Source organism: Homalodisca vitripennis, unplaced genomic scaffold (genome assembly GCF_021130785.1).
Source record: "Homalodisca vitripennis isolate AUS2020 unplaced genomic scaffold, UT_GWSS_2.1 ScUCBcl_3623;HRSCAF=9268, whole genome shotgun sequence".
Taxonomy (NCBI): Eukaryota; Metazoa; Arthropoda; class Insecta; order Hemiptera; family Cicadellidae; genus Homalodisca; species Homalodisca vitripennis.
In genome coordinates, this window is record NW_025779730.1 from 1 (window position 1) to 55,597 (window position 55,597).

The window sequence follows — 55,597 nt, forward strand, 5'->3', positions numbered from 1 at the left end:
CTAAAAACTTCTACGAAGACATGAAACATATAATTGGATTATTTGATACAAGTGACTACCCCCAACCCCAACCAATATGGGCTTCCCCACGTAAACAAAAAAGTTCTGGGTAAAATGAAAGATGAAACTTAATGGTCGAATCATGCGAGAGTTTGTAGGACTACGATCCAAGATGTATGCGAGCAATATAGAAGACAACCATTTCATAAAGAGGTCTAAGGGCGTGAAGAAAGCTGTAGTTGAAAATGAAATTACCTTTAGCAACTATAAAGACTGTTTGTTTAGTAACATCGAGCACTACAAAACGATGAATACAATTTCGGAGTCAAGCACACAATCTCTACAGCGTAGAACACCACCCATAAAGTGGTACTTTCATCAAAGGACGACAAGCGTTTCGTACTCGAAAGACAATATCCGAACCCTAGCATGGGGGTCATTATAGAATAATGCGAAAACTGTTAAAATTGTAAATGTATGTAAGGAGAACATACTATGGAAATTCAAGTGTATTGCAAAGATAAATTCCGAAGACCAATTTTTACCTAGACCGTTACGGTGTCTTATTGTAGGACCGTCTGGGAGTGGTTAAAACGAACTTGTTATTGAATTTCATTTACAACAAAGATGGAGTTTCCGTTCAAGAATCTATACGTGTTCAGTCGTTCAATAGAACAACCTGCATATGTAGATCTGCGTGAACAATACAGTAGATTAGAAAAAAACCTTAGAAAGACAAATAGCGTTTTTCTATTCGTCCTGTCAAGATCTCATTTCTATCGATGACTGCAAACCAAACTCACTTGTGGTATTTGATGACTGCCTCCTAGAAGAGCAAACTAAAATCAAAGACTATTTCATTAGAGGAACGTCATAAAGGGATTTCTTGTGTCTACCTGAGTCAGAGCTATGGTCGAGTTGATATGCAGGTCATACGAAACAATGTTAATCTGTTGTGTCTGTTTACAATGAACAAGTACTATACAAAGAGAGTGTTCCAGGACTTTTGTAGGTTCTTGTCTGACATGACTTTCAACCAACCAATTTGAGGCTCTCTGTTTTGAGTGCTGGAAAACACCTCATGGGTTCATATCTATTAATACAACAGCTAAACCACAAAAAAGGAAATACATATGCAATTTAAAAAGGAAACTAAGTGTTTGAATAATACTTCGTCTGTAAAACGTACCAGTTATAAACGTAATTTGACGTTCATATAAACGTAATTTGACGTTTCATAAACGTAATTTAACGTTCATAAACGTAATTTGACGTTTAAGTATAAACGTTATTTAACGTTCATAAACGTAATTTTGACGTTTAAGTATAAACGTTATTTAACGTTTCATAAACGTAATTTGACGTTTAAGTATAAACGTTATTTAACGTTCATTGACGTTCATAAACGTAATATTAAACGTTCATTAAACGTAATTTGGCGTTTAAGTATAAACGTAATTTAACGTTCATAAACGTAATTTTACGTTTAAGTATAAAACGTAATTTGACGTTCATAAACGTAATTTGACGTTCCAGTGTAAACGTGACTTGAAAGATTTGAAGAATAACGCTGTATCTATTACTATAAGTATACAACATGGCGAATAAACTAGATGCAAAAGAAGCAAGGCGACTTGAAAAAAATTCAGACTGTCTTGGCTGCAAAGTTTCAAAACGTGCTGAACAGGATGAATTAAAAAACTTCTCAAACAAAAAATACTATATCATCAAATGCTAATGAGACGTCTGCCAATCGTAACATATCAATAACACATGATCGACCGCTCACTGTTTCTAAAGCTAGAAAGTTGGATGAGTTAAACCGGAAATTACAAAGTGAGTTTGCTCAGACCCCATTTTAAAGAGTTAGAAGATGTTTCGTGAAAATGAGAAAAAGTACGAACCAATCACCAGAGCCATTAGGGAACAACAATATAGAGAATTGGAAACACAAAAGATACGTAGTCAAAACCGTATGAAACAGTTGGTAAGATTTCAACCTCAAGCATCAGATCGTCGAACGTTTGAGGATGTAGATTAAGATGATGAGCCAGAAGTACAACCTCAAGAGCAATCGATTGAAACAGTTGATGGATTCTAAAGTAGTAACACTTGGTTCTCTAGGAGCCCGATACCTTCCAAAATCCAACGACAAACAGTTTGGTATTTGGTACGATGAAAATCTAGAGCAGCCGATGATCGGTTCCGAACCGATTACATTTGATTATGATGACATTATATTAGTCAGCTCTCAAAAGAAATTACAAAGGGACTGAGGGTCTTTGGAGATTGTTGACGAAAAACAATATAGTAGAGAAGGATCTGTACACCGATGAAGACTGGAACTCTTACAAGGACATGTTGGTGAGGACAAACACTCGCTTTTCCAAAAGAAACAATCCCAAAAGTAATCGTCCCAAATCAAGTCAAGGACTAAAATGGAAACATATGATAAAACCTATTTGGGATGAGTTGGTGAATGGAAAAGTGGCATCAATTGGTTCAGGGTTAAAGGTTTACAATGAAAGTCCGGTCGAATATAAGTACATAAAGGAACTTCAAAGACCTCATTGACAGGTTACACTACATTCAAGCCCAGGAAGAAGCTGGGAACAACAACTTTCATAATGAAAAACTGTCTGTGGTTGATTTCCTTCACGATGAAATGGAAGACCTAATTTGCTACACCTAAAGGGTTGAAGTACCTAGTCAGATTGTTTGTCTGTTTTGCCTGAACATGTTATAGAAGGTAAAGGGCTTTTGAACGACATCATTAACAAGTTACCATTCGAGTTACATGCGCCCAAGAACTGGAATCTTGATACGTACAACTACTGTGGGCCCGGCACCCAGCTTGACAAGAGACTTGCTAGGGGAGATAAGGGAATTAATCCCCTCGATGAAGCTTGAAAGAAGCATGATATATGGTATAGGGATCATAAAAAACACAGAAGACAGGTGGAGGCGGACAAAATATTACAAAAGAAAGCTTGGGAGAGGGTTACCTCAGATGATGCTGACTTGAATGAGCGTATGGTCGGCCTAGCAACAACAGGAGGAATGTGGTTGAAACGTAAACTCGGTATGGGGTTAGGAACTTCAGGATGTATCTACCCATCAGATATATAAAGCAATGAAAGCAAATATTTTTTACCCTATATATAAGAGAGGATATAATAGAACAGTGATCAAGTGGTAAAACCAGTGATGGAGAAACTGTAATATTGAATTTTCGAGCGGTATAGCAAGAAGTGAGTATAGAACTGCAATGCCAGTTTCAGAGCTCAACTTCAATGCACCCAACAACAATACAACATTCAAACTGGATCATGGAGACGCATTTTATGATTCACGCATAATGTACCACATTCAAGGAAAGTATGTGCAAAAATCTGATGGATCTGATTATCAAACTAACTCTACTGTCAAACTGGTAGACAACTTCGCGGCCTTCTTGTTTTCAAGAATAGAGCTGAGGAAACACAATACATTGATCGACACAGTAAGAACTCCCCGGCATCACCAGCACTATAAAGGGGGTTGTTAGTTACAGTAACACTGAAAAACAAACACTCTCAAGTAGTGGTTTCTCATCATCGTTTACAGGAGGTGGGGAAGTTTGAAGCACTCGGCACACTTGGGCATTTAGGATTAGGGTTCTTTGACCACCTACGTTACCCGATGTACAAGGGAGGTTTTGAAATCACATTTACTAGGAATGAAGATAATGATGCGTTGTTTTCACTGGAAAGGGGCAGGGTCCACAGCAACGGATCCTGGTAATGGAAAAATTGTGATAGAGTCGTTTGTGTTACGAGTCCCCATAGTCGATTATACCAGCACTTCCAAAATCCAGTTAATTGATGGTTTGAAACATCTGAGTGACAAGGATGCTTTTAGTCTACAACTTCTTTCAATGGCAATGCATCGACAAAAGAGGGGTGTTCGGTTCATCGTTCAGCTTCGATATTACAAGTGTTTACAGAAATGTGTACAATCCTACGATTTGTTTATAATCGCACTTCAGACAAACAGAACAAACACACCCAGGCAAAAGATCCTAGTAGATTTGACAGCTGCAACATCAAAAATGTGTCTGTGAAAATTAATGGAGAAAGGTACCCTCAGGAATTGCAGAATTTTGATATTACTAATGGTATATACAGGATCATGTACGATCAGTACCTATGGGTTCCGAAAAATAAACTTCGGAGACAATAACGTGTTAGTAAACCTGAAAGAATTTATTGATAACTCACCTTTGGTTGTAATTGACACACATCTACATCAACCAACAACAGACAGATCTCGAAGTGACATTCAGATTGAATTAGATTTTGTAAAAGCTATTGCATCTCCACAGGGGAGCAGCGGCACCACAGCATAATGTTGTCGTTGTATCTGAGGCACATTTCTCATATGACATTACTCGAAACATAATCAAATTCCTGTAAAAACAAATAAAAAAAAAAACAACAAAAAACAAAAAAAAGTAAAAGTAACGTTTTTTTTTTCATTAGTAGGCGGCAATTATTGTTTTCATGTCAGTGTTTTTGTATATAAGAAAGCGTATAGAATGGAAAGTCAGCATAATTATACAGTTCGGCTATCCGAAGCTCAAAAACGTAAGCTTCCGTACAGCGTACAAAAGACGGAAACCTACAGTAATTCAGATTATTATCTAATGAAACAGCTGTCCTCACGGAAGTGATCGTATACTTCTTTCTGGGAGAGCAACACAAAGCCGTTTCTAGAGCTGTTAAGAACAAAAAAGGTTTACAATTGCTTCTAAGTTACAACCAACTCGTATCTAATAAACAAGGAGGGTTTTTTGAAAGGAAATTATGGAAATGGTGGATTCGTCAGTTCCTGGAGGTAAACGCTTTCATCTCTCCATTAATAAGAAGAAAGTTGGCTCCTTTACTGAGAGAAAAAATTTATAACCTTTGGTGTCTCACACAAAGAGTTTAGTCGATGAGGAGTTGGACACCATTATTGAAAAAGACCCTACGGGTAGAGGGGTTGAAAACTCGTATTGGTCGGAAGCTTGATGCATTGTTGTCTGTGAATAAAAAAAAAGAGATCTTCCCGCTGTCTCTTGGTGAAATAGAAAAATTAGCAGGTATATTAAACATTAATGAGTTTAGAGGTGTTTTCATGCGACAGTTACTTCCAGACAAACCTACAAATATTGAACGTGGTATTGTAAATCTTGGTGACCTTTCATCTGGTGGTACTCACTGGACGTGTTATGTGAAACGTGGTGAACAAAATAAATTGTATTTTGATTCATATGGCGATGTCAATCCTCCAATAGAAGTAGTCAGGTATTTGGGGTCAAAAGGGTTGGTTTATAACTAAGAGCGTATTCAGGGGTTTGACGATCCTCCTATCTGTGGACATCTGTGCCTGGAGGTTCTACGACGAGATTCAGCTGGTGAGGACTGGGAACATATTCTTCGTAGTATAAGAAACAATAAAAATGCATGGAAACCGTGGTTTTATTTTCAACAGATTTGGAGAAGAAATTGAAATTGGATCAGTACCTACTCAAACCCAATTCAGACCCTTCTCCTGACGAGATAATTGAGCTTGCAAGTGATGTATCAAAAGTCTCACAAGATTTATTCGAAGTCAAGAAATTATTGGAATCGCATTTGGTAAAATCGGAAAAAAAAATAATAAATGCGATCGAGATTGTCCCCACTAGTACCGTAAATGGTGAAAAGATATGGGGCAGCTTCCTACTGAAAAACCACCAGAGAAATTGGTCAAGTGAGCAAAGCAGTGGAGCCATATGATGTGGTTGTCAAAGTTCAATTGAGTGAATTAGAAGGCAAGATTATACATCATGCAGAAAAAATTCAATAACGAAATAAAAAAATATATGGAAAGAGGTTTTGAAGACTTCCATGATGGTAGTAACTTCATCTAAAACTTGTATAGAATTATAAGTTGATATAAAAAACTGCAAACCATGCCATTACTCAAACTAACTGGAACTGAGTCTGTACTGACTCTCCATCTAGAACACCCCATCCACTTGGATCCAAACGCGGAGTATTATATGGCTCTTGTTGGATTTTACTCTGAGAACAACATATACAACTTGTTGCAACATGCAAAAGTCTATTTTTGGGACTTGGAAATACATTTCATTCCGAAACCACTGATACTTCAATGTGGTTACTGGACCATTGAAAAAACTTGAAAAGGGTTTTCAGAGATTACATACAGTCGTTGAATCTTAGTATAAATTCTGACGATTTCAAGATCTTCAAAGATGGTGACAAAATATCAATTAATTCTCCAATTAAATTCTACTTGGATAAAACCGTTAGTAATCTCTTAGGTTTTGAAAAATCTGATGCAACAAACTTACAAAAAGAATCGTCTTACTTCAACTCAAATGAAAATGTAATTGCATCGAATCCACCGAATCTCAGAGCCGTTGATGTCATCGAGATACACTGCAATATTGTCAACAACAGTCTTGTCAATCATGATGTTCACTCTCACAAACATTTGGAGACAGCAATCCTCTACTCCTTTTCCCCTAATGTACCACACGGCTACAAAATATCTCAATCACCTCAAGAAAAACACTACATACCTCTTCGGAGCGGTTTACGAAAGATTCAACAGATCACAATCACACTTGTAGACCAAAACAACCAACTGCTCCAGAACAACCATGTAAACAACGTCGTCGTCTATTTAGATCTGATCAGTAAATCACAAACACATACATACTCACAATTGTGGTAAATAAACACACGCGTGTGTGTCGGTGGCGGGACAGCGATGACATGCGTGGTGATTCGCGCGCGGCGCGGTTCTGAACTACCCGTACTCACACTCTTAGTCGCTCTCTAAAAAATTCTGTCCCAGATTCGGTCTCACACGGTTTGTCCCAGATCCGGTCTCGGGCGTTTGTCCCAGGAACGGCCAAAGTATACTACTCACCTTCTTTGTAAATATAGCAGAAAACACGCTAAAGCAACACCAAATATCGAATGACAACTTACTGTATAGTCCATGCTACAATATAGATACCACAATGACAGAAATGACCCCAACCACAGCCAAAGAAAATTAAACAAACAATCCGTTCATTGAAAAGTAAAACCTCCTCGGGTTTGGACGAGATTTCATCAAAAATCATTAAAATTTTGCGAAGCTGAACTTCTGAAACCAATCCTTCACATCACTAACATATCCTTTATACAGAGCATATTTCCAAAAAACTTAAAACAGGCCAAAGTATACCCTAAATATAAACAAAGGAAACAAAGATGAAGCAACAAACTACCGTCCCATTTCACTACTACCAACTGTATCAAAAATAATAGAGAAGATCACTCTTTCTAGACTACTCAACTCACCTACAAGACAATAACCTCCTATCCAATAATCAACATGGCTTCAGAAAAGAAAGATCTACATCAACTGCAATAATAGACCTTGTTGAATATATTACAGACAACCTGGAAGAGGGCAACACCATCACTAGTATCTTTTTTAGACTTGAGCAAAGCTTTCGACTGTCTTGGCCATAAGCTCATCCTAGCCAAACTACAAACTCTTGGCGTCCAACAGTCAGCCTTAAAATGGTTTTTGAGAGTTATTTGAACGAAAGATACCAAGTTGTAGAGGTTAAACAGAGAAGAATGGGAGAGACCTGTACTGTTAAATCTGAAAAAACTACCTATGACTCGAGGGGTTCCCCAAGGCTCCGTCTTAGGACCAGTGTTATATATTTTATTCACCAATGACCTGCCAATATTCTTGGAAAACTACACAAATTCCATCATGTACGCAGACGATACCGTACTACTCTCAGCCCAGAAGGATGTTGAACAGCTAGAAATAAACTCCTACATCTCATTCAATATGGCCCAACAATATTGCAAATACAATGATCTGGTCTTAAACAGCTTGAAAACTAAACAACTCACTCTAGGAACTAATAAAAACTATGTGTCCGAAATCCCTGGTATTCAAGAAACAGAGGACATGAATTATTTAGGAATAACACTAAATAATACATTGACATGGACAAATCACATTGACAACTTATGCCTGAAGCTAAATTCATCACTCTATGCTTTGCGAAGGACCCATGCAACAAGCACTCTTGAATCTACCAAAATAGCGTACTATGCCCTATTTGAAAGTCATCTCAGGTATGGGATAGCAGCATGGGGGGCACAACTCAATTTAACCTACTAAAAGTCCTCAAAATTCAGAAGAAAGCAATCCGGTTTAATGGGGAAGCTAGGACCTAGAGAAAGCTGCAGAGCTACTTTTAAAGAATTGAATATACTGACAGTGACTTCTCTATATATTCTGGAAACGATATTGTACTGCTTATTAAAAGACTTTCCTCGAAATAGTAATCTTCATGAACATAACACAAGACATGGTCAAGACTTTCCACTACCTCTTCACAGAACAGCTGTATTTGAGAAAAAAACCAACCTATGCTGGGAAAAAACTTTTTTAATGCTCTGCCAGAAGAAATTAAGAAAATAGGAAACAATCACATTAACATGAAGACTGCAATAAAGAACTGGCTCTTGCAAAGAACCATCTACACAGTGGAGGAATTTTACTTATGGAGACTGACAACTTGACAGAGACAAACATGAACTTTTATATTTTATAACTATGTAAACTTTTTGTTAATTGACGCTACTTGTAATCTTAAAGATTATCAATAAAGAATTTCTGATTTCTGATTTCTGCTACTGCCGCTATTAAAATTTTAGAGACGATTTTGAAGGTTCTGTCTAAGGAGGGCTTTGAACACGTCTTCTACGAGTGGCAGAGGCGGTGGAACAAGTGTGTGGCTTTAAATGGTGAGTACTTAGAAGGAGATACAAGTGTTAAAGTCTAAACTTTTAAATTAAAGGTATTGAAAGAGTACTGTCTGTCTTTATTAAACACCCCTCGTATATAGTGGTTCAAAATCCAACTTTAAATTGTGGAGGCAAACCCTCAACAACCTTACAATTCCATACCTTTAATTTGTAATGCCTCAAATAATATTTTAAATAGGCTACTATTTGAGCAGCTAGAGTCACCTCACGCTATTCAAAATTTAACAAACAATTAAACTTTCTGTTCTTGATGATAATGGACCTGTCTGGTAGCTCTTAATTATAATTATTTTGATTGGTATTTGGCACTCAACTAGCGTAAATAAACATAAAAACATGTAAACTTTGGTTATATTGAGTTTGCCTTTAAACACTCTTATTCTTCAAAACTTATTATTTTAATCTTATAACCTTATCTTATAACCTTATATCTTATCTTAACTTATAATCTTTAAATGATACGGTATTTTTCAGTGGGAACGAATTTTCAATGCTTTTCTTTTTTTATTTGGGTAGATTGATTGTTCAACAATAAGAATAATTACTATCCAAATGCGGAAAGAAAGGAGTTTTCAATTTTTATGCTTGATGCATTAAAATTTTCAAGGCATTAAACCATCCTTCATCTTTGACTTTACCCCGGTATTTATTTTAAGAAATATAATTTCAAGCATGGGCCTGAATTTTCACCCAAGTAAGGAAAGAATCACTTAATGTAGAAAAAGCTAACCAATGTCTAGGGTATTGATAATGTGTTGAGAATCGTAATTTTAAAAGCCAATAAACAACATTGAATGATCCATAGTTTCTTGACAGTTATTTATTTCACATTTCGACGGTCTTTCTTCACCGAATCCGATTTTAATAAATAGCCTTCAAAAAAGATTTTTTGAAATATGGGTATAAGCAAGGTCAGAGTGTTTTACTCGCCAGATACCAAACACTGTGAAGTCATACGACCCCCGTCCGAATGCTCCGCTTCATACAATAGGAATAAAACGTGCGCTCGGATTCATAATTGTTCGTATTATATAGTTATTCTTTTTTAATTTACTAGAATATCTAGGGACACAAAGTCATAATCAGGAATAATTTAAACATTTCAATTCGATTCTATTTTAATCTTTTATTATCATACACAATAAACATTATATGGTAAATGTCAGATATTAACAGTATTATACGTACAACAAAAGTTTGTAGCAGACAACTAACAGATTATTCGCGGCCTTATTTGTTTATTATTTCCAACGGCATACACCATTTTTATAAACAAAATACTGCAAAAATACAATAAACAGTAGAGTTGCTACAATAATAGGCTAAGGAGAAAAATAACTATAGAAATTTCAAAAATGACAAACAATGATAACAAGATAAATAAATGATAGTAAATATGTAGCAGACAAAACATAAAAAAGTACCTTAACCACAGGAAGGAAATCAGAATTAACCAAGAAGCCAGACCAAGAATAGACCTCACTTTTATTCCACTGGATCACTTTTAGCAGCTCACTTTTAAAGGAATTCGCCCTCGTTGAAAAGAAATTCACAGTAGGGGAGTGTCACATCCAGATCTCAGAAGTCGTTGAACGCAAGAGTTGTAAGCATACCTGGTTGGTTGGAAGGTGTCGTCTTCTTAAAATTGATCTGGGCCGATCCAGATTACCGATCCATATTCCAATATGGGTAGCACAAGAGACACAGGAGAGTTAAAGTCACCTGTAGGCCCCGAAGATAAATCCAGGCAGTGAGTTGGCTCGGGAACAAAATATAAGGGAGATGTGGACGTGCGAGCTAAACGTAGAGTTCAAATTCACTCCAAGGTCCTTGACAGAGTTAACTCTTTTTAAAGGCTACCCATCGATTGAGTAGTCTGTTAGTATGACGTTAGAATGACATGGTAACACATTTAGACACATTCAATTCCATGGCGTTAGACTTGACAGCACCAGGCGCTGATGTTATTTAGAGAGGTTTGAAGATTTGCACGGGATAGGCAGAGTCAAGTTTCATAAAGATCTTTATGTCATCTACAAACAAAATATGTTCAACTGCAATGACTTGTCTAATGTCATTCATTAAGAGGTTAAATAAAGAGGGCCCAAGGTTCGAACCCTGAGGTACTCCATAAGGAACAGGAAAAGGCGTTGAGGCAGTACCGACGAACTTAACCATGAGTTGTTTGTCTGTAAGATAGCCTTCCAGAAGTTCCAGTAAAGAGCCATAACCGCTGATCTTAGCTGTTAAAAGAGTCTGGTTCATCTTGTCAAAGACTTTATAGAAGTCCAAGTAATTGCAAACAACTCGGCGTGAATCGTTTAAATGAATACATAACACAGTTCTGGAAGACTAAAAGGTTAGACACAATTCAGCGACCCCGCATAAACCCATGTTGATCCACCGAAATATGTTTCTTGAGGTTGAAGTATAGGTGATCCAATACGACACTCTCGAATACTTTAACAACGGCAGGAAATTATAGTGATTTGTTGGTCTGTAGTTCTTTGCATCGCTTCTATCTCCAGGCTTGTAATCAATTAATTGTGATAAATAGGTGAGGAGCACACGGCCGGCCGGACGGATAGCGTGACGTAGAGATGTTGGCATAAAATGCAAAATCTGTTGCCACATGAAATGTTGTGGTTTTGCGCGCTATAATGCGACATACAAAGAAACAGATATTATACATATACTATCAAAAATGTAAAACATGCGATATACTCCAGACAATAATGTAAAACCCCCCCTAGGATACCTATTAAATTGTATTCATATAAATTAGGTAAATACTAGGTGATCCAAATACACTATGATTCTTAACATAAGCTTTAGTATTTGCATAACGCTTAACTACGCGTCACCGAACAGAGCTTTACCGACTTTCATTTCTAAAACAAAATCTCCAGTCGCCAAATTTATTCGCTTTAATGGTAATAGTATTTTTCTGTTGTGGTGGTTGCATCTATATATGTAATAAAAATTACTAATTTTGTTATAAAATATTAAATGAAATCGTCGGATACTCCATGTTGTGTCCAAGCTTTTTTGTTGGAATGATTCTGTGGTCAGTGCTTCATTTTTATGTGGGATGAGTTGTGATTGGATGAAAAAGTACAATGCTTTTTTCCACCAGAAAGCTCCAGCTGTCTTCGTTGAAATGTTAACAGCATAATACAGTTGTTCTGCTTTTAGGTTGATTAGTGATCAGTCTTGTTTTTAACTAGGTGAAAATAATTGTATTTGTTAATAACTAATTTATTTTAAAAAAGTGTTAATTAGTAATATAAAATTTGTATTCTATGTTGGGTATTATAGATTGAAAAAGAAATATGGAAGAGGTTCTAGACGAAGTTGTTTCAAAGTGAAGATCTAAAGGTATGTTGTTACTATGTCAAATTACAGATCAGTAGTTTGTCTTTTGAACATTAATATAACGCAGCAAATCGTTTATGGCTATTATAAACTATTTAATGGCTTATCAATCTTTTTCCTCAGTTTAATAATTTTAGGCTAACTGTTGTAGGCATATTTTAAATCTATTTTATTGGTAGTCTTAACTCATAATACGTGTCCATACATGAATATTTGTTTTATTTGTCTAAATGATTTATAGTTCACAATTCTAAGATTTGATTAACTAACACAAATAAGCAATATTCATTCAAGATTTATGTTTGGCCAAATCTTGCTCTTGAACTGATTGTACCATTTTAGTCAAATGGTGCAATAGTGATAATGGTTACAAATTGCTTTCAAACCATGAGTCATCTTCATAGCATCATGGTTATTTTTCATGACAGAATGATTTTATGTAGGCCTTGATAAGAATAGAATAAACAAACTACTGAACTCTTGTAACCTAGGTATTTCCAAATGTTGATTCTGATTAGCAACTATTTTGTTTTTCATTTAGCATTCCCATTACTGTAGTAGGCCTAAATGGAATTTACCCTATTTGACAAAACCTTGTAGCCTATTTAGTGTGGATATTAAATCCTAGAACTGACAAGCAAGGTGTTTTTGATGTCTCTGCCAGCTATAATTAAGAAAAATACAGTTCTTATGCTTAATCATTTTTCATCCTATTTTATTCAGAAAAAATTGCCCTTTCATATTATTTCCTAATTATATTTTTTGTTATCGTTCTAGACACACTTCTTATGTGTAGAATGAAAAAGAGTTTGTTGTTTGAACTAAAATTCCAAGTTTACCCCGTTGGAAAAAAATTTTGTATTAAAAAGTTATTAACTTACATACAAAAGGTATCAAAAACTTAAGCTATATTTATAAGAATGATAAACAATATTTATGTAATTTAATAATAATAGGTAAACTAAATATTAGTAACATTTCACCAAAAAGTGTCAATTTTCTTGTAAAATTTCAACAGGCCATCTATTATCATCATAATTATTTATACATTTTAAATTGAACATTTAAATCAGTTGGTTGACAGAAATTAAGATGGTTTTAGTGAATAAATTCATAATTTATTTTTACTGCTGAATCAGAGGTTAAATTTCTTACAATAAAAACAATATCGCTTAATTTCTAAAATGTTCCAAATTTAACCTATTGAACGCAGTAAAAAGTTAGGCTGCAGTATAGTAAGTGGCCACCACCACAATCGAATCAGGGAGTCTAATTATAAATTAGGAATAAGTAAAACTATTGAGTAAAAAACCATACTATAATTATAGTTATTTAAAATTAATTATTGTCAGCTCTTTTAATGTATTAAATAACAATATTGTCCAAAATTAATTTAAACAAAGTAAAATCATTTGTATGTTATTTGAGTAGTGGCCACAACTAAAATGTCAATGGACATGCATTAATTTTGTGTTGTTACTACAAGCTACAAGCTGTCAGAACTTTTATACTTCAAAATAATAAAAAGTAACTTAAATGTTAGACTGCTTTGTTTTTTAACATTTAATAAATACACATAGCCTAGATAGATTTTTATTTTTCATTAAATTATTTCCTTTTTAGATATAAAATGACAACTAAGTTATACCTTAATTTTAAATGCTTATAATGTAATTCAGTTTTAACATTTTGGTTTTGGTAGTTTACATAGTAATAAATATCAATTATTTGATTGTGGTAAAGGCTGCTCATTATACTGCAACCAAAAGTCAATTGCATTTTATATATAATTTCAATAAACTTCAATATAATTATTTTGTATTTGGCCGTATCTGTCACATATGCGTTTAAATAAGCAAACTAACATATAATCGGCAGACCAAATACCGTTCAAACGACTTTTATTTACATTAAACTGTATAAATAGCAATAGCCTTATTTAATTTCAATAAACATTGAATCGCAAAAAGTACTTGCTCCGCCGGGAGTCGGACCCGGATCACTCACTTGCCGGGTGAATGTGCTACCATTACACCACAGCTAGAGCGCTTACTTTTCCCGATTCAATTATTTTGTATTTGGCCATATCTGTCACATATGCGTTTAAATAAGCAAACTAACATATGATCGGCAGACCCAAATACCTGTCAAACGACTTTTATTTACATTAAACTGTATAAATGGCAATAGCCTTTATTTAATTTCAATAAACATTGAATCGCAAAAAGTACTTGCTCCGCCGGGAGTCGAACCCGGATCTCTCACTTGCCGGGTGAATGTGCTACCATTACACCACAGAGCGCTTACTTTTGCCGATTCAATTATTTTGTATTTGGCCGTATCTGTCACATATGCGTTTAAATAAGCAAACTAACATATGATCGGCAGACCAAATACCTGTCAAACGACTTTTATTTACATTAAACTGTATAAATGGCAATAGCCTTATTTAATTTCAATAAACATTGAATCGCAAAAAGTACTTGCTCCGCCGGGAGTCGGACCCGGATCACTCACTTGCCGGGTGAATGTGCTACCATTACACCACAGCTAGAGCGCTTACTTTTTCCGATTCAATTATTTTGTATTTGGCCATATCTGTCACATATGCGTTTTAAATAAGCAAACTAACATATGATCGGCAGACCAAATACCTGTCAAACGACTTTTATTTACATTAAACTGTATAAATGGCAATAGCCTTTTATATACAAGGTCCAATCAAAAAGTATCCTACCTTTTGGTGCAATGTAAAACTGAAGTTACCTGAAAAAAAGCTGGCGTTAATTTTCTTCAAAATAAGCACCCTGAGAAGCAACACAACGATTCCAGCGACGTTTCCACTTCTGGAAGCAGTCTTGAAAATCACATTTTCGGCATCGCCATGAGAATCAGCCGTCGTTTTTTTTCATAATTGCTTCTCGACTTTCAAATCTGGTGCCTTTCAAATGGTTTTTTGAGGTGGGGGAAGAGCCAAAAATCGCATGGAGCCATATCTGGAGAGTACGGAGGCTGAGGAACTTGCGGAGTGCCGTGTTTCGCCAAAAAAGTTTGAATGAGCTGGCGCATTGTCGTGGTGTAGCCGCTAATTTTGAGACGCCCACAAGTCAGGTCTTTTGCGGCGAATCGCATCTCGGAGACGACGTTGGACACTTGAATAGTACTGTGCATTCACAGTTTGACCCTCAGGGGCATATTCATGGTGCACAACTCCACGGTGGTCGAAAAAAACAGTAAGCATCACTTTGACATTGCTTCGAACTTGCCTTGCTTTTTTTGGCCGAGGATCCTGGGGAGACTGCCATTGTGATGACTGAAATTTGGTCTCAGGGTCATATCCATAGACCCAACTGTCGTCTCCAGTTATTATCGATGTCAAAAAAGTCCGCATCATCCTCAAAACATTGCAGCATGTCCTCGGCAAACATCCAATCGCCGTTGCTTCTGCTCGTCTGTCAGCAATTTTGGCACAAATTTTGAGGCTACCCGGCGCAATCCCAAGTCATCCGTTAAAATTGCTTCAGCTGATCCGAAACTGACATCTAACTCAGTACTTACTTCCTCCACAGTCATTCGACGATTTTCACAGATCAAAACTTTTGCTCTCTCTCGATGATTTCCGGAGTTCGACTTGTTTTTGGTCGGCCCCAAACACGCGTCACTTTCTGCCGAGGTTCGACCACTTTTGAAACGGTTTATACCACTCTTTAATCTGCGTAACACTCATTGCCTCATTTTCGAATGCTAGCTGAATTTTCCGAATGGTCTCACTTTGTTTTTCTCTGAAGTTTCACGCAAAATATAATGCAATAACGTTATTCCACTTTTTCCGTCTTCTTCACAGTTAGAGAAAACCGATACGCGCACTTGACTAATCAGTACATACTGACCCGTCTCTGGCGAACCAGTCGGGGGATCAAGATAAGACTTTGTACCTTTCCTTATCATAGTAGGAACTATTGTCGCAACAAATCTTATTTCATTATTGGCAGCAGAAGCCGCAATACACGACGAGGTCGGATACTTTTTGATTGGACCTCGTGTATATATATATATATATATATATATATATATATATATATATATATATATTAGACATAGTTTGGCTTTAATATTTGCTCTCAACTTTATTTTTGGTACTTAAGTATTATTTGGAGGCCACTATTTTTGAAAAATATTTCCTTATTGGGGCCAAAATAAACTTCATACTATATATATATATATATATATATATATATATATATATATAGACATAGTTTGGCTTTAATATTTGCTCTCAACTTTATTTTTTGGTACTTTAGTATTATTTGGAGGCCACTATTTTTGAAAAATATTTCCTTATTGGGGCCAAAATAAACTTCATTATGTGTTATTAGTAGCCTACTTTCCTTGTTTCATAATGATTCAAAAAAATACTTGATAAATCATACTTCCTGTCGCCAAATTGTCTCCAAATACGCTAGACGAGCAGGCCTGGGCTTATGAATCATCTTTCATTACTTCATCTTTTTTTAGTGTTTGTTTTCATTGATTGTTTTTCGCTGGATTAATTTATAAATTTATCATGATCTTCGTTTCTGGGAGTTGATTACCTCGAACTGAAGAGTAACATTTTTTTATCGATAGAAAACATGTGGTGATGCAGTCAACTCAATTCTTGCCGACTACTTCCTGATGGGAAGCAGAATACGATAGTTGTTAGTCGTAATGACTTGTAAATTTCAAAATAGGTTAAATAAAGCCTGTTCAGAAATCAGAGATTCTTTATTGGTAATCTTTAAGATTACAAGTAGCATCAATGAAAATAAGATGTACATAGTTGTTAAGTCTTATTATAGAGTATTAGTGGTCTTGATTGAGTTGCCTCCAAGAGTAGAATTCCTCTATTGTATAGACAGTTCTCTACAGCAGCCAGTTCTTCATTGCTGTCTTCATTTTCTTGAGATTATCTAGATTATTCTTGATTTCTTCTGGCAGAGCATTAAAGATTTTCTTCCCAGCGTAGGTAGGTTTTTTTTTCTCAAATAAGGTTGTTCTGTGAAGAGGTAGTGGGAAGTTTTGACCATGTCTTGTATTATGCTCATGGAGATCACCATTTCAAGGAAGGTCTCTTGTTTGGCAATACAATATTGTTTCTATTATGTAAAGGGATGTTACTGTAAGTATTTTCAATTCTTTAAATGTAGTCCTACAAACTTTCTCTAGGTCCTAGGTTGCCCATTGATTTCTTTTGGATTTTGAGGACTTTTGAAAGGTTGAATTTTGTTGTGCTTCCCCATGCTGCTATTCCATACCTAAGATGACTTTCAAATAGCGCATAGTACACTATTTTAGTGGATTCAAGGTTGCTAGTTGCATGGGTTCGTCGTAAGGCATATAGAGATGAATTTAGCTTTAGGCATAAATTGTCAATGTGATTTGTCCAAGTTAACTTATTATTTATTGTATTGTTATTCCTAAATAATTCATGTCTTCTGCTTCTTGGAGGTCAGGGAGTTCGGACACCTAGTTTTTATTAGTTCCTATAGTGATTTGCTTAGTCTTGGAGCTGTTTAATACTAGATCATTGTATCTGCAATATTGTTGGGCCATATTAAATGAGATGTAGGAGTTTATTTCCAGCTGTTCAACATCCTTTTGGGCAGATAGCAGAACAGTATCGTCTGCATACATAATAGAATTTGTGTAGTTTTCCAAGAAAGTTGGCAAATCATTTGTGAATAAAAATATATAGGATTGGCCCTAGGACGGAGGCCTTGGGGAACACCTCGAGTCACTGGTAGCCCTCCAGACCTGACAGTGCAGGTGTCTCCATTTCTTCTCTGTTTGACCTCCACAACTTGTTATCTTTCACTCAAGTAACTCTCAAACCATATTAGAGCTGACTGTTGAATGCCAAGAGATTGTAGTTTGGCTAGGATTAGGTTATGGCCAAGACAGTCAAAAACTTTACTCAGGTCTAGAAAGATACTGGTGATGGTGTTGCCTTCTTCTAGGTTGTCTATAATAAATTCAACAAGGTCCATTGCAGTTAATGTAGATCTTCCTTTTCTGAAACCATGCTGTTTATTTGACAGGAGATTATTGGCTTGCAGGTGAGTGAGGAGTCTAGATAGTTATTTTTTCTATTAGTTTAGATACAGTCGGTAGTAGTGAGATGGGACGGTAGATTGTGGCTTCATCTTTATTTCCTTGTTTATATTTAGGATATATTTTGGCCAGTTTTAGGTTTTTCGGGAATCTGCCTTGCATAAAGGATAGGTTAGTGATGTGGTGTATTGGTCTTAAGAGTTCAGCCTCGCAAAATTTTATGATTTTTGAAGACATTTTGTCCAACCCAGAGGAGGTTTTACTTGCTAGTGAGTGGATTGTTTGTTTAATCTCCATAACTGTGGTGGGGGTCATCTCTGTCATTATGGTTTCTATGTTGTACAGTGGATTATATACTATGTTGTCATTTTGATATTTGTTGTTGTTTTATGGTGTTGTCAGCAATATTAACAAAGAAGGTGTTAAGGTGGTTAGCGATTTTATTTGGGTCTGTTTCTTCTACTTTATCAATTTTTGAATGAGTCAGGCCTGGTGTTGTTTGGTTTTTAGCAGCTCTTTCTCTATTTATAATTTCCCAGATTGCTTTGGTTTTATTGTTAGCTTGATTTATATAGTCTGCATTGGCCTCCTTTTTAAGCTCTCTGAGTTTTAGATCATAAGCTTTTTTCTTCCGGTTTGCTTCAGCCTTATCTTCTATTCTTCCTGTGAGATTGAACTTGTCCTGCGCTTTAATAAATTCTTTCCGTAAGCTCAAGGCTTCTTCGTTGTGGTATGTATTCCTTTTAGAGTGATGTTGTTTCTTGGTTTTGAATGGGACAGGCAACATCTAAGGCCCTAGTAAAGATGATAAGGAAATTGTCATAAGCGTCACCAGTGTAGTTTGATTGTGTCACATTTTCCCAAGTTTCTGTGGCTAAGAGGTGTTTTAGGTTGTTTAAGATTCCTTGGGCTTGTATCCCTATACGTTGAAGATGTTGAGTAGTCAAGTATTTTAGGAAGACTAGCTGTGCAGTATTGACCGGTATGATCTGAGAGACCAGTGTTACAGACTTCTACATTTAGTTTACCTGGAGGGTGGTTAGTGCAGATGTCAATAGAGGAGTTAGAGGTAGGTGTAACTCTCATTGGTGGCAGGGCAAGTCTCCTAAGATTATGTAAGGCCAACAGTTCATTTAGTGAAGCTCGTTCTCTGTTATTGGTAAGGTTATCAATGTTGATATCTCCTGTGACAATGATGTAGGAGTTGTTTGTATGTACTTCTGTTATAGTGTCATCTAAAACTTGGAGTGTTGTCTCAATATTGGCATTTGGTGGTCTAATAATAGCCCAGTATATGTAAGTCTATTTTATTGCTTATTTTTATTGTTATTCGAGTTACCTCACATACCATTTCTACACTGTATTTTTCCAGGTGAAGAGAGGTAGGTTATTTGATAAGTTGTGTTCCAGAAAGTCCCTTGTTTTTGAATTTCTTTTCTTTTCTGTGTCGCAGGTCAAAAAAATTACTTTTGTTGGTGTTAGCTGTTGTTTCTGTGACAGATGTGCTCTCTTCTCCTTGTCTGTGGCATGTGCTATGTTGGCATTAAGTGTCATATCATCCGAAGCATTTGCAGATTTGATGTTTGAGTTTCCTGGTTGTTGCTCAGAGTGTAGTGTTTTGAAATATACAAAATCGAATATGAGTTGCCTCTTTGAATTAGTTGTCCCTCATAGTAATTTTTTGTTTATTATTTTGTAGTGTTTGTTGAAAAACTCTTCTATGCATTCACTGGGCTCTCAAAATTTTGCAGAGATTGGCGGAGATGTGGCAACTGCCGTTGTAGATGAAATTCCAGTAGTGATTTTGATTTTGTGGACCCTCCCTGTGGAGTGATTTGTATGACCCTTTAGTTTCTTTCTTGTCATTATGATGTGTGATTGCTTGAGCTTTTGCCACTTGCAGAGATACACTGAAATGATTTTTTCCTCGGCTTGCATTCTTTTTTGTGACTTTGGGGGAATTGCAGTAACTATAACTCAGCCTTTTTGTAGTAGCGGGGGTCACTGTCGCTGGGTTACTTTTTATATCATGCAGTTGTTCTTGAAAAGAGTTGAGAAGGTGTTCTATGTGGTCTTAGCGGACCTTCATTTTTGTCAGCTCAAGGAGGAGGGGTGTAGTCATGGGTGATAGGGTGCTGGACTCTGAGGTATCGGTTTGTGTTCCTGAGTGTTTTTACAGTTGTTAAGGCTTGTTTTGGATAAACTTGATCAATATAATTAGTTTTCTGTTTTTTTAAGTTCATCTTGAAGTTTTTTTAATTTCTTTTTCATAATTTAAAATAATTTTTTCCTTCTCCCGGTCCTGCTCCTCAAAAGTTTTGACTAATTCTATTTGAAATTGTTTCTCTTTGGTGAGCTGATGTTCAATTTGATTTAGAGTTTCAGTTAAGGCCAAATTTCTATTGATTGGTGCGTCTTTTTCATTTTTCCAAATCTTTAATTTTCATTTCATATTCAATTTCACTGTATTTTTTAGGTCTGTGATCTGTTGTCATAGTTGGACATTTTTGAATTTTAAATTATTTAGGTCTTGTTTTAGTTTTCCATTTTCGGCCAGCAAGGCATTTCCTACCTCAGCAGCTAAGGTAAGTGAAGTTTCAAGGACATCATCTTCCAAGTTTTTAATTTTTCCTTGAACTTCATCAATTGTTACTTGTGTCAAGGAAGTGAATTCATTATTAATGACTGGTTTGTTTGAGGGTTGTGGTCAGTTTTATGGTCAAGGATGTGGGAAGTGCTTGGTAGTTGCTTATCTGCGAGGAAGTAAGATTGATGAGTGCCTGCTTCATTGGCCGTAGTGTCAAAATTTGAGGTGTCTTGATCTAATGTTTTACAGTTACTGCATTTCCACACATTAATTTCTGTATTAGTCCGTTTTTTTTTTTGAGGGTTTTTTCAAGTATATTCTGACATCCAGCGTGATACCACATATTGCAGGGTCCAGAACATTTTTATTCCTGAGAATTTAACTCCTACAGTACAAGAGCCACAAGAATACTTTGTTGGCATTTCAAATCTCAGTCAAGTTAAGACTGGGTTAATAAAGTGATAAATAATAATAATAATAAAAAATAATAAACAATTTGGAAAAGTAGTGTTTTTATTAATATTTAATAATATTTAAAGTGATAAATATTTATTCAGGTTGGTGTAATGTAAAACAGTTTGTGAGAGGCAAATAATTTAACAGTGAGTCAGTCTCTTATTTAATATAACAGAGTCAGTTCTTCAAAGTAGAAGTGTGTCAGAAGGAATGTATAATTTTATTTGATTGTCAGGTTTAATCAAGTACCGTGTCAAGTAGAATAATCTAGACAAGCATTGAGAGTGAGATGGTAGTATACAGCAGTGTTGACTAGTGTGTGAGGTCAGTTGTGGGACTGCAGACTCAGCAGCAGCGGGTTACTGCTCCCAGTCCGAGTTGACACACTAGCAACTGTCACAGGTGGTGATGAGTTGGAGACTCAGCACTTGTGAATTGGCCAACTCTTGTCACGTCACTTGTTGGTCATTTAGGTTAGTTTGAATTATAAATTAGACTTGTCAGTTTTTATTAACAACTCAGACTACTAAGAACTTTTTGATTGAGTTAATATTTCACTTAGTAAATTCTTGAGAAGTTCTTTATAAAAATGATAAAAAGTTATTAATATGCTGCCATTGTGAAGTAGGTAGATTTTACTTTTCTTAAGTTTTTGTTGTAAATTTAAGTTCCATGGTGGAGTTTAATTGGTGAGTAGACTTACGGTTTGTTCCAGTTTTGTGCACAAGTTTAGTGATGTTTGTTGAATAATTACCACTTATAACATTACTTTCACTGGAATTCACTATACTAAGACTGTAGTCAGTCTGCCATGTTTGTTTGTTTGTTCTTATTATTACTGCAGATATTTTGGTCCCCCGATAAGGAAAATCTGTCCAAAAATAGCGGCCTCCAGATGGGTAGGGTATGATAAGCGGACCCAGTTTTTTTATATCAAAATTGGCAAATGATATTACTTAATTATAACCATCGATATAATCAATCGATACTGATTAATTATTTTGACAATAATTAACTTAAATAACCTATATCAAGAACTGTAAACACTTTCAAACAATACACACGTAAGGTAGTATATCAATTATACATAAGTAAAATTTGTTTATTAAAAATTGCAGTCAATTTTAGAAAACTACTCGAAATTGCTTTGAAAGATGATGAGACATGTTTTTTTCGTGGCTTCAACATGGACTCATACCGAAAAACCCATTGTGTGAAATTTGTGGGAAAGAAACAACTGTAACTGTGAGAGGAGCAAATATGGTCGTCTTCAGTTTTCCTAATTGTGGTTATAATAATTTGTTTGATCACTGTAAATATTACATTCACATATTAATTTAAAACATATGATTGTTATTTAGGAATATATACACTTTTATATCGATTGATAGTCTAGAGTTAGAGATTTGAATATTAGGTATCGATGATTACATGCTTCGATATAAAAAAACCGGGTCCGCTTATCCAGATAATACCAAAGTACTATATTTTTATGTATGATTATACAAGGTGGACCAGACCTGTACCACTGATTTGTGGTATAACATGTGTAGATAGATATTCCCTTTCAACTGAACCCCCTTTTTTGTGACCAAAGAATTTGATATTACCTTGTACATGGCAACTTGCAAACTATACAACTTATATAAACAAACACTAAAATATCAGATTAGTCTAATATAGATTGTTGTAGTTTGTTGTAGTTTAAAATAAAACAATAACTTCAATATAAAATGATATAAGTATCCTTAGAACAATAAAAAAACTAAAGATTCTATACAAGCCTTTCGTCAAAATAGAAACTCGCTTAAGAATAAAACCTGTATTTCGAAGGACAAAGCTGCAGCAAAGAACAGATTAATACATTGTATTCAAAGAGATATAGAACACATTGGTACTAACATGAAACTTTATAAATTATCAACTTCAATAATTAAACTTCAAATATGAAGTTTCATCATTGTTGTGGCCACAATGATTGATTGTGATTGTTTACTAAAGTTGATAAAGTTTAAAATTTCTTGAAGTTGTTTGTTTATGTAAGCCTCAAACATCTTATACTAATATATTTAGTATATCTTTTTGAGTGCACCGTAGATTACATCATAAGCTGTATGTAAGTTCCGAAAAAATTCAATATTTTTTAAACGATTTTCAAAATACATGCAGTCTTTTGCCAATGAGGGAACACATATAAAGGACTCGCCATGAGTCTTTAGCCAGTTCTACAACTAACCCTCTCTCGGGTACATTACAAGAAGGCCTACAGTAAATAGTCTTGAAATTCCAGAATGTAATTGTATTAACTAAATTAGAAATGATATTCTGGAAATTTAACTTTTATTTGTGCAAAACAAATTTTTATAACTCTTTAAGTACTAGTCTATTAGTGTCAGATTTTTCATAATAATTTATTATTCCTACCAGATAAAAGCTAGAATAAAGTACAACATGGATACAAAATGTCATTGGCATAGCAATTGTCCTGCCAGCACTAAGTTATTGTACTTTTTGCTTGGAGACAGTAGCCAGCTGTTCCTAATGTACAATAAAATTGTGCATAGTTTCTTGCATACACTGTTAGCTTATTCTAACCCTCAAAATATATCTTTCTCACATTTAACCACTTCAATTTCACAATTAAATGTAATTAAATACTTTCCACAGTCGCACTTTAAAATGTCATGCATTTTCTGTGACGTTTAAATTGATTTTGTGTGAGTTTCATATTAAAAACTTACTAATACTTCATAGTACTAACCTACTATTGAACGTCACTTACTTTAACATCTATATGTATATAATAATTAACAATACATATATCAAAATATGTGTGTGTGTGTGTGTTTGTTTTTTTGTTCCTAATCAAATACCTACCTCAAGTTTCTTAATTATAATTGGCTCTTGGATTTCAGAAAATTCGAACGTGAATATCATGAACAACTTTATAAAAGCCAAGTAACTACATCAGCTCAGTTCAATTATGCTTGGTGTCTGGTGCGTAGTAAATATCCTGCAGACATTAGAAAAGGAATCTTACTTTTGGAAGACCTTTACCAGGACAACCAAGGAGATGAAAGACGTGACTATTTGTATTATTTGGCAATTGGGAATGCTAGAATAAAGGTAAGTTATGTCATTCAATCTAAAATGTGTACTTGGTAACAAATATTGCAATACTATAATATTATAACCACTTAAATTTCAGTTGTGGGACTGATAATGTTTTCTTTGAAAACGAAAGGCCTCACAAAAATATTATTGGAGTGATTGTTTTTTAATTAATTAAAGAACTCCAATAAGTAATAAGCTTCAGCAATGTATATCTTGCTATGTTAAACTAAACAATTCATGAAGGAAGCATGGAATTTTTTCAAATCAGAGAACAATGATTACTATCAAAGTTAGTTTAATTTATAATTATGAATTGCATGTGGTACAGTAATTAACTGTGAGTTTTGAATCTACAGTGTTATAGTTTAATTATGAACATTGCATACACTGTAGTAAAACTTATGAGTGTGAATACATATTATAGAGCATTAAATAAAATAGTATTTAATTATTAACCCAACAGCTGACAATCAGCGGGGTTTCTGTGGCTTATTTCTTGTCTTTACTGGCAATCAACGGAACACCCGTTGTTTTACTTCGTTTCGTTCTCTCTCGTCACCTGTGGTACATTTACCAGGTGAATGTCGATATGATTTATATACTGGTGGGGCAGGGAAATAAATGCTGAACACTGTAATGCTTTATTTCTCTATGTCAATTGCATCATCACAAATATACAATTCAAAATGTATTTGAAATGTAGTCATGTCCGTAACAGTTTAGCTCGAACAAGCCTGGTTCTTGCTGTGGTTATTGTTCAGTTTTGAAAATAAAGTATAAGTATGCTTAAATAGTGTTTATTATGTGTTGAACTGACTGCAGTGACTACTACTAGTAAATTTATTAGGTTTTTACTATTTATAGTTATATTTTATAGCTATAAATATATATAGTATTTCACTTATTTAAATAAAAAACAAAGATATAACGCTTCTGTATTTCATGGAATTTTATACCCACATCTTGAGAAAGCAAAATAAAAATATAAAAAGAATAAGAAAAAACAAGAAGAAAATAACCAAAAATATAAATAAGTAACTAAAACATTCAAAGACCCTGCTGTTATATCATTAATAGCACAGAAGGAAATTTGGAAAAGTTAATTTCATCTTAAATTTAAACCATTTGGGTATTTAGATTTTAGAAGTAACTGATGGGCTTGTTCAAGAATTTTTAATTTTAACCTATATAAATTTTCTTCAGGACAAGGGAAGACATTGTTAATTCCTTTAAGATCATAACAATCTTCAATTTTGTCTTTTTTTGTGCTCAGCAGCATGTTTGGCCAATGGCTTCTTGTATTTTATGAAAAATATCAAATCTGTGCCCTGTTTATTCTGACTCTTAAGGTGGTTAGATGTTTGTCCAATGTACTGATTGTTACAAAATGTACAATGAATTTGATAAATTACATTCATAGAGTCACAGTTTACTTTACGAATGATGGTACATGTGTTATACCAGTTACGCTACTTTTGAATTCCCTAGAGTTTTTCATAATTATGCATGAACCGCAACATGGTTTGTTGCATGGTTCACATCCATTAGTAACGGGTTGGTGTAGTTTAGGTTGGACAAGATTGTTTTTCAAATTTGGAGGTTTTTTAAATATTACTCCTAGGAGCTTTAGCCATAAAATTTTGGATATCTGAAGATGATAGTAAAACATTATGGGCAATGTTCATAAAACCGTTAATTTTGTGTAGTCCAGGAAAAAATTGTGTATTAAACTTTGTTTGTGTTTTATAATTGAAGCTACTTTGTGGATGTTTTGGTTTGTTTATTTGATTCTTTTAAATTTTGTCTGGGTAATATAAATGTTTTAAGAAGTGTTGCTTAATGTTTGTATGTAATTTAAGAAGTCTATACATTGCTTCTTGGCTCGTATAGGTAAATTTTTTGGAATAGACTTTTTTTTATATACATTAAATGGCAACTTGAAAAATGTAGATAGTTCATTGTTTTTTGTTTTAACATGCAGTTGTGTTTACGTCACACACCTTTTGCAGTTTTTACAAAAATATCTTGTTTTTTCCACCTTGGGCTGTAGTCTACAACACACACACCCAAACACCAGTTACAATTTCAAACATCTTTAGCAAAAGAGACAAACAATAACGGGTAACACAGTTGCATAGAAACCACAAAAAGAAACAGCTGTGTCAAGGTCCATTAGTACTTACCGAACGTTTATATTGATTACAGATTTCAAAAATAGTCTAAAACAGGTTGAAAAAACTTTTTCAAGTTCATAAATAACTTTTAACAGATTATTTTCTCCGAACGGCTGATAAATAAGCCATTAGTCAAATTCGCCCAGGCCTTGACAATCTGGTTGATCGGTTGTTGGTGTTTTCTTCTCGGCTAAACTTTGACGTCCGTTCAGTCGGACATTAGCGTCCAAAAGGTTAATAAAAATTAATTCTGTGTACTATTTCTAGTTTATACACCAAGACTAAGTATGAGTTGTTTTTGCCATCATAGAATTTTAAATTTGTTCACGCAACTACCTTTTCTAGGTACATCCCCCCTTTTTTTTTTATAAGAATTTCCATTTTAACTTACCATAAGTGTTATATATCAAAGTGATCTACAGTTCATTGTGAACAAAATTATACTGCATATACATAGATTAACATTTAAAAAAGATTTTTTATGGATTTTATACAAATACCATGCAAATCACCTGAAAACAGCCTGTTGGTTGTAGGGTTAATAGCAACATAATCTCACATGGAGTTTTATTGTAGGTAGTTCCAATAATGGTAGAGTGATTTTTTTTTAATGGGATATCGGATGAGATCTATTTCAATTCATTTTTATTATTTTTTCTAAAAAATCCCAGTGGGAACATATATTCGCATGTTGACTATGGATACTAGACATCCAAAAGTCATATGAGAAATTTGCTTTTATTCAACTAAAGAATAATTGAAATAATGACTAATCATTTTTAACACTTTCACTGCCAACATCGTGTTTTCATTTACTTTTGTGAAGTATTGAAGTGTGACAAATAACCAAGTGTGTTTAGTGTGCGTGTTAAGTGTGGTTTTTTGATTTGTGAGCCTTACTATCAAAAGGCCTCACAAAATAAAAAGTTTTTAATGTTGATTACAGTTTTTAAACCAATAAGTTTATAACCTCCATCTTCAACATTACATAACCAGGTGTTTTAATTTAAACACTAAAATACTCTCGTATGATTCATTGTAATTTTAGAAACCCATGGGAGAGAGCCCTGTAGTCGATGAAACCCAAATCCACAAAAAAGGCGCATTTACAGAATAAGATCCTTTATTTAATAGCAAATATGTACAAAAAATATAGTTCAAGAAATTCTTTTGATAATGAGATAACAGACTTGAAACAGTATATACTCAATACTGTACTTCAAGTATGTCACAAAAAAGGCCAAAAAGAAATGCCCGAGAACTATAGACCTATTACTAATGTACCAACCTTTAGCAAAATTATAGAAACCCGTATGTTTAAGCAATTATATAAGTATTTTATGGAAAACAATTTACTGTAAAAGAACCAATTTGGATTTAGGCCAAATCACTTTACTGCTAAGGCTATAGAATGTCTAGTAAATTCAATTCTATGGGGTCCAGAAGACAAACAGGTAATTGGTTCTACCATTATAGACATGGCAAAGGCTTATGATGTTGTTACTCACTCTATTATGTTTGAAAAACTTAATTTCTATGGTGTAAGGAACAAAGCATTAAAGTTGATTCAAAGTTACCTAATAAATAGAATGCAAATGGTTACTGTAAACAATGTTTTGTCACAGTATCAGAAGATGGTAGCAAGTGTTTCCCCAAGGTTCTGTACTTGGTCCTTTTTTGTTTTTAGTCTTTATTAATGATTTTCATATTAATTTTTCATCCATGTCTGTTGTACTTTATGCAGATGATATAACTCTTCTTTGTTCTAATTTTAATGTGTAGCAACTTAATGTACAATTAATGAATGCTCTTCAACAAGCTAAAGATTGGTATTAAGCCAACAATCTTATTATAAATGAAAATAAGATTCAAAACATAATTTTTACATGCAATAATAATTTAGATTTAGACGATAACTACATTAAACCTGTTAAGCTCTTGGGGATTGTACTCGAAAGTAAACTTAGCTGGAGGCCACATGTGGGAGTGTGTCTGTAAAAAACGTTTCTAGAGTAATCTTTCTCCTATGTAAACTTAAGTATTGTGTTAATTTTGAAGTATTGTTAATGACTTACTGTGGACTGTTCCATATACACCTTTGTTATGGTACCCGTCTATGAGGCAACTCTAGTGCCTACAAAAAGTTTTTTTTGTGTGGCAAAAAAGGCAATCAGGTTAATGGCAGATCCTTCTAATCAAGAGTCCTGCATTATAATTCCAAAATAATGACTTGCTTGTATTTACATATATCAGAATTTAATGTATGTTAGAGAAAATATCAACACCTTTATCCAGGGCCGCATTTACAAATTCGACGCCCCTAGGCCTACAGACCAAAGAGCGCCCCCCCCCAGAGGACTCTGATTACACTGACGTAGAAATCCAGTAAATTTCTTAATTACGTAATTTTGATGAAATATAATTACAATAGTATATATATATATATATATATATATATATATATAGGAGTGTTTTGAATAAATAAAAGCAATGAACCAATGAATGAGTCAACGTCGCACCCCGGACCTAGTTGACCTTGGCCACCCGCTCCGCCGAGCGCCAACACCACCCGCCACCGCAACTTTTTTCTTTTGTGTGCTTTAAAATTTATGCGCCCCCTAAAATTTTGCGCCCTAGGCCTGGGCCTAGTGGGCCTATAGGGAAATGCGGGAACTGCCTTTATCTCTCAAGAGTTAGTACATGATTACAACACTAGATTTTATTATAATCTTGTAGCACCTCAAGTAAGACTAACTCAGACCTATAATAGTTAAATTTCCCAACAGACTAGATTATTCAACAAACTACCATTAATTATATAGAGAACTACCAATTCATAAGTTTAAACTAAGGATTTCAACTTGGCTTAAGACAAAAGCTTTGTACTCTGTTGACGAGTACATGAAGTGCAACACGTTTGATCTGTTTACGAAATACAGCTGGTTAATGTAACCAAATTAGGCATTTAAATTATATCAAATGTTTTTCATGACAAAGTCTATTGTAACTGAAAATGTTATTTAATGGCCAATAAAGATCTTGAATCTTATAATACACAGTAAAAAATAATTTAATTTTCCAAAAACAATTAGGTTTAATAAGTAGTTTGTATATTGGGGGGGATTTACATGATAAATAACTTTTAATTTTTAACTCAAAATAACAAAAAGTTTAGAAATGACTAAAAGTAGATACATTTTGCATTTAGTAAAAACATTCGCACAATAGAAATTTTTATTAGAAAGAAGATATATTAGATTAAAACTGTATATATTTTCGATAGTCGTAAAATTTGTTTTCTTTTGTGAACTTTATTCAGTATTTAATTTCTTTTACCCATAGTACTTTGTTTATTTACTTATTATTATTATATAATGCAGTTATAAAACTACAAAATATATTATTATATTTGGATTTTGCCAATATTTTATTATATTTACATTTTCTGAAAACATCTATTTATTATAAAGTCATGTATTGGTTTATTGGCAGAGGTAATATAAGTTTTATATAAAATGCTTTAAAATTCCAGATAATTATTAAGTACAGGAGTGAACACAACCATATTGAGTGTTAAATATGTATTATTTTTTTTTTATTATTGCAGGAATATTCCAAAGCTTTAAACTATGTTCGATCATTTCTGAATTTGGAGCCAGCAAATGCACAAGTCCAGGCGTTGGAAGCTACCATTAAAAAGAGAATGGAAAAAGGTAATTTTGTACACATCAAATGTAGACTTAAGCATCAGTGTGGTTTTGTGTTTTAACTTTAACATGCATATTCGTACAGTATGGGTTGTTGCCCATCTATAAAAAACACTAGTGAGAAACCTTTTGAACATTAGCTTGCTACTGTCCATCACAATGAGGGGAACATATGAACGCCATCTTATCTATAATGACCCAAAAACAGATATTATTGTTGAGTAGCTTAAACCATGTTCAAAGGCCATTCATATCTTAAAAGTCAACTGTAAGGTTTATTTGTGGTGTAGGCGATAGAGGTCACTCAAAACTATTTCTCCCTCTCTTTTTAAAAAATTCTTACATTTCCTTTTATGTTTTTATTTATTAAAAAATTAAGCTGGTTTAAATTTTGATACATTTTACAATGTAGGTAAGTGGTGTAATATTCTTGTCTTGGCTCAAGTTGTGAAAGTTAAACTTAGTAAATGAATACTGGACTTAAGAAATAGTTTTCAAGGTAATTATTGACTCTTCACATCCAATGGAGGATGGTCTACAAGGAGTTAGGCCAAAAAATTAAACGTGAGTATAACTCTAAATGTACATTATTTTAAACTAACAATATTTGATGTGGAGAGTCAATAACTATCTTAAGTACATTAATTATTTTACTAAGTTTAACTTTCACAACGTGAGACGAGACTAGAATATTAAACCACCTAGAAACAGGACTTACATTGTAAATATTTCAAAAACAAAAATGCTTAAAACTTTCATGTTTTCAAAACATATTCATCTAAAAAGTGAAAGTTTTTTTTGTTTATATTTATTGGTATCACAGTGTGTGTGATCACAGTTTTAGACAAATGCCAACAAATTCTGACTAATAAAAAAAGGGTAAATCTTAAGATCAGCGACTACCGCTCCGATCGCCGTAATTTTTTGCATACAAACACAGGTTAACGTAATTTCACCCAAAAAAATAGTCCCGATTATCGCCGTAGCCGTTACCGTTACCCCCCCCCCCAAAAAAAATTTGAAAAAAATAAAATTAAAAAAAAAACCTGACTGACAGTGCATTTTATTTGTTTTTGTGGTGTTATTAGTTCGTAGGGCAGTAGTCCAGGTATTACTTCTAGTATAAAGTCGTCTTATCTTATCAGTGATAAATGTGTGCCGCTTATCTTTTGCCTGTAATGAAAACCTGCGTTAGTTCTGTCTGAGTTTTGTGTGTGTAAGCAGCCATGGCGTGATCTGGGCTTGGACTTTGCAAGCTCGAGTTAATTTTTTTTCTAAAAGAGCAAGCAGCGCAAAGCGCTGCACAGCGGGCAAGCATCGCGTGATCTGAGTTTTGAATAGGGAAGCTAGGGTCTTTTTAGCGTGTGACCAGAACCATCGCACGCCATTGTCAATAACTTCACTAATTATTCCTTGTCCATATGGGTTTGTTTGTTTACGTCTGGCGGTCAATCGAAGTCGTCCTATAGGTCACGTGATTCTCCCGGCCAATCGGAAACTTTCCTGTTTGTCACGTGACTACTGTTTCAACTCATCAAAACAACCATGGTCGGCCATTGTTTTTAGTTTGATAGTCGAAAATCTTGTTATTTATGTGTTTTTGTATTGCCAACATTGTACTGCCGAAAAACTGGTTTTTATATGTTAGTGATAATCGGGACTATTTTTTTCGGTGAAATTAACGTTAACCTGTGTTAGTATGCAAAAATTACGGCGATTGGAGCGGTAGTCGCTGATCTTAATATTTACCATAAAAAATATTTTACACTATTTTCAGTTGGCTACTTCTGGTTTTCAATTCTTACGCATAATTTAACAGTTTAGAAGAATAAATAGTATTCTGATATAAGATGACACCCTTGTCACTCAGTGGGTTAAGGGACTTGCCTGTGGTATAAGATCTTATAAAATGGGAAGATTATAGAGGGTTTGTCCGATCACCAACAACATTCTGAGGCAGGATTGGTGATTGGGGTCAGGGATCAGTAGCAACTGAGTTCTGACGTAGTGAACATCGCTTGTGTTACAAAAGCTGGGTAGCACAAAACATCAGAAATAAATTTGTTGTAGTAGCAGTGTTATACAATTAAATCTTACTATTACCTCATCTAAAATACATTTAAGCTGCTTGACTTGGTTAACAAGGCTTACAAAAGACACCTTGTAAGAGCAATGGTTTTCTTGTTGTTTGCTGAATTGAAGAATGCGCAGGAAACCATTGAAGACATAGAGCAATTGCAATGCACTTCAACACGAGTGATGAACAAAATTAACAATGAGTATTCACTGAAATTCTGGAGCAGTTATAAATTGAACTTTAGAAGACTTAACAACAGGTAGGAAACATGGGTGTTCCAGTAACCCTTTTACTAAGGGTCAGAGGGGCATCTCAAACTCCCCATATTCCAAGAAAGATGATGACAGCTTTCCAAGGAGCCTTTGCAGTTTAAGAATCACATTGGCTAAGATGTATAGTTTTAGTGAGGCTATTTTTAGGATATCTGAAACGATCATACATTTTTTTTAACAGATCTGATCTCATTACATATCAGTAAATGCACATTTTAGGAAGTCTATATTAGCTGAAGGTATCAGATATATTCCTTATAACCAATGAACATAGAGTTTTCTTAAATGAAAAGAGTTTATTGAAAAGGGAGCATTGAATTAAAGACAACAGGTACTTTTGTATTTTCAGGATGTCTCTATTTTTGAAAGTGTTTTTTTTAACGGGACTCTAAAAAATTACATTATTAAGAATAGATGTTGTTAGACTTACTGTGAAAATTGCATGTTATTATGAAGATCGGTTCTTGTTTTTTGCCTCCCAAAAGGCAGCAATGTTAGTTAGAATGAGGTCACTCTGTTCCTATCTACAATTTGTTTATCGGGCTATATAAGTAAGTAAATACATACATATGCATTATAAATAACAAAATTTAACAAGCGGTTATGTGACCAGAGCTTGAATTTAGATATTATTTCATGGGATGTTTCTCTTTTTTGCTTTACTGATAATAGTGGACTCCACAGATAATACCAAAATTCCAACAATTAATGCAGCCTTGTGGAATAGTTTTGTGCTTATTCCCAAATTGTTTCTATTGCATTTTTACAAAAATAAATCAATGTTATTTTTTTTTAATTTTACTTCTTGGATCATGCTTATACCAAATAATACAGACTATTAATGTGTGCAATACAATTTATATTACATTTGTTTAGTTCTATATTACAGTTCTGCATAGTAATACAATGAGTTATGTCTTATTGAATTGTTACAGAAGGACTGATGGGCATGGCACTGGCAGGTACAGCTGTTCTCGCCATGGGAGGCCTTGTTGCACTAGGAGTAGCACTCGCCAAGGGGAAATCCTAATCTGGAATCTCAAAAATACCAAATCCACTGTTTTTATCCATAATTATTTGTAATAATTAGGTTGCATTTGTATTTTTCAGAATAAAGTGACAGTGGCAAATCCTAAACTGTTTTATCTTTATTATATGATTCTGGGATACAGCAGGATTATTTTTATACAGTAAGAACATAGTTTCACTTTTTATTTATTGTGCTTGCTAAGAAAATGTTTTTAAAGTTGAGTGTTTTAATAAATTATTATATAGAAGAGGTACACAGAGTCAATGATGTCAGTTAGGTTCAGTTATCTTGTTTTTATTTTATCAATATCAATACAAAAGTAGTTTTTTTTTTACCATTTATGTTCCTTTTCAGTTTCGTGTTTCACACATGTGCGATATCTGTATGCTAACAGTGTTACCAAGTGAGTTTTTGTAGTTTGCCATTGTAAAATTCCTTGATAATGTGATATTGTGTATTATTTGAAGTATTTATGAATTAGATTTATTTATAGTCACTGAGTTGTTTTGATGTTATTCTAACTTACTGCATGTTAGTGTGATGTATAAACATTGTACATTAATTAACAGATAAATAATAGTATATTTTGAAGCACAGCAATTTTATTTTCTTCTACAAAAGTACCCTTTTCCTTTTGAATTGAACCCAAAATCAAAATAAAAAACAAACATTTTTTAATTATCATTTTTACATGAAAGTAGTGTTTAATCTTAATTAACACCTTTACTGCTGGTCTATACTGAGTGATTATAAAGGAATCTCAAAATACACCATGCTATAAGGCTTTTGCTGCAGTCAACTTGTTAAACTGTTTTTCAACATAGTACCATCAGGCATTTGTGTCTGAGCAGGTGACCAGCTTATTTAAACCTCCACAAAGAAATATCCCCCCAGTGAAGACAGCCGTATCATTTATATGTCACTTTGTGTGTTTGATATACATTTGAAGCTTACCACCAAGTCCGTGTGTCATTTGTCGGAACAAGTAGTAGCCGCAGTATACCAAGTATGTGTTTTATAGTAGATGAGTGAATTGCTTCCATTTTAACTGTTCAATAAACCTGTGAAATGTTACCAGCATTAATGAGACTGAGCATTTTCATGCTGCAAAACAATTCCTGTACTAGTCACCCATCGATATATTCTTTCTTTTATTGCACATCAAAGTTTCCTCAAAATCTCACATTAACTTCCCACATACAAAATTAAATGAATAAACCCCCTTTTCTATCCAAGAATATAATACACTAATATTTTTTTGTGCAGACATTGTTGTTTAGAATTTTTTTATTGTTGAAGGACTCTGTTTGTTTCCATTCCATAGATTGTTGGTTAGATCTTAGTATCGTAATTAATCCTAAGTTTATAATTTAGGTTTATAAAACTCTTCTCTCCTTCTCAATACTAAGTAAGAAATGTCAGGTAAATAAAATAGGTACAGAAACCTTTATGGTTGGGCCTGAGCCAGGCTGTGAAAGATTGGAAAAAGAGGATTAGATCCTTAAAATGGAGTAGGACCTCTGAAACTAAGACAATCTAAAAAGTTCATCTCTCATATTAAAGGGTGGTCAGCTCTCCTAGAACAAATGTAAGGTGGATATAAGATTGATATTAGGGATGTTGACAGGTCATGGCCTCCTTTAGGAAACATCTAAGAAGGTTTGCATACATGGTGTCCAGAAATTACTCTATCAAACTTCACCATTTGATTTGTCCAGGTCAAAATAAGCCAAGAAACGTTATCTGGCTGTGTGAATCTGTTTTGTGATTTTTATGAAAAGAATTATAATCTATAATCTGAATAAATGTATAAAGTTCAAATTTTACAATATGTTTAGGTCTAACCTGCTGAAAAAATGTTTTCAGAGAAATACTGTATATAATAGCCTATTAAGTTACAAAAATGGTGGTCCATATAGAATTTTCAAACTGTAATAACTGATGAACGCAAGAATTCATAAAAATTGAACAAGAATAGTGAAATATTCAATTTTATATATTACGGACATTTTTATACTTTCATATGAGCATTTCGATGCTAATTTTATTTCCGGGGTGTACTAGACAATTTTAGGTCTGAGGGGCAACCGAGAGTAGTCGGGGGAAGGAATTTTAAAATAATAATGAGGAAGTTCACGATATACCAGGGAAAATTTCCGCTTATTCCTTGGAAAGGGTGTCATCAACCATGAAAATTACGGGAATGTAACGGGGTACGCACAAAAAATCACGGATAATGACTTTGTCACCAAAGTTTTCCTTTAAAAAAATATCAGTCCTTATATTTTCAAGAAAGATTCAGAATCTGAATCCAGATTCAGATCAGATCAGATGTTTGTATTTTGTGTTTTTAAATGTCGTACGTAAATAGATTTTGCTTGCAGTTAGTATTATATTTATGTTCGTATATCGCCTCGAGTCTAACTGCGTACCTTCTAGATGACAGCTGAATCGGCATTTAATAAATTAATTACCGATCGCAAAAACGTCATTTTTGTTGTTACTTTGTGTATGAATACCGTAACCCTAATCGTATGCAAGAATATTATGCTTGTAGACGTGTGCTTATTCTACATATCGTCGCCACAAGTCCTGCAATATATATATTCGCGGACGACAGAGCTGATCAGCAGTACGCGAGTTACCTTACCGCTATTTGACTGCTGATTAATGATCAGCTGATTGTTGTAGCTAACAGCTGAAATTATTTGCTGAAACATAATTATCAAGTAAAATGTTTCATTAAATTAATTGTCATGTTACATTCCAAAATAACCCTGAGTTTTATTGTGGTGAATGTAAATATAAATATAGTTATATATACATAGTTTCTATTTATTGAGAATTGAACCTCGGACCTAGTTTTGCCACAACACCTGCACTTAAAATGTATAAAAATATTTGTAAACAGTTGTCTAGGAATTATTTTCGTAGGAACCGTTTAAGTTCGATATTCTGCGATAATCCGCTCTCTAACGATCAATTTGAGACACCTTATGTGAAACACTTTGTATATACCGTATAAATAATCGGGTATATGGACCATCTTCTAATACCTAGATGGGCCATATGTTGTTTCAACTTGTTTAAAGGTTTAAAACCTGTGTAACCAGTTTCAAAATAACATGACACAGAACTTTCTCCCTGCATACATTGTATTTTGGCATTTCATCACCACCAGACAGTAGCACAAGAGAATGTAAGCTGGTTCTATTATCTTTCACTCCCATGACTTTAATTACATTTTTCATAAAAATGTAAAAATTTTAGTTCTAATGTTTAAAAGAAGATTTTTGTTATTTTGTAAAACATATTATTTTTATTTTAAAAAACTTGGCAAGTAAACATTCTCAGTAGATATTGTATAGATGTAAATCCATTCAGAATACGTAATGGAAGTATTTTTTTTCGATCGTAGACAATTAATTTTTAATGTGACAGTGCCTTGTCTCTTGCAAAATGAATTTTCTATTTTCATACAAAGAATTATTATGTAGGCAAAACCCACTTCTTAATGTAGTAAATTCTCAGTAAATTCCCTTAAATACCGGTATTTCTCAGTAAACTAACCCGGTATTATTGTGTGAATCTGATATGAAATTCAATTAATGTATAAATGCAGGTGATATATAAATGAGGTCAAGGCACAGTTAATGAGCACGCAACAATAATTATGATTTACACAATTACATTAAGATTGTAGATTGTATTGTTAATAGCTACTCGTCAGTTAAGGCTTATCGTTTAAATTAGACTGTAAAATAGTTTTCACATATAATAGTTCAGCATGCAATCCCAACTCTTCCTTGTAAGTTCATCCAAAAATGTATAATATATTATTTAAACTTTAATAAGTATATGTAAACAAACCCTCTAAAAGTTAAACTTTTATAGTTTCATTCTAAAAAATTTAGAAGTTTGGATTTTGTAGTCATACTCAGAAAAAGTAATTAATGTTTTTCGAGATTTTAAAACCACTATTTAAGAATGTGTGGAAAGTAGTCACACTAAGTCGTGTTTTTATGTTTTTACATGTTTTAAACAGAGAGATGTTGTTATTATTTTGCAAAAAATCGTTACAAACAAGAATGAATTAAAACTATATTACAATAAATCTCTGTGACGTATGTATAACTAACTTCAGTGATAGATAATCTTTTTACTGATATTTCAAGAACAAATTGTGACAGATTTTTAGTTGTTTTCAATACACAAGCAACGACATGAATTATTTAACAATTTTGAACTTTTTATTGGTAGATGATTTTAAAACTGTAGCCTATCATTAGGCTATTCATCACATTATTATATACAGTCGATATATTTGTGTGAAAATGCCGTGTTTAAATCGGGATTTTAACTGAGGTCTATGGAATGATAAGTTAAAATACTTCCCACTCAGCTGTCAGGGGATGGCAAATTTGAAAAAGCATTTACCTATTTAGTATTTAATACCGTACTCATATTCTATCATTTTATTAAAAAATACTACATTTATAAGAAGTCACCAGTACCACTAATATCTAAACTTATTTTTTGCTGCATCATGTACTTTGAAGTTATCCAATTATGTTTAATAGTCCCAGTTAATACCGTGATTTAGATATTCTTTTTGTATTAGAACATAATCTAGTCATATTTAATACCAATATTAATTAAATTGTTCTTAATAAATTTATAACTTATTTAGTGTAAAATAAGTTTATTAATCTCAAGAGTCCTGTATTTTTTACGTTTATCAAGCTAGGAGCTGATATTCACAAGTTCATTATGCATTGTAACAGTTTATCACCCTTTAGCCACTGATTCTTTAAGCCAAATCTTATGGAATCAGAGTGTCAATCATGAACGGTATCACCAAATCTCGTGCTGTAGTATGTTGGCATATTTCCTTCTTAGAATAACGAGTACTTAAGTGTGGAAGCCCAAGTCTCAATAGCAGTTTAAGCCATAATTCTAGAATTGAGAAGTCAGTCCTCCACATATCTCGAATTACATCCTTCACAGCATCTAACTTTTCTCTGTATCTTGTATCGTTTGGAGACAGAGAAACTCATAAGAGTTAATGTTTTTACAAATTATTCAGGCGAATCTTTCACTGGCTGCACGGTCTATCTTTGGGATCACAGTTGAGTCAATAAACTAAATTATGTTCCTGCCTGGAACAGTTTAAATCTCCTCTAAGACCCATGTACTGCTTGTTTAAAAGAACTGCAAAAGCTCTGGTCTCAAGCACATGCAAACCCAAGAGACAGTCAGCATCCCTACCATTGTTAAGACTACCTTGAATAAACCAAAAGCTGGCAAGACCTAACCCTCCTCTTTGTTATCGACTAGATGTTGCAGAAAGAACGGCTTATTCCAGATCCTGAAATGTCTGTGTTGTGTGATGGAAACCCTATCATCTCTCTTGCTATAAATAGCATTCTTCGTATGTGACAGTTCAGTAACTGGATTTCAAACCTTGACACGCCACACTTTAGTCAGCACCACTTCTATCAGGGCCTTTGCATTCAGTCCAGACATGTTTAAATCCCCAAGCAACTGAAACATCGGGTAACCATAGTTTGCCAACTTGTAAGCTGAAGTTGATACACCCCACGGAAGTTTTGTCCATGATCTTGTCCCTAAGCCAAAACTTGCAATCCTACATTGTAATGTTTATATGAGAAAGAGTTCCCAAGGCCCAATGGTATGAGAACTCTAAACACTCCTGATCGCTTGATCAATGGTTTAACGATTTTATTCCCACTTGAAAAGGAGAGAGAACAGCTGGCTGTGTCCGATGATACAAGCTCTTGCGATGAAGCCCCTCCCGATAACCCCTGAACGTTTATACCATGGATCTGGTTCAGATCACCACAGCTAGCTGTTTCATCATGGACCTCAATTAATGTCCATATAATCGTAATAATGGCAATCAATGGTAATGACTCTCTTAACAACCAATGCACTTAGAGGGCTCCAAAAGTACTGTGTTATCCAAATTTGTGGAATTTTTCTGACACGCATTCATCCTAGACTTCTCGGCTCATGACCTTGCGGATGCCCTTAATGACCTCCATCCATTTTTACTTGCCCTTTACTTGGATTGATAGTAAAACATTCTCCTTAGATGTTGCTTCTCCCTTTTCCTCTTTGTTTTCAGAGCAGTGTTCGTACCTCCATCTTTCTTGGGGATTTTAGGATAAGCTTGCTTTGAGAGGATACCAGCAGGTACGCCAGGTTTACCTTTTATTCTTCTTGGGCTGAATAATGAAGGCCCCCCCCCCCGTTTGCTTCTTCGTCCCTGCTGACTGTCAACTAGGTATTGTAAATGTACACAAGTTTGAGACAGGAGGATGTAAGCCGTCACACATTTTCGTCTCCTTTCAAAAAAGGGAATTAATTCTTTACAGTTTAGTTTTTTTATTCTTATCTCAAATAGTTATTTTAAAACGTGGACCTATTACTTTCAATAGTGATTCTTGCAAGAAAATTCAATTAGTATGACCCCAAAATAAATTGTAGGCAGCAATTTATAAGTTTAAATGCTTGGTATTCAACTTAATTATAATATATAGGCATTAATTACACTAATGTACTTATGTAGATTAATTAACAATTTTTACAAGATGTTTACAAAAACCTAACTAAAATGAATAAATTCATGGTAGCCAAAGACAAGAATAGATGTTGTAAATGGGATTTGCAAACTAGTTGTACAATTAAATGTATTTGCATTTGACATTAATATGCAAACGTGCTTAAAACTTAGGCTAATTACGGCTTTAACTGAATAGTACTAAGATTTAATTCTTCATGAAACTTACTATGGGAATAGGGAAAAAGTAACATTAATGTCTAAAGTGTAATTGCGTTAAGTTTTATAGAGTTAAACAATACGAGTATATACACATTGCTATAGACGGTATTCCACATATTCGAACACCATTTAGTTTAAGTCATTCTTCCAATACAGATATATCACATAAAACTTCCTCTTTGATAATCACATATAATTGATTTTGATTAGGAATATGTTTTCATATTTTCGCAGATAGCCGTAGCTTGTGTGATAGTCACTCTTTTAGCACAAGTTGAGCAGTTTCATAGTTGCAAGCAAACATAGTGTTAGGGAGTACAGCCCATGTATAGGCACACAATTGATGTCAATGGGTAAAAAGAGCAAATCGACTAAAGCTAGCAGCTAAGCTCAAGCAACAAAAAATCCAATGGTGGTGGGTAAACAGTCTAAAAAGTCAGGAAGGGTCAACTAAGAAAAATATTTTTTACAGAATAAACTTTTCTACAAAATATTGCCTAATATTACTCTAATTTCCTTCATACTCATATTAATTATGTCTAATTAAAATTTCCCTTTTTTAAATAAAGGTGAAAGCTTTTTAAAACATAAATGTTAAATATTTACCTATTCAATGTTTCTATTCAATCTCATGATTCAAAAACGTTGTTAATATCATCTGTGTCTTGTTACTTAATACTAATATGTGTATTCTACTGTATTTTTGACTTAATAGTATATTAAGTCAAAACTGTAATTTGCTTGCTTGCATGTCAAACTTGAAACAGACAATTCATTATTTACCAAGGTGAAACTTAACTTTGTACTAAAACGACAAAGAGATCATTATATTGATCACAGATAAACTAATCAAAAATTACTGAATTAATCATTTTTTTCTCTTATTATTATTTACAAATCGCGTGAAAGAATATGATTTTTATTCGATAAAAATTAATCAAAAATCAGTTTGTTACTTTAAAATATATAACAATCAATAGAAATATCTTTCCGCAAGTCTATTCGACTGTAGCGGAGAGCGAGTCTGTGCGTGCATGCCTCTTAAAGAACAAAACATTTTTATGTATTAATCTGTATGTTCTAGTGTAATAGTATAAAATATATAAATTATGGGAAAATACTAAGAAAATATATACTTCTTAAACCGGCAACAAAAACAAAACTAGAAAAGACTAGACTAAGTAGCATTACATTGGGACCTTTAAATGTTATTCAAAGAAGATCCGGAAGATCCGGAGCTACAAACGTTTGAGTTATAACCAGGCTATGTTCATACGTGAATATCCACTGAAAAACTTTTTGGGAAAGCAAAATTAAAAAACAGGGGGTGCTTTGACTTGGAACTTGTAAAGTAAAGTTTCTTGAGGTATGTGTGTCTTTAATAGTAAGAAAATTAAAATAAAACCACTTGGATTTTTTTACTATTAAATGTAGATGGAGGGAGTGAAATCCCGTCCGTCTAGAGATATAATTGTGGTAATGTGATACTTATATTATGCGTACAGAAACAAAATTAAAACATCGACCAACCCGCCCAACTCAGACAGATCCACTCGTCCATCAATCGCTTAAATATGATGAGACTGCTATCTTTCCAACACCACCTCACGTGGATCTGATCTTGTAGTATTAATGGTGCGCTAATCTCAAAGGAGTTTTATTAATTCTAAGTTACAAAGCAGCATTGGATTTCGTCATGTACAAACCTCCTCATATTTCTTGTTTAAATTACATTTAACATCTTTCTTGAAATAATAGGTTTTTTATTTTTGTGTATATATATATAAATACTAAATATATATATATATATATATATAATATATATATATCCATATAAAATCTTATCTTATAAAATGTGTTTTATAGTAATATAAAACAGGGAAATATAACAATATATATATAAGTCTTTAGTTATTTGTACAATTAATTTCATGATGGCTCTTTGGTGACTACCACAAAGAAACAACCTCACGCCCGAATCACATGCAATAACACCGACTGCATGTAACGCGAAGTAAACATCCCTACAACGATCCACGGGAAAAACCCTCAGCAAGCTCTTTGGTCAAGGTTTAGATCGTAGTATTCAAACTTTTTTAGTGTGTTGAACATGTGAAACTCAGCTCATTTTTCTATCTATTATTACGCCAAGGTACTTTATACTGTCACACACGTTCAAACTATGCAGCAGCCACAGGCAGTTGGCCTGTGATCGTCACAGATATGCAACCTTAGAAGTATTCGACCTGGATCATTTTCATCTTTTATATAAAAAGGGAGATGTATTCGTGTTGTGATATTTTTCAGTTAGAGAATTGTGGTCATTCTTTACTTCTTACAAGATCAAAATTTACCCGACTGTATGTCCCCTCCCACCTGAAGAAGCACCATAAACCAGGGCAATGTTACTATCTAAAAGGGCATTATCGCCACTTTAGCTGAATCTTTCGGTACCTAATTTCTATAAGTAAAAAAAGAATGTGATCAAGAGTGCTTACCTTGGTTAAAGTCATATTCACTTTCGATGTGACTTTCAATCCCAATTTATAATTATTATTTTCTGCGTAAATTTTTTCAAAAATAACTAGTAAGCCATTTCAAAACATTATTTTGAACACAGATTTACTTCATTGTTATGTAGTAACCCTTTACGATCTACAGTATCAAAAGCTTTTCCAAGATCTAAAAAGTCAGAAGTATTGTAATTTTTAGTCGTTAACGGTGATTTTCATGATTTATAAAGGTGCATCAGAAACCAGGTCATAAACAAAAGCCCAATTGTTTTTAAAGCGAGCCAAAACTCTATTTTTTAACAAGTTTATTTAATATTTACCAATAGTTGACAAAATGGACATGGTCTGAAATTGTCCTTGGATGTTTTGGAGCCTGATTTATAGATAAGGAAGATTATTGAATATTTTTAAGAGCTGAAGCTTTAGCATTCATGTGTCTAATGTGTAAGAGAGGAGCGCCAAAAGTTTGGAAACAATCCAAACAAATTAAGCCCGGTATTCCAACCCAAACCAGGGGCAGAACCGTGCTTTATCGGCTGCCAATGAAATAAAAACGCTTCAAGTACCAGACTACAAACTCATACACGGCATGGTGTCGACATTCTCAATCTCCGCAAACCCGCCGATGCATAATGCAAAATACAATAATAAGAAATTAAAATAACTGCTGCTAATATGGCGGCTCCCAAGTTCAAAGAAATGGAGTTTAGTGTCGCTTAAACCGCAGATTTTGCAATAATATACATCTATGGTGCGAAGAGTTGAGTCAATAGAATGTGGGAAGTTAAGCTCAATTTCGCCTTCCGCTTTAATGCAGCGTCTGAGATCTGAAACTGCCACACTCCTAGGTATCTAAAGTTCACGTCCATCTGAAATGGATGCACCAAGACCAAAATTAGTAGAATACTTTGATAATACTACTTAGTAACTTGTCATCGTATTCCAAACGTAGAATCGGCAACATGACGAGTTCTTTGAAGAAAATGGTGTTTGCAATAGGAACTTTTCTTTTTCAATTAAATGAATTTAATATTAGCTTATTTTTTTTCTGTCAACAAAATATTTTATGACAAATTTTGTCAACTGAATTGGTTATTTTTCAAATCTCTTTTTGTGAGTACCTGATAGGAAAATCTGCTAACATAATATACTAATTATAATTTACTTACAAACGCTTGTTCCGTTCGAAATCCAAACAAATCATATATTCTGTTAAAATAATGAATGGGATATAACGCCAATCAAGATATAGGGAGGTTGTTTCAAATAACTTTTGCTGAAGTATAATTTAATTAAAGTAATATTTATTATACCAAAGACTAAAAATAAATCTCGTCTCAATAATGAAATATAGTACAGGGTTATCATAAAATAATGGTGCAGTGTCTGTAATTCGTAAGGGAGAGGATAGTAAGAGAATAATGGTCTAGCATGTTATATTGGGTATTTCTGTAAGCCCCCAACCCAAAAGTGTGTGTTATAATCTGTTCTAAACTCAAAATCAGTTTCTGAGTATTTATTTATTTATTAATACATACCGCAATCGCCATTGTTGTACAAAAATGTTTACAACATAGTGTTCGAAATATTGATAATACACTTTTTCATGCTTAGCCACTTACATGGCGATAATATTAGTACTACTGGGACTAGCCATGGTTACAGAACAATTGAATATGGTATAACATTTAAAAGTAATAAAATAGAACATCAAAGACAAGATACAAAAAGAGAGATAACAATGGTCAACAGATGATTACATAATAATGTTACATGCTAAGTATATGCAACTTGTGCAATCAAAGACCAATTGAAAAACATCGGGTAACAAGGATAATAACTACATGCGTCACTCTAAGCGTGTGCTAACTCTAGTGCATGGGTCAATATGACAACAAGAAAACAAAAATCAACAAAACAACCACATGCTAATGCAATATTACAATGTGCTATAAGTGGGTATACTGTTGTTACGGTAAGTTTTAGGATGAAGTTACTTAATTATGTTGTTTGGATTAAAGATAAAGCAAAGCGTGTGTTGTTTATTGTGTTGGCATAAAAGAATAATCCGTAATTTTACGGTTCAAGTCCAATGCACGGCCCATGTGTTTGCCAGACGTGCATTTGGAAAATTATCCCACCACACAAAAATAGTCATTGAACACGGAGTGCGTACATGATTACGAAATGCAAACTGGATCAAGTTAGGAAACCAGAATATCAACTGGCATATATCAAGTTTGGTGTCAAAACGGATGATGGTTTTGAACCTCTAAATTTTTCCTTGAAGTTCACTTGTTATTGCCAAACGAAATTGCACGAAAACAGTTCAGCGTATATCGGGCCCAAAAGATTCATAAACAAAAAGCAATATCACACATAGGGAACTGATCTCGATTTTTTAAAACCCAAACCAAAAAATTAAACATGAAAGTCAAAGGGGTATGGTTGTAAAACAGCCGAAGATAATTATAGTTTTTATTGAAAGGTCCTTATTTATTTTATATATTATAAATTAATTTATATTGTTGTATGTTTATTGTTAGTATATTTCACGTATTTATTCATATAGTTGTTTGTTATTTTTGTTATCTTTTTTTTTATATTTTTAAATTTTTATAATTTGTTTGAGTTTGTTACATTTTTTAACATTTGTTAATATTTTACTTAGCTTATGGCCCCCACTATTATATGCATGAGCGTGTTAATATTTGTTATTGCTTTCTCTGCTATTTGAGCATTACTATACTTATATCTCTTTATTTTCGAGTGTGTTTTGGGTGAAAATGGACATTTGGCAATAATCTCTTAATTTACTTGTATCATCAAAATAACAATTTGAAAAACTCATACTGGTGGATGAATCTTGGCTAGAAAAGAAAAAGAGACTGGATAATATATTACCAACTTTAATAATGGTTATAAATGTCGGAGTATGGCAATTTCAATATTAACACTACTACATATTAAGTCAAACATGCTCTCACTGCTGAAGCACCTGACAGTTGTGGACACGGTTTTTGAAAATGTTTATTGAAATTAAAGTCATTTAGGTAAACTTGTGTAAACTCTACTGAAACATTTGGAAATTACCAATCCTAGTTAGTAAGTTCTCATCCCTCGTCAAAGTGTGCTGATTAGGTTATTCCAAAAAACAACCAGTCCCAAAAAATTGTATATAAGAAACTCCCAAAATTAAAACGCTTATAAAAACCCAGATTACGGCAAAGGATAGATTAAAACCCAATGATTGTGTGTAAACCCGTTACAAATTTTTTGCTGTATGAAAATGTTTGCAACAGAATAAGTGTAAACACAAACTATATATTAAATTGGCGTATAATATTTCTTACAAATGAAGCTATGTCTTTCCATTTGAACTGGAATGTGTTTTAACAGAGACAGCAATTTCACGAATAATTGGCATGGGGGGGCTCTTGAAACCCACACGTAATTGTTTGGGAAAACGAACGTGATTTCGCACTACAGTTAATGTTTGGTGCGGTGTCCCCCCCCCATGAAAAGTCGCGTGGTAAAAAAGGGCCTTTCCCTTCTTTGACTGAAAAAAAACAATCAATGGAGCCTTGTTATCATGGACATGTCTAACCAGTTATTTGCTTTCCTCCTCAGCTATATGAATCTACGAAAACATCCATCAACGTTTGCATTGTCTAACAACGATGTTTTTTTACATCACACTTCAAGTGCCATTTGATTACGGGGCGCAATTGAACGAAATGATTTGGAGATCGAATGGAAGCATACAGGTTTCGGTTAAGGACCTGTGCTGCGGGTTCCTTCAAGGAGTTGCATGACCCTGACACCTTGATGATTTTTTTTTCTATGTGGCGGGGTAAATCAAAAGTGTTGTTTATTTTCGCCAAATAAGCTCCGACCTGAAACCACATTTAAAACACAGAATTAATGAAGCAAATTTTTTAACAATCCATAACCGAACGAAAATGTTTATCTAACGATATGTTTGTTAGAGAAAGTTGAGTATGTGAATGGTGGACCATTTGCGACAGGCCGAGCGTCGACTAAGCCTGGCGCACATATTGAAATGTATTTCTTAATCATAAAAATCGTGTTGAGACGATTAAATTAGATGAATAACACTAACACTTAACAGTACATTGTATAGATTAATTTAGAGGGTTATCTTTTCCATGTTCAGAAACCGCAACCATTCTTTTATGATACCCCATGTATTTTATGGTATGTTACACAGAAGTAATTATAACATTCTAGAATGATACTTACGGTTCATGTACTGTAGATAATTAATTTCTATGTGAGTTATAACCGTATAGGGGCCACTGTAAGTAAAATACTTTTCACTAAGATTCCATTTAAAAAGCCTAAATCCTAGCTATATTGATGTAAAAAAGAGTAAAATGTAACAAAACAAAATACAGTAAATTTCCCCCAGAAAATCTTTGAAGAGAAATAAAAAATAACTTCTTACAACAGGTCAATACTGTCTTTTTGGTCGCCAATTTTCTGTAAGGTTATTTTTGTTTTCAAATCTATTTAACATCATTTGATGTGTATCCGCACAAAATAGGTAAAAAAAAACTATAAAATTAAGATACTGTTTCCACTTCACCAATTTAGTCGGTAGAGCTAGAAACATAGCCCAGCCAAACGTTTCAATTTATCATAATAGAAAAGTATATCTATCACAAGTTAAGATTAAGAGTTATTCTTAACTTAGAACTCGATTTCTGTAAGGAGCATCAACTTTTGTTTTAATTGTCTATAAACTAGCAAATAATAAGGGAAAGATTGAGAACAGAAATTTTCACGATCTGTCCCGTAATGTATGAATAACAAGTTTTTCCTAAAGGATATTGCAGGTCCAAATAATAAACATGTATTAATAAAATATTGTGCAGCGTTGTATTCTAACTGAGCTTTCATATTCTCGGTAGTGGACACCAAGCTGAAGATTTAAGTATTCATGTCCCAACAATGGTTCGGATCATAAATGACGGAGATTATTTACCCATCTCAGGACACAACATGGCAACACCTACTTTGCACCCCTTTCCCCGCCGTTGATCCCTGCGCTAGCGATGATTACTAATGATACACAACAATCCTTTGGTATAAAGCAAGTGATGCTGCACTTTATATATGTAAACTAAAGAGAAGAGAAGCGTGCTTAACACCCCTTTCATCCACCCTCTTATCAAGTATCATAAAAACCTGTTAGAGAACTGTACAAAGTATTCAATATAGGTTCCATACGATAATCCTGTTACATTCAAGTGACTGTCCCTTGATGACAGTTTCCTAAATAATAGAATCCCCATGAGTAAAAAACTGTTTTTTCACTTATTTTTGCAATTTAAATTTTAATTATGCATAATGACAAATAATTGAATCTTGAACGTACAGAACGTAGTCTTTTTTTACATGTTATCTTTATGAGTACAAATCAATATAAAATTGTAACAAGATAGAGAAAATATATTATTTTATTTATTAAAATTATTATTTTAAATTTGTAGTATTACAATTTAATTAACAACATACGCGACTTAACACATCTCCCGGTCAACGATAATTTCAACATGCATGTATAATCGTTTTGTAATGCTTGATAATCAGTAAAAATTTAAAAAATGTGAATCCGCAATAGGTTCGTTTATTTGATTTTTTGTGTTTTTGTACTGCATTGATATATTTAGGTATTTTTTTTACATTGTAGGTAGGAATGTTTTAAGTCTTGTAAGAGATTTACTAGGAAAAAGAAAATCAACGTGAACTGACAACTTTTACTTCACATTCGGAATTTGACTCGAGTAAGGTGCAAAGCCAAGTATCTTGACCTAACCAAAAAAACCGAACTTTAGAAAGCAAAACCAACTTCCATTGCAATCGACAAACATATAAAGTTAGTAATCTCTGTTTACAAGTCCAAATATCTTCTTCAAAATATTATCCGATCATCGATTATTTTCTTAAAGTGAAAAAATGGAATCGTGTAATTGAGAACTGGTTACTTATCCGTATTCCGTTTTTTTATTCGTCAGGTTTTTATTATTCGTGTCAAAAAAACCTGACGCAATGTATAGGCCAAAGAACATAAAATTAACAAATCAACGAAAACCATTCCATGTCAACACGCATAAGTCAATATAGACAAAAGAACATGTTGTGCGCCCAAAAATTTAAACATAGATTTGATAACCAGCGCCACATGAAAGGAATAGCAGAACAAAACACCATCACACCGCACATCCGATGTCCACAACATCACATTTGCATTAGATATATTTTTTAATTCTCTCGAACACGACCTTTTAATATTGTCAAGTACAAGTTTAAACGGGTGTGCTAGCACCACCATACTTCCTTTAGTTCCTTTGAATATAGGCATATTTTCATTGCATTTCATAACTTTTTATGATTTGGATTCGTAATGTACGTCCCATGCTTAATTGTGTATGACTTTGGGTTTATTTTACTCTGAAAACAAGAATAGGTAGTCGACTTCAGGAAATTTAAGATTTCCATCCTGTATGTCATTCCGATGGTAAATGTTTCGATATACGGTTATCTTTCCCACAAATAATCCATCACCAATTGTGAGTTTTTAAGCAAAAGATCTTTCCCCAGGCAATCCCATACCTAATGATGATAATGACGCTTTCCCCTTTGTATTATTAAAATGTAGGTCTTTGACAGCAGGTGAACCCGATTTTGGGGGGTGTTTCTCGTGGATACTTCTAACCCAATGATATCCGTGCAAAGCATTTAAAGATTTGTTATTGAAGTACCTCTCCAATCTTAAAGTCACGTCCAGATACCCTCGTTACCCTCCAGTTTATTAATTACGTTTATATCTTCTAAACCATAAGTTGGTCCCTGATGGGTTACATGGCAAACATCCAATCACACCAACTATAATTGTTGTGGATAAAATCCTGTAAACCCCAATTATTAATTATATCAATTGGCCAAATTGTTTAAACCAGTTTAAAACATTTTTGAACTAATGGTAATTCTATTGTCTTATCAAATAGTACGGTAAAGAACTCGTTCATAACCCTTGCAATTATACGGTTTACTGAACAAAATCAATTAGGGCTACAATTGTTTAAACGGCTTACACGGTTGGTTTAATCCTATTACATTATAACCTGGTCCTAAAACTAATCAGGGTTGTGGTGAAAAGTAGTTGGTATCCATGTTGAGAAGGGAGTGGAGACATGTGACAAGACATATTTCCAACCAGTATTTGAATCAACTTAAAGTGACTCTTATTGGTTAATAGAACAAAAACTACTATAGTCAACTCTCATCCAAAGGGATTTGGGGACCAACATTTTCCACGACTTTTGGTAACATATTCGAGTTGGAGTGAAGACGTCCAAAATGGGAAACCCAAATACCGATGCTCCACTCCTTTGTTGAGGTTTTTTTTTGGCAAAACAATCGCCATATCCGTGCCGTCACGGACTTTCTTCGGACCTTGATAAGTTGGTGTCGATTCGATTGAATCGTTGGGTTGCGGACATATGATTTCCCCCCCCCATACGCTGATCCCGAAGGTTTTTTACCTTCTTAAATAAGAATGATGTTTGTGGGAAATGTACAGCGTTGATTGAATCATCTGTCACAAGATGAACAAGAGGTCTTTGAAAAATTTTCTAAGCAGGAGAAGTTGCCTCAATTCCCGAATGATTTTAGGGGTAAAACAACACTGAGTCCGAACACAATTGAAATTCGTCTAATCGATAATACACCTCTATAAACAAAGATACTAATACAGGATCCCTCTTTGTACTAGTACATCCTGCATTGCCAAGAGATTAAATCGTATGATCGAAGCTGAAGTGGTCGAACCGACTTCGTATCCGTGGAGCTCAACCGATTGTTCTATACCAACAAACCTTAGTTTCGAGCTCAATTCGAGCTAGCCGCAATTTTTATTTAGTTTATCGTCCTCTTTTCGAAGGGCCGCCTGTGGTCGCTTGATGTACGTTTGGCACCACGTTCCCCTTTTTTTCGAGCTTTGAGTTGAATTTAATCAACTGCCGTGGTTAGGGAACGTTTAGATAGGAAAAACAGATATCCCTAACTCAACAGTGCTGACGCCTTCCCCCTTTTTTTTCTTTTCGTTTCGTTCCCGAGTTGCGATGATGAAAGCCTGTTTGATCTTTTGGTAGTTACATTAATTCGCGGGCCTGAATCTTAACTCTTGAAACTACCTCTCCCTTTTCGAACCATGGATTTTAAAAAAATCAACCCCTCATCGGCTGTCTCTATCCGTTGTCTTAGGGTCATCATACAGTATTATAAACTATTTTCCGGACCCGATTACACGTTTTACAAAAGTTAATTTTGGCTATCGCAATATAGTCCTAAAAATTTACATCATTTAGATGTAAATACCTATAAATAACTCAATATGTATGTGTTATTTTGTGTACAATAGTTTTTAGTATTGTGTTACTATATGTAGGTATGATATCATGATGAAGGCAATCTTGTACGTGGGTAATTATGTTCTTGTGATTAACATCACAGGTTTGCCTTTTTAAAAAATTTGTTAGATTCCAAATAATAACAAGGCGTTAAGTTTGGAGACACAATATTTTTAAGTAACATATATTCATAAAAAACGAATAACATTGCGAATTTAATCTTTAAATAACAAAAATAATATCTTTACCTGCAAGCAAACTCAAGGATGCTATAGACGCAACCTGTTTTTTCCCACTGCGAAAAACATAATCCATCCCTTCTCATAACGAGCGATTTTTATTATTATTGTCCGTTGGTATTGGTTTCAGGATCAACAAATTTTCTTTTAAACGAGGAATTGGATATATTATTCATAGTTGGTCAACACCGCATCCACAGTACCATAGCGTAGCCAAAAAATCGTTCGTTCGGGGTGGGGGGGTTCCCGAAACCGGGGGAGCCGGGGGACGTTTTGTTGTGTGTCATATTGCCAATGAATTCACTGGTAAAAGGTAAATACCAAAAACATGGAGCTTTTAGTAACTACGCCTTATAATAGAAAGTGGAAATATATGTAATGAGGCAAATTAAACTCTACCCACAGCAACTCTAGTACCACCCACAAATTTTCCTAAATTCTTGTATATCTACAGAAACTTTAACGAAGTACGATTCTTGTGCCGGCCGGTAAAAGGCACCAAAGTGGATGTTGGATTTTCACTGAGTAATAAGAAGAAAAAGGAACACAACATAGCTTCACTCAAAGCAATATAATTGGACTTCACACTATATTCCTGTGGAGAAAATGAAATACCCCTTTCGGGGAACATTGGGCCACTGACGGCCCAAACCCCTTTATAAAAGAAGGGCGATTTTCGAGCGTTTTCTCGGGTATACGGTCGGGATAAATGCACCGGAAAAACCTCTACTGATTAAAGGTTTTGGGCCACTTTGATTTCACTGATTGGGGTATTTAATGAATGAGTTATAATGAGACGAAATTTTTATTGTAATCATTACACTGTAGACGATATATAATTTAAATTACGGAAAAATCACTATTCGGTCGGGAAAATAAAATACACCTAAAAAACTCTAATGATTAGAACTTCAAATACTTTGACACTTCGGATTATTGAGGTATAATCGTGGGTAATTTTTTTATTGAGTTAGGACGACGATTTTTTGTTAATCATTAAACTGTACTCGCCTACCTATATAATTATCGAGAAAAAAAAACACTTCCGGTCTGGTAAACTACCGAATGCAAAAGCTCTCTCACTGATTCTTTTGACGATTCATGTGGATTTCACTGTTTGAGATGGTTTGAAGGTAAAAGTAGTACTTATAATTAATTATATTTAGGACATTGAATATTAAAGAATTAACTTCCAAAAGCCTGACTAATAAATATATAAATTAACGAGAAAAAAAAAACAAAAACTAAATCGACTTCCGATCGGGAATATACTAAGGAAAATGAAATAATACCATCAGTCAGTGAAATCCAAAAGTAGATCGGAACTTTACTTATCAAGTAAAGTTTATTTCTTGTTCCGGGTGTATTATATGAAACGACGGAAGCGAGATATTTTTCAATTTATTCTTTAATAATTATATAGAAATTTAGTACGGCGTTTTTCAAATTGATACCTAAAAGCAATGTTTCTAACACATAATTCTAAGTACCCACTTTTATCTCAACGAACCTCAAACCAGTGAAATCCAAAATCGTCAAAATCTGAAATCAGATAGAGCTTTTTTCCTCGGTATATTCCGACCAGAGGAAATAATTAAAAAATAATACATTTTTATTCGTGTCAACAACAATAAAAATTGCATATACAAACTTCAAATTAAAATTTATTTAGTAATCATGTATATCTATTTTAAATTGCCCCCCATTATTCATACCCGTTCATAACACAGTCCACACTCATTCCTAAGAACTGATACATACTTACAGCCATACATTTTAAAATCTTCTAAATTTTACCACCAGAAATACAGGATGATCGAAATTACTTTAAATTTCATCCCACGGCACAACAGAAACTCTTCCACTGAATACAAAGCACCCTCGACACCAAAAAGTGTCCTCAATTGAGCTTTAAATTTTGTTGGTTCAATTCAAATTTTTGTATTTCATCAGGAGCTTGTTGATCACCTTAACACCAACCAAGGATGGCCAAACGTTTGAATGCGGCTGTTTCTGGCCCGGAATGTAACCGAAGGTAGTCCCTGGCATACTTGTCCCGTATTGATAAACCCTAACAGGCATCTGCAAATGAATTTTCGGGATTTTCAATTTTGAAATGATGCCGGACAGCTTTTCTTTTGACTTCTAAAATACTCGCTCAAATTTGGTAATTTAGAACAGCTTTCCCCATAAGCCTCAACACGAACATTAGATGGGGGTGTACAAGGCCGAAGTAGGGGGCCATTTTTAGTACCCGGGAGCAAAAAATTTTTAGAAAGGTTCCGTAGAGCAATAAATGCCCAGAAGAAACCTTTGAGCAGGTACTTTTCAATGTGATTTTGCTCAATCAGACTTCGAAGGTACACTTCCGAGGAACTTGGTGGATAGCAGTTTTTTCCTCTATAGAGGACATCTTTGCCCGGCAACTGAAAATTTAATGCAACTTTGATTTGAAGTTGTTGGAACCCTCCACCGATTTAATTTAGAAATAAAACCAGAATACATGAATTCAAGATTCTAAAAAGGAAATGATGTACACAAGGAACAAGACTGGCTCCAAGGTATAGATCCCTGTTGGTGGACTCCATAGGAAAAAGTTGCTAATTAAAAATGTGATTTAATTGTTATTTTTTTCTCGATAAATTTATATATGTAATATTAGACCGGCGTTGAATTAATATCTAAAATCATCCCGTCCTAAACATAATCCTAAGTATACCACATTTTACCTCAATCCACTCAATGGAAATCCAAAATCCGTCAAAACTTGAATCTGTAGAGGAGCTTTTCTATCGTTATTTTAACCGACCGGAAGTGATGTTTTTTTTCAGTTCGAGTAATGTATAATAGGTAAGCGGTGGTACAGTATTAATGATAACAAAAAATCGTCGTCCTAACTCATTCTCGAAAACCCCACGGGTTTTACCTTAGTCATCTGAAAGTCCCAAATTAGTATGAAGTTCTAATCAGTAGAGTTTTCAAGTGTAATTTTCCGACCGAAAGTGATTTTTTTCGATAAATTATTAAACACGTTTTTACAATTTAATAGACACCTAACAATCAACCGACGAAACTTAATACTAAACAGTCCACTTTACTAAATCCCCCACCACGACGAATTTGAACGAAGTGGTCGCAAATTAAAATTTTAAACTGTTCGTCGTGGTTAACGGTTTCAGGTGAAATTTGCGACGGGCCTCACCTGGACCGCGCCTTTATCTATATAAATAACCGTAATTACACAACACCTATCCGAAAGGCCGAGCCCAACAAGTAATTCGTTTAGATACTGTTAAATAATTTAAACCGAAAGGACAATTATATTTTTAACAATGGCAACGTCACTCGCCAGTTCAATTCAGTGAAATCAATCAAATTTTTAAATGTATAGTAAGACAAGAAGTAATTATAACTGTCCTTTTTTTCCCTCCTGCCTCCAAGCCTTTTATTTTTTAAATACGTCTTAAAATTATCGGGGGGGGTCCGACCCCCTGGACTCCCCCCCTTCGCTTACGGCGCCACTGCACAGTACCGACAAGTTCAAAATCTGTTCACACACGCATCCAGTAATATTGACGGCTTAGCCTTCAAACAAACAGAACAAACACACATACAAGTGACATGAAAAACCTAGCTGATTACGCAAGCGAATACTTAGTTGGAGTTTTTTTTAGACGGCTAACTCCACAGCCTGATAATCTTTAAGTAATTAATTGTATTTGGATTACGTCTGTATAACAAATAACACACTGTTAGGACATATGCCCCTTTTAAAAAAATGGTTTCAAATATTAAGTTTCATAAACTTTCCATTTAAAACTGTTTCAGTACGTCCTTT

The 55,597-nt window shown here is 34.1% G+C and overlaps 1 protein-coding gene across 1 annotated transcript; it reads left to right on the forward strand.

Moving 5' to 3' along the window:
- The first annotated feature begins 20,467 nt into the window (after positions 1 to 20,467).
- Positions 20,468 to 34,361, forward strand: LOC124372597 (mitochondrial fission 1 protein-like). Its single transcript, XM_046831002.1, has 4 exons — positions 20,468 to 20,500; positions 24,274 to 24,516; positions 30,286 to 30,391; positions 33,670 to 34,361. Exons 1-4 carry the CDS (start codon positions 20,468 to 20,470, stop codon positions 33,762 to 33,764), a joined length of 477 nt encoding a protein of 158 aa, XP_046686958.1. The 3' UTR covers positions 33,765 to 34,361.
- The last annotated feature ends 21,236 nt before the right edge of the window (positions 34,362 to 55,597 follow it).

Excerpts from the sequence above, each read along its gene's own strand:
- LOC124372597 (XM_046831002.1), top strand. The coding sequence starts at position 20,468 with ATGGGTGATAGGGTGCTGGACTCTGAGGTATCG. Across the intron at positions 20,501-24,273 it reads TGCTGGACTCTGAGGTATCG|TTTCTTAATTATAATTGGCT; the intron begins GTTTGTGTTCCT and ends ACCTACCTCAAG. Across the intron at positions 30,392-33,669 it reads TAAAAAGAGAATGGAAAAAG|AAGGACTGATGGGCATGGCA; the intron begins GTAATTTTGTAC and ends GAATTGTTACAG.